At 59.6% G+C, this 65,410-nt stretch overlaps 4 protein-coding genes across 16 annotated transcripts; 3 read left to right on the top strand and 1 right to left on the bottom strand.

The window, feature by feature from the left end:
- The first annotated feature begins 8,811 nt into the window (after positions 1-8,811).
- Positions 8,812-37,176, top strand: STK11 (serine/threonine kinase 11). 10 transcript variants are annotated; one of them, XM_077121363.1, is made up of 11 exons: positions 8,812-9,269; positions 20,673-20,756; positions 21,495-21,584; positions 22,170-22,302; positions 22,450-22,586; positions 23,695-23,822; positions 30,458-30,515; positions 31,878-32,074; positions 34,877-35,092; positions 35,877-36,464; positions 36,776-37,176. In XM_077121363.1, exons 1-9 carry the CDS (start codon positions 8,980-8,982, stop codon positions 35,074-35,076), a joined length of 1,317 nt encoding a protein of 438 aa, XP_076977478.1. In that variant the 5' UTR covers positions 8,812-8,979; the 3' UTR covers positions 35,077-35,092; positions 35,877-36,464; positions 36,776-37,176. The 10 variants fall into 10 exon arrangements, with proteins under 10 accessions (XP_076977478.1, XP_076977477.1, XP_076977485.1 ...); XM_077121362.1 differs by having other exon boundaries at positions 34,877-35,098; XM_077121370.1 differs by lacking the exons at positions 35,877-36,464; positions 36,776-37,176 and adding exons at positions 32,334-33,608; positions 34,638-34,762 and having other exon boundaries at positions 34,877-35,027.
- A 912-nt stretch (positions 37,177-38,088) lies between these two features.
- CBARP (CACN subunit beta associated regulatory protein) lies at positions 38,089-46,649 on the bottom strand. 2 transcript variants are annotated; one of them, XM_077121358.1, is made up of 10 exons: positions 46,547-46,649; positions 44,764-44,874; positions 44,532-44,671; positions 43,759-43,823; positions 43,319-43,463; positions 43,058-43,205; positions 42,673-42,813; positions 41,575-41,773; positions 40,144-40,324; positions 38,089-39,202 (listed from the first exon to the last, which is right to left on the bottom strand). In XM_077121358.1, the coding sequence occupies exons 2-10, from the start codon at positions 44,851-44,853 to the stop codon at positions 38,089-38,091; spliced, it is 2,223 nt and encodes a 740-aa protein (XP_076977473.1). In that variant the 5' UTR covers positions 44,854-44,874; positions 46,547-46,649. The 2 variants fall into 2 exon arrangements, with proteins under 2 accessions (XP_076977473.1, XP_076977472.1); XM_077121357.1 differs by lacking the exon at positions 46,547-46,649 and adding an exon at positions 45,850-46,043.
- Positions 46,650-49,445: 2,796 nt separating this feature from the next.
- On the top strand, positions 49,446-52,294 carry ATP5F1D (ATP synthase F1 subunit delta). Its single transcript, XM_077121373.1, has 5 exons — positions 49,446-49,678; positions 50,272-50,425; positions 51,541-51,629; positions 51,746-51,871; positions 52,209-52,294. The coding sequence occupies exons 1-4, from the start codon at positions 49,538-49,540 to the stop codon at positions 51,866-51,868; spliced, it is 507 nt and encodes a 168-aa protein (XP_076977488.1). The 5' UTR covers positions 49,446-49,537; the 3' UTR covers positions 51,869-51,871; positions 52,209-52,294.
- A 2,812-nt stretch (positions 52,295-55,106) lies between these two features.
- Positions 55,107-64,319, top strand: MIDN (midnolin). Of its 3 annotated transcripts, XM_077121360.1 has the most exons (9): positions 55,107-55,232; positions 56,268-56,917; positions 57,950-58,037; positions 58,151-58,213; positions 60,294-60,422; positions 60,509-60,823; positions 61,010-61,157; positions 61,381-61,653; positions 62,462-64,319. In XM_077121360.1, the coding sequence occupies exons 2-9, from the start codon at positions 56,685-56,687 to the stop codon at positions 62,737-62,739; spliced, it is 1,527 nt and encodes a 508-aa protein (XP_076977475.1). In that variant the 5' UTR covers positions 55,107-55,232; positions 56,268-56,684; the 3' UTR covers positions 62,740-64,319. The 3 variants fall into 3 exon arrangements, with proteins under 3 accessions (XP_076977475.1, XP_076977476.1, XP_076977474.1); XM_077121361.1 differs by lacking the exon at positions 60,294-60,422; XM_077121359.1 differs by lacking the exons at positions 55,107-55,232; positions 56,268-56,917; positions 57,950-58,037; positions 58,151-58,213 and adding an exon at positions 58,222-59,983.
- Positions 64,320-65,410: the final 1,091 nt, after the last annotated feature.

Genomic DNA, 65,410 nt, shown 5'->3' with positions numbered 1-65,410 from the left:
AGCCCGGCAAGATGGTGGGGGTTCATGGTTTCCTAGGTCCTCAGCTGGGACTCAATGGGGGCTCTCGGCATCAGAGCCGGGGGTTGGCAAGGGGACGGGCAAGAGAGCCAATGGGTCTGGAGACAGGCAAAGTTGTGTGTGTGTATGTGTGAGTGAGTGAGTGTAAGTGGCTTTGGGGCGGGGGGCTGGAGAAATAGAGGTGAGAAGAACAGAGTGACAGAACAACGATGACGAACGGATGGGACAGTGCCCAGGCCTGACTCTCACGAGTAGCTAACAGGGCCCCCATCAGCAGCCAGGGCCCCCTGTAACCTGGGACCTCCTGCCTTTAGCTGAGCCTCATCTAAATCTGGGGCCCTCTTCTGTATCCCGGGGGCCCCCACCTAGTCCTGGAGAGTCACCCGGAACATAGGACTCTCACTTGGAACCTAGAACCCACCCTGTAGTCCAGTCCCCACTCCTCCTGTAAGCCAGACCCTCCATAACCTGGCCCCCCGGAACCTGGGGCCCTCGACAGAACCTGCAGGCTGGCGAGGAGACAGTGTCCTGAACTTGGCTCATCGTTTCCATTACCCATCACTGCTATTACCCTTTGTTTTCTCTCTGTTCACCACCTCGGAGGGGGGCAGCTCCTGCTCGTCACAGAGTGTCACCACTCCTTTAGCTGCTCAAGCCTCCTACCCTGTGGGTGATGCCACCCGGCTCCGCAGGTCCCAGGCTCCTCCCCAAGGGCACAGGACGCTGGGCACCCCAGGGCTCCAGGGCCTTAGAGGGGAGGGAAGGCGTTTTCGAGACCGCCACCTTCACAAAAGAAAGCCCAACATGAGATTTTGTAGGTTTGTACAAAGTGATGCCCAGATAAATCCCAGAGCGATTTGAACAGTGAATAGGGAAGTATTTGCAGTCCCCTAGGGGGAATGATGAGAAAGGGCGAAAATTCAACTTTCCTAAGTGGAGAATTCTTGATATTCTCACAGGCAGTGGGAACAGCCAAAGCAATAGGCCGAGGCTCCAATCTTGGGGTTTGTTCATATGAAACTTAATCCTACAAAACACAGGCTAAGCCTACTTAAAATTAGGCCTAAGAGTCACCCCCAAGAGAACCTCTTCTGTTGCTCAGATGTGGCCTCTCTCTCTCTCTTGGCTGACACAGCAAGCAAACTCACTGCTCTCCCCCTGTCTATGTGGGACATGACTCCCAGGGTTGTGGACCTTCCTGGCAATGTGGGACAGAAATCCTAGATGAGCTGAGACTCAGCATCAAGGGATTGAGAAAATCTACTTGACCAAAAGGGGGAAGAGTGAAATGAGACAAAATAAAGTTTCAGTGGCTGAGAGATTCCAAACAGAGTCAAGAGGTTATCCTGGAGGTTATTCTTATGCATTAAAAAGATATCACCTTGTTAGTCAAGATGTAATGGAGAGTATGAGACTAAAGCAAAAAATGTTTATTTGTTACAAAATTTATATTTTGACTAGAGCATTTCCTAATATAACTCATGTGGATAGTATGATTGAACATCATAAGTACTTAGAATCTCAGGTAGGACGTGAGATTTTGTTGGTTTGTCCAGAGTGATGCCCCGATGAATCCCAGAGTGATTTGATCAGTGACTGGAAAAGTATTTGCAAGCCCCCTTCGGGGAATGGTGAGAGCGGGGAGAAATTCAACTTCCCCAAGTTGAATTCTTGATATTCTCACAAGCAGTGTGGACAACCAAAGCTATATGCTGAGCCCCCCAGTCTTGGGGTTTGTTTATATGAAATTTAACCCCACAAAGGATAGGTCAAGTCTACTTAAAATTTAGGCCTAAGAGTCACCCCCAAGAGAGCCTCTTTTGTTGCTCAGATGTGGCTTCTCCCTCCAGCCAACCCTATGAGCAGTCTCACCACCCTCCCCCTCTCTGCGTGGGACATGACTCCCAGGGGGTGTGGACCTTCCTGGCAACGTGGGACAGAGATCCTGGAATGAGCTGAGACTCAGCATCAAGGGACTGAGAAAAACCCTAGAATGAGCTAAGAATTAACATCAAGGGATTGAGAGAACCTTCTCGACCAAAGGGGGAAGAGTGAAATGAGACTAAATGTCAATGGCTGAGAGATTCCAAACAGAGCCTAGAGGTCATCCTGGAGGTTATTCTTATGCATTAAGTAGATATCACCTTGTTGTTCAAGATGTAGTGGAGAAGTTGGAGGGAACTGCCTGAAAATGTAGAGCTGTATTCCAGTAGCCATGTTTCTTGATGATGATTGAACAATGATATAGCTTTCACAATGAGACTCTGTGAATGTGAAAACCTTGTGTCTGATGCTCCTTTTAGCTACTATATCAACAGAAGAGTAGAATATATGGAATAAAAATAAATAATGGGGGAACAAATGTTAAAATAAATTTAGTTTGAAATGCTAGTGGTAAATGAAAGCGAGGGGTAAGGGGTATGGTATGTATAATCTTTTTTTTCTCTATTACCATTTTATTTGTTTTTCTGTTGTCTTTTTCTTTTTCTAAATCAATGCAAATGTTCTAAGAATGATGAATATGCAACCATGTGATGATATTAAGAATTACTGATTGTATATGTAGAATGGAATGATATCTTAATGTTTTGTTTGTTAATTTTTTTAATCAATAAAAAAATAAAAATAAAAAAGATGTAATGGAGAGGCTGGAGGGAACTGACTGAAAATGTGGAGCTGTGCTCTGGTGGCCATGTTTCTTGAACATAATTGTATGATGATGTGGCTGTCGCAGTGTGACTGTGTGGTTGTGACAGCCTTGTGTCTGATGCTCCTTTAGTTGACCTTATTGATGGACAAGTAAAACATATGGATTAAAAAGAAATAAATAATAGGGGGAAAATTTTTTAATAAATTTAGCGGATTGAAACGCTGGTGATTGGTGAAGGGGAGGGGTAAGGGGTATGGTATGTATGAATTTTTTTCTGTTTTCTTTTTATTACTTTTTCTGAATTGATGCAGATGTTCTAAGAAATGATCATGATGCTGAATATGCAACTATGTGATGATATTGTGAATTACTGATGATATATGTAGAACGGAATGATCATATGTTGAGAATGTTTGTGTTTCTTTGTTGTCATATTTTTTTAATTTAATAATTAATTTAAAAATTTTTAATTAAAAGGTTACATGATATCTAAAAAAAAAGAAAGCCCAAGCCCACAGCAGTCACCTCTTCCTGGCCCCCGGCCCCTGGCAACCACCAATCTCCCTCCTGATTCTTCTGCACACTTCGTACAAATGGAATTACTTGCCACATGCCCTTTCTTTGGGCCTGGCTCCTTTCACTCCACAGTACATCTTCAAGGTTCCTCCAGGACGCGGCAGGAGTCGGGACCACATCCCTCTCTATGGCCCAGAAGTTCTCCAAGCAGGGCTGAGCCGCGCCCCGTTCCCTGCCCCACAGCGGTGGGCCCGGCGGCGGCCGCCTGGGGCGGTCGTGAGCAAGGCTGGGGAGCTCACAGCCGGCACGGCCCTGCGCGTATGGAATAACCCTCATTTGTGCAAAAAATGTGTGTGTGCGCGTCTCTAGGGGCATTCCAGCGTCTTCCGACGTAATTGTGAATCACTGGGCTGCAATCCCGGCTCCCCCACATGGGCTGCACGCCCTTGGGGGCTCCATTCCCGGAACCTCACTTTTTCCCCCATAACATGAAGAAAATGCAGCACCCTATTTACAAAGTGTTTTTTTTTTTAAGGGCAAAAAAAAAAACAAAAAAAAAAAAACAACTTTCACATCCAGGGGTGAAAGTTTCCCTGGCAATGTGGAATATGACTCCCAAGGATGAGCCTGGCCCTGGCACTGTGGGATCAACAAAGGCTTCCTGACCAAAAGGGGGAAAAAGTGTAACCAAACAAAATATCAATGGCTGAGAGCTCAAATATAGTCGGGAGGCTATTCTGGAGGCTACTCTTACGCAAGCTTCAGCTAGATATTGCTAATTGCCATGGTTTGCTAACCCCCAACCAAAACCATTCTGCCAACCCTAAATGCCTAGGGCTTTACGTGAGGTTCTACAAAGGTTCCATGAACTATGATGACTTTCCAGAAACCTACAACCTCCAGACAGGTCCCTGGACCAGATAAGTCCTGAAATGCAGAGGGGCCAGCCTCTCCAGAGCATCAACTAGTTCCATTCCCCTATCCTATATTGTCGACAGCCCTTGGCAACATGAAAAAGTTACAATGGGCATAGCCCAAATACCCCTAAAGACTGAGAGAAGGATCAAAGAAAAAGGTGGAATTATAACACAGATAGGATGTAACAAATGACTATGACTGCCGACTCATTATATTGATATTTCTATTAGTCTCTGGTGTCTTGGAGCAGCTAGAAGGAAAAACCTGAAATTGTGGAATTGTAATCCATAGCAAACTTTGAAATCTGTTCTATAACCACTTCTTACAATGTATTCTGAAATATATTGCTTTTTTGTATATGTTTTATTTCACAATAGAAAATGTTTTTAAAAAGGTATTTTTTTGTACTTTGATGAATTGTATGTCTTAAAATTTTACTCCAAACAGATCACTGTCAGTATCTGGAACTGCGATTGACTTTTGCACGTACTGACCCAACATCCTGCAACTGTGCTAAACTCGCTTACTTGCTCCAGCACCTTTCCTGCAGATCCCTCGTAATCACATTGTCTGCAAATAAAGACAGTTTTACTTCTTCCATCCAGGCCCTGTGACTTCCCTCTCTTCTTCCTTCACTGGACAGAAACTCCAGCACCACGCTGAATCCTGAGCCATCTGACTGCGCATCCCTGCCTTGTTCCTAGTGCCAGGGGGAGTGGCCCCTCTTGCACCCCGAAGTGCGGACTCAGCAATGAGTTTTGGGAGAAGCCCTCTGTCATCCTGAGGACGTGCCCTGCTATTCCTGTTGTCTGAGCGAATGTCTTGACAACTGCGGGACGTCACAATGGCGGATTCACCTGCAAGGGGACAGTGGGTTGTGATGGAAAGAAACGTGGACTTGATGGCAGCTCAAGCTTGGGTGGGGTGTTGCCTGGGACCCTGAGGAGGTGACTGCTTTGAGTTGAGTTGTGTCCCCCAAGAAGATGTGCTGGTATCTGGAAATATCATCTTATCTGGAAGTAGGGTCCTTGCACGTAGGGAGAAGGCCATTCAGGGCAGAGGCACATAGGAAGGGAAGGAGGCTGGAGGCTGGGTGAAGTGTCTTCGAGCCAAGGAGTATGAAGGATGGCCACCACCAGAAGTGGACGTGGCCGGGGGGGACTCTCTCCCAAGCCTTCCAGGAAGCATGACCCCATTCTTTTTTTTCATTTTATTGACAAGCATAACAACATACAAACATGAACATTCTTAACATAGTTGTATATTCATCACCATGATCATCTCTTAGAACATCTGCATCATTCCAGAGAAAGAAATAAAAAGAAAAAAATCTCATACATACCATACCCCTTACCCCTCCCTCTCATTTACAGCTAGTATTTCTATCTACACAATATATTTTAACCTTTGTCCCCCCTATTTTTTTTCTGTACCCCTTACCACTCCCTTTCATTGATCACTAGTATTTCAATCTACTCAATTTAACATTTGTTCTCCCTATTATTTATTTATTTTTAATCCATGTTTTACTTATCTATCCATACTATAGATAAAAGGAGCATCAGACACATGGTTTTCACAATCATACAGTCACACTGTGAAAGCTGTATCATTATACAACCATCTTCAAGAAACAAGGCTACTGAAACACAGCGCTACAGTCTCAGGTACTTCCCTCTAGCTTCTCTAATACACCTTAAAGTAAAAAGGGGATATCTATATAATGCTTAAAAATAACCTCCAGGATAACCTCTTGACTCTGTTGGAAATCTCTCAGCAACTGACACTTTATTTTGTCTCATTTCTCTCTTCCCCCTATTGGTTGAGAAGGTTTTCTCAATTCCTTGATGCTGAGTCTCAGCTCATTCTAGGATTTTTGTTCCATGTTGCATGGCCCCATTCTTGCATTGGTTTCCTGCTTCTGTGCTTTAACCCACAGTGCATTTACAGAAGCCTCAGAGAACTAACTAGTGACTGAACACCTTGGTTTCCCCTGTGGAAAGGGAATTATCAGGGGTCTCCACCCTGTGACTCCACCTGTGACAACCAGCTGGAGGCCTAGAGACAGTGCCGGGTTTGGCTTTCCAGGAAGCTGAGCTCAGTTAGGAACAAACCTGTACTAGAGTGAGAAGTAAAAGAAAACAAAATGTGTCAATGCAACCCCTTCTGCAGCTCCCACTGTTTCCGGGGTAAAGGGGGGCTCTGGGCAGACCCCACCCCAACTCATCCATCAGTCTCTCTAATCACGTTTCAAGTCTTGGCTTAGGCTGAGTGCTTCTATGAAGACTCCTTTAAACATATGCGGAACTCTTCCAGGGCCCACCGATATGCTTCTCTTCCTACCTGTCCTTCTTGGAAGGTTCTCATCACTGTCCATGGTTCTTGGCTCCCTCCTGCCAGCAGACAATCAGCGCCTTGGGCGCTGCAGCCACCTCCCCCCAAGAAACTTCAGCTGAGATGGGCCCAGGGGCTGTCTTTCTGTCTGACTGTCTTTCTGGCAGTATCTAGTGTTTGTTCTGTGGGGAGGCAGGCATCCTTTAGGAAACATGGTATATCAGTTAGCAATGCTGTGTAACAAATCATCCCCCAAAATGTAGTGCCCTCAAATAACAATAATTGTTAGTTATCTCATGATTTTTGCACGGCATGATGTAGATGTGGCTTGGATGGAAGGTTCTGGTTCAGTCTCTCAGGAGGTGGCAGTCACGCTGTCTGCTAGGGTGCATTACTCCAAGGCTTGGTGCAGAATAGAGGTCCCACACCCAGGACTCTTCGCTCTAGGGGCCTTGCCACAGAGCTGCCGGAGCCCCCCGCAACATGGTGCTTGGTCTCCAGTAGGCCAAGGTGGAAGCCTCAGCCCCTTTTAGGACCATGCTTGCAAGCCAAACTCTGTCACTTGCAGCACACCTTTTTGGTGACAAAAAGCTCTCCTGTTTAGGTGGAGGATTAGACTCTAAAAAGACGTAAATGGCAGGACCATTTTGGAGGCTGGCAACCAGGCACTGCCAAAGGGACCAGAACCCGGACCAGCTGCAAGCGAGAGGACAGAGGATAATGGTAACGGAAGAACAAACTCTGAGCTGGGCCCTACATACCCTGATCTTACGTCGTATGTAGGTCACCCCGATAAAACCCAAACACAAACAAACATAAGCAGCCCTGGATCAAACCTTTACACTGCAGAGAAGTCCAGCGTAAGCTTTGGGATGGGGGTGGCAGAACCTAGGAGGGCCCAAGTGGGAGGGCCTTGAGGGTATCCGCTTGACCGGTAAGGGTCCAGACCCCCCATGGACCTGGAAATCCTCCATCTGCCTCTAAGGAGTCCGGCACCTTGAGCTGCTTCTCCTCCTTGGAGACTCAGTTTCCCCATCCATGAAATGGGGTTTTGTGGGTTTGAGGACAGTGCCCCGAGCCCTGCCGCGATGGGGGCGGGTGTAGACGTTTGTGGCTGCATGTGGATTAAGCACTGGTGACTCTGGGGTCACCTGGAGGCCGCCGCGGGGAAATGGAGACCCTGCCTGTTCTCAAACCGCTGAGAAGCAGGAAGTACCGAGTTCACTTGACGGGTGCGGACGTTTCGCTCTTACCCAGACTTTTTCGGCCAATCTCTGTTTTCCGCCGAAAGCACTTTGCTGGGACCCTCCCAGCTCTGCTCTGGGTTCCCTGTGCGCCCCTCGTTCCCCCACGGGCGCTTCAAGAAGGACGTTCTGCTTCCATCTGCCACTTGGGGCTACTTTTCGACCTCTCACTCCGCCCCTAACGGTGTTCCGGGGGTGGAGGCCAGGAAGGCGTCTGGAGAACTCCCGAGCCGCGGTCCTCGGGGTCTGCACCCACTCCCGCGCGTTCCGAAGAGACCCCGCGTGCCCCTCCCGGGTCCCCTGGGAGATCAACACCTCGGCCTCGCCACCCCACGCCCGCGTGCCGCCCCCTCCCCGTGACGGGCGCCTCCTCGGGCCAATAAGCGAGCCACGGCCGCCCTCGGGCGGGGCCCAGCGGGAGCCAATCCCCGAACGGGCGCCCGCCCGGGTCCAAACGGCCCAATCCACCGGCGCGGAGGGGCGGGACGCGGGGCGGGGCAAGAAACCCCAACCAACGGGAGGACACGTTGGCGCCGCGAGGGGGCGTGTCCGGCGGCGGGGCGTGCGCGGTGGCGGAGGCGCCGGGTGGGGGAGGGAGGTAAACAAGATGGCGGCGGCGTGTCGGGCGCGGAAGGGGGAGGCAGCCCGGGGCGCCCGCGAGTGAGGCGCGGGGCGGCGGCGGGGGCGGCGGGCGCGGCCGGCTCCCGCGGGCCGTGCATGGGCTGGGCCCCTCGCCGCTCCGCCTCCTGTACACGCGCGGCGGCCGCGGCGGGGGGACGCGCGTCCGGGCTCCGGCAGCCTCGGGACCCCCCGGCCGGGGCCTGCGGCCTGCGCCGCCCCCCGCGCCCCGCCGCCGGGGCTGCCCGGGGAGGCTCGGGCCGCCGCTAGGCGCGGCGTCGGCCGCGGGGGTCGCAGGCCGGGCCGGGGGGCGCCGCTGCGCGCTGAGGAGGGCGGCGCGGGGTCGGCGGGCGGCGGCTGCCCCCGAGGGGCCCCGCGACCCCCGGGGTGACGGGCGGCCCGGAGGAGGCTGGCCTGCGCCGCGGGCGCGCGGGGCCAAGGCGCTAACGCCCTGGAGGACGAGCCGGCGCGGCCGGCAGCCCCGGCGGCCTCCCCAGGGCCCGCGGACGTGGACGTGGCGGCCCGGACGGCGGGGCCAGGCGGCACCGGTCGAGCGCTCCGCCGGGCGCCCGCGGACCTTCCTTCAGGACAATCGTTTGGCCGAGGAGGGCTGTTTTTCCTCCGACTCTGCGCTGACTCTGTGGACACGGGGAGCGGGGATCGCCGGGCGTCCCCTCCAGGATGGACGTGGGGGGCTCGCCGCGCCTGGGCGTGTTCGCCGAGGGCGAGCTGGCGTCCGTGGCCATGGACACCTTCATCCACCGCATCGACTCAGCCGAGGTCATCTATCAGCCGCGCCGCCAGCGCGCCAAGCTCATCGGCAAGTACCTGATGGGGGACCTGCTGGGGGAGGGCTCCTACGGCAAGGTGAAGGAGGTGCTGGACTCAGAGACGCTGTGCCGAAGGGCCGTCAAGATCCTCAAGAAGAAGAAGCTCCGCAGGATCCCCAACGGGGAGGCCAACGTGAGAAAGTGAGTGGGGACTTGAAGGGGCCTGCCCGCGGGGGTACCTCTCCCAGCCCACCTGCCTCTCCATGCTTCCCTCTTTTCCTCTGTCCCCCTCTTTTCTTTCCTTCCTCCTTCCCTTCCTCTTCCCTTAGCTCCTAACCCTCCCACCCTCTGTTCTCCCTCCTTCCTTCCCTCCCTTTGCCCTCTCTCCTCTCTCTCCTACCCTTCTGTCTCCCTCCCTCCCTTCTGTCTCCCTCCCTCCTTCCTGCCCTCCCTCCTTTCTCTTAAACACCGGAGCTGACAAGCATGTATCTGTATCCTCCCTGAGGAGAGAAGTGTCTTTGGCAGCCTGCAGAAGTGTTTTTACTTAAGTTGGGGTAGGTTGTTGCAGGTGGGACCCTGATTAAAATGAGTGTGATATCATTAAAATGCCTGTGATATTCAACTCCCTGGGCAGGGGGCACGCCCCTTTCTCTCTTCTGCTGTTAAAGGAACTCTTGCCCAGTGAGCCAGTTTGCACTTAGTTTATTTGGGCCCTTCAAGGGTGTTGGGGAGGTGGCCCAGCCCACAGCAGGTTTCCTGCATGCTGGCTGGCTGTTGCTAGGCTGAGGGGGTGTAATGTTTATCCCGTTTGAGGGGAACCCTGCCGCTGCCAAAAGGCCTTGTTTGCGCCAGCTTATCGGTCGCGGGAGGGGACTGGCGCCCTTCTGGCCTGCTGGGCTATGGCAGAAGAGGCAGCCTTGACCTGAGCCACAGGTGGACTGTCCCCCAGGCTGGCATTCTGGGCTGTTTGGCCTGCGACCCATTTCCCCCGCCCCGTCCTAGTGCATGGGAGAGAAGTGTCTGTGAGACCCTCCCTTGGTGGCTCTCCCAGGCTGGGAGGGGGAAGCTACCCTTCCTTATCGCTGCCGTGCACGCCTGCCTGGCCAGGTCCCCTGTTGCTTTCACCCTTTTCTTTCTTTGGAAACTCAGCAGTTTTCAAGAAGATTGTTTCCTTAACAGCCTAGCAGTACGGACCTGGGGCGCCTGACCTTGGGCAGGGCTTTTAACCTCTGTGCTTCGCCCTTAATCTCCCTGGCCGGTCAGCTTTCACCCTCCCCGCCCCCGCGGGCGGCGCGGGACAGATCCAGTGGGGCCCTGCCTGGGGAAGCACAGTTCTGACACTCCCTGGGTGGAAGGGTCCAGTCAGGTTCCACCCAGGGGCCTCCTGAGGGCTACCGCTGGGTCTGGGGGCACTTGCGGGGGTGTGGCCATGTGCCTTTCCTGCTTTCTCCCGTACTTGGTGGTTATTGGGGCACTGCCCACTGCCAGAGGCCAGGCCTATGACAAGGGGCCCCTGGATGGCAGGCGTCTGTCCCAGGGAGTACATGCCCCCTGCCTCTCAGGCTCCCTGGGGCCAGGCTCGTTTGGGGGTGTCTCCGTTGCCCTCACTTGGCTGCAGCCCCTCTGGGCATGCCCCACCCTTTGATCATGGGTCTGAGGTCCCTCCAGGCCCCTTACTGGGAATTACCTGCTCATGTTTAGGACGTTACTCGCTGGGCTGCAGGGCCCAGTGGCGTGACTCAGGTGTTTCGCCAGTGAGTTGGGGACATAGGACAGGGTGGGCAAGTGCACAGAGCCACTGGGAACAGCATCCAGGGTAGGGTGGAATGTCTGTTACCAACACCGTTTGTGAGCTTGGCCTCCTGACCCCCACCCCAGGGCAAAGCTGGGGTCTAGTGCCCCCTATCGGGATGTGCCTAACTCAGCTGCCTACTACCTTCCTGGGAGACTCACAGGTCCTTCCTGGCTTGAGTCCTGTGGGCTGGGAGCTCTGGTGCCAGGGGAGCTATGGGTTACCCATCTCCTGGGCCCCTGTGGGCACAGGCCTGGACTGGAGGCAGCAGGGCTGACCAGGCACCCAGGCATTTGGCTGAACCTGCACTTCCGCACAGCTGGGCCCTCAGCAGAAAGGGTGGTCAGAGTGCCGCAGTGAGGAAGGTGACAGCGTCAGGGTCACAGGGCAGGGTCAAGGTTCACATGGCAGGAGTGTGGCACAGTTGGGGGTTGTGTGGCAGGGATCATGAGCAAGATTGGGGTTATAGAATTTTAGAAAAAAGCTTTCACTTCACCTCTGCTGAAGCAACAAGGGCAGAGCCGGCACATGCTGTAGAGCAGGATTGGCTTCACTTATCAAGAAGGCACCCCTTAAGTTATGTGGTTTGGACATTGGCAAGGGCATACCCCAGGGTCAAGGCAGAGGACATTTCTGTGATCCCAGAAGTTCCCCGGAGCTCTGCAGAAGGGGTAGGTGGGCAGAACCCAATGTGGGCAGAATGGCAGGGCCAGGGGGAAGTGGGATGGCATGTGTTCTGGGCTGCCTAATTCTCAGACATAGACTGGGTCCTCAGAGACCTTGCAACCTGCATGCAGCTGTAGGGGAGCTCCCAGGGGACATCGGTCCTCCTGAAGCAGAGGGGAAACTGAGGCCCAGACTCCACCGTAGTCACCAGCTTCCCATGGCCCTGTGGCTGGTGCTGATTCTCCCAGCAGCACAACATGTCCTCAAGGCCCTGCTCAGCAAAGGGGCTGGGTGTCTACAGTGCCAGGATGGGAGCAGGGCCGCGTGCCCAGAGTGCCCTGAGCACCCTGTGGTGTGGGAGAGGAGGGACCCTCCCATGAGCCTCTCTGCTGAGGCTCAACTCAGAGCCCTGTTCCATCCACCAGCGCTTGGGCCTTCTTTCCAGCACTTGGAAATCCTCCTTCCTGGGCCACGTCACATAGCAGGCAGTGGTTGCATGGAGTCTGGGAGAGGGTAAGGACTCCACAGAAAGCTGCCCTGTGGCTCTCATTTGTCCTACTCTTGCTTGTAAAAAGCAAGGATTTATTTTTTAACTTTTATTTTTATTAGAGAAGTTGTAGATTTACAAAAAACCTTCCAGAAAATAGAGTTCCCGGAAATCGACCCTGTCAATACCTTAGGTGCACCTTCTTAACATAATATAGGAAAGCTGTGAAAGCTACAACATAAAAAATAAAATTACCGTAATTGTAACCATGTAACACCTTACCATATTTCCTTCCAGTCTTTTAAATTGTTGCTTCTTAACATATCCAAGCACATTTTAGCAAAGTATCAGATTCTTCCTACGGATTTTAGAAAAATAGGTTATATTATTTGATTTTTTGGTAGTACTTTGATTCGTGTGGATTGAACACTTAAAGGGAAGAAAAGCCTCCATTGTACCCTGTCCTCTCTGGTAGGAGCCAGGTCATCTGCTGCGAGCCTGTCCGTCTTGGAGATTTCACGTGGGTACAGATGAAAGATGCATGTCCCCTTTTTATACACAAGTGAGAATATGGTGTACATCAGGTTGGCCTGCTTTTACAAGCAGGGGGTGAATGTATCAGCTTGGCAGGGTGTCTGCAGCGCTGAGTCCTGTACCTTCTCAGAGGCAGTCACAGACAACCAGGAAGCAGACAGGTATGGCCATGTCCCAGTAAAACTTTATTAGTTTTTACAGTGAGACTTGAATTTCATGTCATTTTCACATGACAAGAAATACCCCTCTTCTTCCACCCCACCCACCAGCATTCATAAGGGTAAAAAAATAATCGTTCTTAGTTCACGGGTGGTATAGAAGTGGGTGGTAGCCAGGATTCTCCACGGTTTGCCTGTCCCACTCCACAGCACATGCCAGCCCTGCCCTTGTTGCTTGGCTGGGCCTTAGAGGCCCTGGGGTCCTACTAGGCGTCTGCTGCATCTCTGAATTGTTCTGTGCCATGTCCTGTAACAAGCAAGGGTATCTGAAGCTGCGTCGTTAAACGTGAAATTTCCAGGTCAGAGGGAGCGTGTGTGCGCGTGCATTTGATAAGTCAAGTCCTCTTTCACAGAGGTTGTTTTTGCTTACAGTCCTTCGATGGTGAGTGAGGCTGGCTGCCCCAGCCTTCCCGGGAAGGGCCCGTCCTAGCTGGCTCTGCAGCGGCCTCCTCCATGAGGCGAATGAGTGGGTGGTGGGTGTATGAGCGTCGTTTCTAACCAGGCATGCCAGGCCAGTTTTATGTTTTGGTTCTAAGTTTTTATTGTGGTAACACGTATACAGCCCAGAATTTCCCGTTTTTATCATGTAATTCAGTGGTGTTGATCCCGTTTGTAATCTGCTGCCCTTACCCCAAACAAGCTCTGTCCATCAAGCAGTACATGTTGTTATCTTCACCCTATGGTCACTTACTTCACTGCAGGTCTTTGTTTCTCTTTGCCACTTCACTCTGAAGAACCCCCTCAGCTTTTGTTTACCTGGAATTGTCATTATCACTTCTGCATTTGTAGAGAAAGTCTTGTCTAATATACAGTTTTTGGTTGACATTTGTTTTCTTTCAGCACTGTTAAGTATTTCAGCCCCACGGCCTTCCTGCCTCCACAGTTTCTGATGAGAAGCTGGCACTCAGTCTCATTGGGACCCCCTTGTACATAACTTGTTGCTTTTCTCTTGCAGCTTAAGAACTCCTGGTCCTAGGCCCCTGACAGTTTGAGTACGTATGACATGTCTGGGTGTGGTTCTCTGAGTTTATAATGGTTGGGGTTCTTTGGGTTTCTTGATTGTGTTTATTGATTCTTTTGGAATTTTTTTCCTGCCAGTATTTGAATCGTCTTTCTGCCTCTTTCTCTTTTTTCCCTCTAGGATTCCATAATGGATATATTGCTTGTTTGATGGAATTTTTTTTTAAGAAAAGGCTGTGTTTACTTTATACAATTCCTTTTTCTTTCTGTTCTTTGGCCTGAATCGTTTGAATTGTCTTGTATTTGAGTTCACTGATTCTTTCTTTGGCCAGCTCCAGTCTGCTGTTGAAACCCTCCTGGGCACTTTTTTTCTTTTTTTTTGGTGCATGGTCTGGGAATTGAATCTGGGTCTCCTGCATGAAAGGTAGGCATTCTAAGCACTGAACTACCTGTGTACCCTCTCTTGGGCATTTTTCATTTCTGTTAATGTGGTCTTCATATAATGTGGTTCCTTTTTAAATATTCTGTCTCTTTGTTAAGATTCCTATATGGTTCTTTCATTGTTTTCCTCATATCCTTTAGTTCTTTCTGTGTGATTGTCTTAATCTCCTTGAGGGTATTGAGAGTCACTTATTTTAAAGTTTCTGTCCAGTATGTCCAAAGTCTGGTCTTCTTTGTTCATAGTTTCTGGATTTTTATTCTCTTCCTTTGGGACAGGACAACATTTCCTGTTTAGTTGCATGCTGTACATTGTCCGGCTCTGAAATTTAGTCTCTGAGCTGTCTGTTTTAAGTTTGTGCCCGCTAGTGACGTGGTGGGATTTCCTTGAGTGCCAGGAAGTAACAAACCCGAAACCAATACAACAAGTACTTTTTGCCGCCTTCAGATCAGCCTGCCCTCCGGCAGCTTTAATCTCCTTCCCAGAAGGGCTGCTGGAAGCAAAGAGGGAAAGGCAGTGTCCCCCCTGCTCCTCCCTCCCTCCCTCTCAGGTGACTTAAAGCAGGTCACCCTCTGTCCCAGGCTAAATGGACCCAGTTGTTTCCTATCCTGCTTTAGTTCTGCAAGCTGCTTCTGTCTGGAGGGCCAGTTCCGGGAGTCAGAGCCAGGTAGGAGCTTCCTGGGTTATTCTCTCGGGCTCTCGGCCGGTAGATTGGTGCCCTGATATACAGGCACCCAGTGTGCGCATCGGGGTGACTGTGCTCCCTCTGAATGCTCCAGGAACCCGCACCAGAAGTGCAGGCCAGTTCCATGCGCACAGGGCAGGGGTGGGGCCAGCAAGGGCACCCTACGGCCTGATTACTGCAAGCCTTCAACTGTTTTCCGGAGTCTTGACGATGACACTGCCAGTTTTGCTGGTTATGGGGCTGTGGCGTCTCACATTGCCATCTTGGTTGCTGGGCAGCCGCTTCCTTCCTCTTTTAAGTGTGAATAGTGATCAGTGTGGGATAATGCTGCCTGCTCCTCAAGCTCCATGGGTGGGCAGCCGCTTGCCCTCCTCTGAACACTGGCTGCTTCAGCCCTGGGGTTCCCCAGGGTGGCATAGGTATCCTGGTGCCATGCCTTTGTCTTAACTTAACCCCCCAGCAGATCCCCGCCCGCCGCTGCCTCACCCGGGGCGCTTGGGGACAGGAGGGCAGGTCATCTGTGGCTCTGCTGACACCTGCGGTATTGAGCCAGATGCTGGGTGCCCGTGCCTGTGTGTACTTTGCGAGCTGGGTGGTCTCTGGAAAGTCAGATCTGCCTCCATGTTAACTGTGGATGCTTCACGGGTGATAAATGCTTAGGATTTTAGCAGGCTTGAAATCGGAGCCCTGGACTATGTCGCCTTCTCTTCCTCAGCAAACAGCATCACTGGGGGCTGTTTCCCGAGGTGTCTCCTCTGCTTGTAGGTCGGCTTTGGGAAGGACTCACCCTAAGGCCTGGGTGCTAGGCCAGGTCCTTGGTTCTGGAATGTCCGTGGTCATGTCCTTTTCTTCCACTTCCTTTGGCAGAGGAAGGGGTGACCCCAAGATGATGGTGAGGGCTTGGGGGCTGGCAGTACACAGGCAGTCCTCACCCTTGCAGGCTGAGGCCTTGGTGCTGTGGATGTCCAGCCTCAGGGTCATCATCTTGTGTGAGCACAGCCCCCAGGTTTTGGCCCAGGTGATCGGTAGTCACACAGAAACGTGGGGTCCCAACTTAGTTGCAGGGACTCCAGGCGCTCATGGGTTTCATCTTGAGGGCCACAGGCTAGCACAGGGTCCTGGGTCCTCTTGGGGGCCCTGTCTGTCCTGTACTCACTGAATGGCCTTGGCTGTGCCTTAACGGGTTTATTCCAGGTAGTTCTCAGGCCCCTGAGTTTTCCCATCCTCAGGGCAGTCACCCAGCAGCGTTTTGTGCCCTCTAGTTTTGTGTCTCTCTAGTCCTCCTCTCTCTAGTCCCAAGGCCTTTCCATCACTCCACATGAAACCCTGAGCCCATCATTCATGCCACCCCACAACCCCCAGCCTGGCAGCTTCCATCCCTGCCCGGCCCTCTGGGTTGGCCTCCCAAGGCCTCCTCAGTGGGCAGGACCTGAGGGTGTGTCTTGGCACCTGGCTTCTCCCACTGAGCTTCAAGGCTGTGAGGCCTGTCCAGTTGCAACTGGATAGAACTTCCTGTCCCTGTGGGGGTGCTGCACTCTGGGTCCCCATCCCCTGTAGGCGGCACTCTGGGAGTCCTGCTGTGGGCTGTCTGCAGCCTCCCTCTGTGTTTGCCCCTTGCACTCTGGGTTCCTGTGCCTTAGTTTTCAGAGTCGGTGGTGGGGCTGTGGGAGAGAAGCTGGCTTACTGTCCCGTGGCCAGACCCGAAGGCTCTCAGCGCCTCCTTTCCCGCTGAGGGCAGCAGCCCCATCCGCAGGCTCAGCTTCTGGTACGCTTGAACGTCACACCGCCCCATCCCTCCAGGCCCTGTCTCGGCTTGTGTACTCAGGCTGATGTTGACAGCGAGTCCTTCTGTAACCTGGGACAGCCTGTATGGCCCTCGTCCTGCAGTTTCTTTTCTGGTTCATCAAGTTGACCACGCTGTCTACTTTCCTTTTGGCAGCTCATACAGGCGTCGGAAGTTTCCGGGCAGGTGGGGGTGGGGCCTGGGTGTCTGGGGCTGGGCGGGCCGGAAAGGGCTGCTTCCTCTCCTTGCAGAAATGCTTCCGCGTCACTTGGACTTGCTTTTCCCTTTTTCTTTAAGGATGGTTCTTTTTTCCTTCCTTTTTTTTCTGGCCGGAGGTGTAATGCTTGTGCCTTGGGAATGTAGGAGTGGTGGTACTGAAGCCTACCATCCCCCTGGGCACGTCAGCTGAGGCATGTGGGGAATTGTCCCTCTGGGCTTTTGTCACATGCAGCCCAGGGCCCATGGAACGTGTGGCCTGTCTGCAGCCGTGTGCATGCGCCCCCCCCCCCACCCTCAGGGTGCCCAGGACCCTTGCGTTCCTCTCTTGGGTGCTGCGGGGGCTGACTGGCGGGTCAGCCTATCAAAGTGGCTCAGCCTAGTTCCTTAGCATAAACCTCTTTTATTTTGTTAAAAAAAAGCAACATTTTATGGACCTTAGCTGTTTAACTGTAGAGGGAGGAGCTGCTCCCTGCTTTTGGTTGTGATTTGGGCATTAGCGTGAAGAGAATGAACCTTTGGTGGTGGCTCTGCCTACTGGTGGTCGGGGTCAAGGTCTGGGGCTGGTCTGGGGAATCCCCTGGGGTTGTCTGGGGGGATCCTGGGGGATGGGGTCTGGGGAGGTAGTCCTAGGGCGGTGGTCTCCAGAGGTGGTCCTGGACTCATTTTGTCTCCAGGTATGGGTTTTCAGAGCATGGCCTGTTGGGATGTGGGGCTTGTCTGGACCAGCTCCATCCTCTGTGGGTGCAGGCCAGCTGAATGCCTGGGCTGCCTTGTGGGGATGCTCTGCCCCTCAGTCCTGCAGCTTTTGGGGTTTGGTGGTGCCTTTTAGGCTCGGGGGTTGATTTGTGGGGCTGGTATCTGCCAGGAGGGCTCCATTCCCACCCCCTGGGTGGCAGTTTTGCTGTAGCCACGCTAGGCCCCTGTCACAGCTGATGCCCATGATCCCTGTTGAACGCACCACAGGTGCCCAGAAGAAGCTTCTGGAGCTGTGACTTCTGGGCCTCGGTCTGCGTGGGGTTCTGGGGGATGGCTTTAGCTCACACAGCTCTGGCCTGGGGATCCCATCTCAGTGCTTCTGGTTGCCCGAGGTGGGAAGCTAAGAGGACCGTGGTGGGGTACACAGGGCAGCCAGAGGGCTTGGTATGCTCGTGGAGCTCCTCCCTGGTCAGCTGTCCTTGGAATTCCTCTGAGACTTGGTTGGGAGAGGGGCTTCCAAATCTGTCCCCTCAGCCCTAGAGGGTTGAGACTCCTGGGGGGCACAGATGAGATACGACCACCCTACCTCTGCTGGGAAGCTGAGGGCTGCGCCCCGCTCACACCTGCTTGTCTGCTAGCAGGAAGTGGGGTTGGGAATGTCCCTGCCTAGACAGGTTTGCCCTGGGGTGGAGGTGCAGGTGCAGGTGGGAGAACAGCCTTGAGGGGAGGGAGGGGCACAGGGGTGCATGCTGAGGGGCTTGTGAGACCACCCTCTGGGGACTCCTGGCCACAGATCAGCTGTGAGCAAGGGCATGGCTGGGTTCTGGTGGGGGTCCCAGCTCAGGAGCACTTCCCATCCGTGACAGGCCTGATCTGTGCCTGCTGACTCTGCTGTCCGGTGTGGGGGTTGCAGGGCAGCCCAGGGAGGCAGATCAACACCCAAGTGCCCAGGATGCCCTGCCCCGGTGGCAGCAGCTGTCGAGGGCCCTGTCTCAGGAACTTGTGCCACTCACCCTGTCATAGGCAGACGGCGCAGGAAGTTCCCCTGTGAGTTCGCATCAAGGCTTTTCCTGCTTCTTTCTGCCCCTGGGGCCTGACATCCTTGGCTCATGGCTACCTCACCCAGCTCTGCCCCCATCCCATTGGGTGAGGCCCACTCTAAGCCTTAGCTGAGCCTCGCTGTCACCTGTGGACACCTACCAAGACCTCATTCCAAGTCCTATCATACGGCAGGACCAGATTTGGGGACCCTATTTGCCCCCCACCCACTAGGGCACCACTGGGCCCTCGCCCTCACCATGTCCCTACCCCGTGCCCTCAGATCTCATGCCCGCCCTGCAGCTAGCCAGCCTTGTAGCCCTGTGCACGTGTGGCACAGCAAGGGACCTATGAGAGCGGCCTAGGGAATGTGGCCATGTCCTGCGCTTGGCCTGACCCCTTCCCTAGCCTTTGAGAAGGCGGTGTCCTCAGAGCTGGAGGCCATGACAGGGCCAGTGCCAGCCCCAAGGGTCCATCTTGGGGGTCTTCCTTGTGTTGGGACTGCCCTGCTGCTCACTACACCCTCACTTCCTGCACCAAGCACTCTGTGCACCCCAGTTCTGGGTCCGGGCATCTGGCAGGTCCCCGACTTGTATGGTCCTATTTTCCACTCCACCTGTTTGTTCCTTTTCCCCACTCTGTCCCCCAGCATCCTTCTTGCTCTCTCCCCATTATCTTCCCTTTTCCTCTCTATGTCCCTATTTTTCCTCCCTCTGTTCCCTCTTTTTTTCTCTCTGTTCCCCCCACTGCCCTGGAGAATGACTGGTCCCAATGTCAGTGGGCCGGGGAGGGGCCAGGGTGCCATCATGGTCCCCAGATGTGGGGTGGAGAGCCCTGGTAGGGCCAGAGGGTGTGCCCCAGCTCCTGCACCCTGGACCCCTCTCATGTCCTGGCCGCTTGTGACTGGCATTGGGCTGAGCTCACCTGGCAACCGCCCCTCACCTGGGATGTGGCCCAGACCTGCTGCCCACATGTTGAGTACGGACTGAGGTGGTGGGTGCCAGCAGTGTGCTGGGGCCTTGCCCAGCCCAGTTGTGGCTATGGATGAATTCTCCTGAGCGGCCTCTCAGGTGGGAAAGATGCCTGAACCCCCGGCACTCCTGTAAAACTGGAGCACCTTCCACTCAGGGAGAAGGACACACAGTGATTTGGCAGGACAGAGGGCGGCAGAGCCTGTCACCTGCCCTGGGTGGTCTGTGGATAGCCCCGGGAAGGCAGCAGTTTCCTCACGGGGTCCCTTGAGGTCTGTCTCCGCTCTCCCAAGGCTGCCCTGCCCACATACCCTTGTCCATGCCCAGCCCGCTCGCCCCCTCCCAGGAGCTGCCTTGTCACTTTGCTGCCTGGAGGGAGGGAAGCAGGTTCAGTGCACTGTGGGGAGGGCTATATCAGGAAGGGCTTCCTAGAAGAGGTTCTGGAGAGTGGGGGTACAAGAAAGGGCCTGGAGCCATGCCTGGAAATGCCCCACACACACACACCCAGCTTCCCTCGGGCTTTCTGCCCTGGCTCTTGGTTGTGGGTTTGCTTTAAATGACACTGTGCATATTTTCTGCGCTTTCTGTGCGACCCCTGTGTTACCCACAAACTGTGCGACTCCTGTGGCGTTCACCTGCTAGTGACACACACCTGGTGAAGTTCAGTGAGCCTCACGGCTGTGCTGCCTTCACTACTGTGCAAATCCTGTCACCCCCGAAAGAATCCGTGTCCCACGTACCCACTAATCTACTTCGCGCTGTGTGGGGGACCCGCATGCCTCTTGCTGGCCTACCTTATGCCCTGGCCCCCGTCTTTCTGGCCCTTGGCCAGGCCCTCACGGTCAAGCCAGGTCAGGAGTCACCAGGGAGCTCAGCCTAGCCCTGCTGTGAGCCTCCTCGCCAGACAGAGTATGTGCCTATGGGCGCCGTACCACAGTACAGCCCCAGGAGGTCAGGGACCTGGTCTAGGACAGGGTCATTCAGCAATGCCGCCTGCAGCCGCCGGGGCCAGTGCCACTCCAGTGACAGCCCCGAGGGCCTGGGTCTGGCTGCTGCGTGGCTGTTGGGTGATGTTCTCTTGTGGGCTCTCACTAACCCCTCTCCTCTCTGTTTCAGGGAAATTCAACTACTGAGGAGGTTACGGCACAAGAACGTTATCCAGCTGGTGGATGTGCTGTACAATGAAGAGAAGCAGAAAATATATCCTTTTGGGCACCAGGTCCGTGTTACTCAGGCGAGCTGGGTTAGGGTGCTGATGACTGAAACCTGGAAAGCTGTGTGAGGTCAGCTTTAGATCACAAGCAGGGGCCTGTGCTATCTCCTCTGCCTCCATGCGTGCCCAGCTGGGGCTAGTGCCGTGTCCCTCCCCACAGTCTGGGCCCAGGCTCACAGCTGGCAGATGTGGCTGGCATGTCCTCACAGCCTGGGACCCTCCCCTGACCAACAGTGTGGGGGCTTCCCTCCCCGTCTGCCCTGCAGCCAGTCAAAGTCTCAAGGTGGGACTTGATGAGCCCTGCTCCGACTCTGGTCTTGGTGGATGCGTCAGTTTCAGGGACCTGGCCCTGGCGTTTTGGGGGCCTCAGAGCTCTAAACGGCTCTTCCCCAGGGCACTTGCCCTGCCTCTTCACCACCCAGCCAACCCCAAGCACCCAAGACCTCTGGTTCTCCTACTCTGTCCTCCCGCTGCTGCATCTCATTTTCATGTCCAGTTCCTGTCAGGATATGTGCCAGAGTAGTGGGCAGGGGGCAGTCACAGACCTTTGCTGCACCTTTATTGGGTCTTTGGGTCCCATGTCTCATCTCTACTGGCTCTGGGGCCTTGTGCCCCCCCTCCCCCTCCCCTTGGCTGTACCCTTACCTGATCTTGGAGTCCTATTCCCAACCTCTACCCCCAGCTGCGTCCTTCTGGCTCTGATCCCTTCTCCTTGACGCCTGCACGTATATGGTGATGGAGTACTGTGTCTGTGGCATGCAGGAGATGCTGGACAGTGTACCTGAGAAGAGGTTCCCTGTGTGTCAGGCGCATGGGTAAGTCCTGCTCGGAAGAGCTTGTGCCAGGCTAGGCCATCTGGGCTCACAGGAGTTGGCCTTCTGTGTGCCTGGGGGTCCCCAGCTTGCCATCTGACCTAGTTATTCTGGGGCTGGTTCTGTTGTGGCCAGGATGGGCCACCCCAGTGACCTCCTTGTAGTGTGGGGCCTGGGAACCTGCCCTTGGAGTGCCAGCAGCTGAGGCACCTTGAGGAGTTGGAGGGGGTAGGAGGGGGCCAGGCCCTCTTGGAAAGACTGAGAGCCGATGTGCTGCTGATGAAGCCACACCTGGCTGAGAAGATTCTGACCTCCTGGAGGAGGCTGGGGCCAGCGACCCCTAGTCTGACCCTGGGGGGCTTGTTTTAGATCCATTTCCCCTTTTACCTGGACCCCAGACCACCCTCTAGCCATGTTCTCTCATTTTCTCATTTCACTCCTGAGTTTAGCAAGATATTTGATCCCTCGTGGTTGCTGTGCCAAAGGGGGTGCTCCTGTGAGTGACCCCTAGGCTGGGCGGGGCCAGCGGGGCCGCTGGTGTGTGTGAGTTCTGGGTCCAGCAGTGCCTCCCCCCACCGTCCCCCACAGGTACTTCTGCCAGCTCATCGATGGGCTCGAGTACCTGCACAGCCAAGGCATCGTGCACAAGGACATCAAGCCTGGGAACCTGCTGCTCACCACCAGTGGGACCCTCAAGATCTCGGACCTGGGTGTGGCCGAGGTGAGCGCCGGCCTGGCCAGACACGGTGGGGGAAGCAGGGTCCAGGTAGGGGTGGGGGCAGGAATGGGGTGAGGGGTCTTGTTGGACCTGGGCAGGGTGGACCCCGGCTGTGGCCCCTGCTGACCTCCTGTTTGTCACCCCCTGTAGGCCTTGCCCCCGTTTGCTGAGGATGACACATGCCGCACGAGCCAGGGCTCGCCAGCGTTCCAGCCGCCTGAGATTGCCAACGGCCTGGACACCTTCTCTGGCTTCAAGGTGGACATCTGGTCAGCGGGGGTCACACTGTAAGTGCCCGGGGGACAGACAGGTCACATTGCAAGTGCGGGTTGGGGGTGAGGCCCAGAAATGAGTGCATGGTCTTCTTACCAAGAGTCTGGTGTGAGGGGTTGAGAGGGCCGGATGGCCAGTAACTGAACTGTGAGTACCCCCCCTGACCTGTGGCCACCCAGCTGTCCCACCCTGCCATTTGGTGCATCCCCGGGACAGAAGACCGTATCCTGTGCTGGCTGTGGGCACAGGCACTTATGTCAGGGTTGGGCAGGAATCCCAGCCCACATCAAAGAGCCCCCATACCTTGCTCTGAGTCCAGCGGAGGTCTTAGCCTCAGGGCCTCTTTGGGGGTGCCTCAGGTCTCTACAGACTGTGCTGGGCCAATGGTGACGTGAGAGGGGGCTTAGCTGGGGGAGCCAAGAGCCCAGAGGAGCCCAGGGGCCTGTGGAACCTTTAGGATCCCAGTATGGGGAGGGGGTGCTTTCTAGGGTCCCTCAGCCAGACACAGGTGCTTTGCTCCAGGTCTGACTCTGGCTTGCCTCTCCCCACTGTTCTTGCTGTCAAAGCCCATGTGAGGCTGTGCTTCTGTTTTACATGGAATGTTTTTGCCTGATGTTTCGTGCGTGTTTTGTGCGTGTGTTTCGTACCTGTGTTGAAGGGGACAGAACCTTCCATGCCCCTCCCAACCTGGGAGGACACAGCCCCGATGGCCTGCAGTGGTCTTGGGATCTCACCAAGGATAGCCCCAGTGGGGGTCCTAGGGGCTGGTGACCGTGGGTCTAGGTCCCCTGCTCCATGGCGCTCGGCCCCCACCCCCCCGCTCTCTGGGCCCCCTCCCCATGGCTCTCAGGGCACCCTTCCCATAGCCCTCGGGACTCCCTCCCCATGGCACTCAGGGTCCCCTCACTCCCCATGGCGCTTGGGGTGCCCAGCTTCCCTTGCTTGTCTTCGACTGAGGCCTCCTCAGGACATGCCCTCTGATGCCGTGTGGAAAGTGAGCTGGCTGTGGGGCATCTGGGGGTTTGCATAGCCTGTGTCAATCCTGACTGTATGATGGAGTCTGCTGGGGCCAGGGGGCCAGGACCTGACATCAAGTCCCCTTCTCTTCCCTGTGTGACGTAGCTACAACATCACGACGGGTCTGTACCCCTTCGAGGGGGACAACATCTATAAGCTGTTTGAGAACATCGGGAAGGGGGCCTACACGATCCCGGGCGAGTGCGGCCCCCCACTGTCCGACTTGCTGAAAGGTAGGACTGCACACAAGACACTGGGCATTGGGGAATGGGTGGGGCTTGGTGGCGTGGGACTGCCTGCCACGGAGGGCTGTGGGCTTTGGAGGGTCTCTTTCCGCGCTGCATCTTCCTCCAGCCTCCAGCTACCCCCTTACCAAAAAACTTGGCTGGCTCTGGCCCCAGACCCACAGTGTGAAGCCACAGCCCAGTCCAGAGCACAGCTGTCTGGGGCAGGGCTAGAGGACGGGCCTGCAGGGCTATGCACAGGGCCACCTTGTTTGCTGAGCCGGAGGGACGGCTGGGCCTGCCAGAAGCTCTTGGGTCCTGAAGTTCTGCATCTGGCTTCTGGTCCCCTTGTCCAACTCTCTTCTAACTTTCAGAACCCCCTGGGCGGGGGTGGGGAGGGGGCGCGGGGGCAAGGCAGAAAGGGTCTTCTGCCTCGGCCTGTGGGGCTGCACTTCTTGGTGGGGGGCAGCAGGTGGCGCCCGTCTGCTCTGGTCGGGCTGCGGTAGCGCCTCTGGGCCGGGTGTCCAGGCCTCCTGGTTTGCTCTGGGGGCCTGGGTCCCGGTCCACAGCCTCCACCCCTGACATGCAGCTGCAAGGAGATTTCCTGGGCTGCATGAGAGATGCAGAGATGGGGGCGGTTTGCCCTGGTGTTTTATTTTATTCAGTGTAGCCAGATATCATCTGAACAGGAACTAATACTTAAAAATGGACCAATGAGGTACTACTTTACATCGCTTTTCTTTTGTTCTTAAATGTCAAAACCTGGCACATAACTTATCCTTATGTCTCAGATTCGATGCTAGATTTCCACTGGAGAAATCTCGGTCAGTATTTCTGTCTCATGTCATATACAATTGAAAAGGTAGAGTGAGATGCCCAAGTTGCTCCAAACATCTCAGGTAGTTTCCCGGTAACTGAGTCGAGTATCAGATTCTGCGTTTAATTGATTAAAATGAAGTGAAATGAAACATTCTGCTTCTTGGGGCCCATGTGAGCTGGGGGCCCATTTTAGGTGGCTCCAAGCTGTCCCTAGGCCTCTGCCTCCTGCCAGCCCCTCTGTGGGCCCCCACTCACCTTCCTTCCCAGCTGTGGATGCAGCACGTCCTCTTCTGGAGCACTTCCTATGGTCTCATGGCTCTCTCTGTCCTCTGGGCACATGTCCATGACTGGGCTCAGAGGTGGGAGCACTTGTCCCTCAGATCCTTCAGGAAAATGGCAGGATCTGGGTGCACGGTGCGGGCTGCTGCTAGCAGGGGCAAGGGGTGCGGGGTGTTTGGTTTCTTTCAGGAGACACAGCTGCTCACCATGTGGTCCCTGGGCCCACCCAAGGTTTGCTGCTCCCCCCACCCCGCTCAGGACCCACTTGGGAGGCTCTTGCCCCCAGGGTGTGTGGTCCCCACCAGTGTGGAGGGCTGGGGCGCTGGCCGCATGCTGGGGTTTGCCTCATGCTTGGGTTTGCCTCATGCTTGGGTTTGCCTCATGCTTGCCCCCAGGACGGAGTATGGGTGGTCTTAGCCAGTACACTTAGGGGAGCTTTGTGTGGTCTCAGACGCCCAGACCACAGGCTGGGGTGCAGCCCTCCCGTCCTGCTGCCACCTGTTCCTCTCCTGGCCCTTTGGTTCCCCTTTGGCTGCGGGGCCCCGTGAGCTATCCAGTGGGGAGGAGTCCCGACTGCCACTTCCTTCCTCACGTTCTCAGAGATGCTCTCAGGGCTGACCCTGACCTGGCTTCCCCCTTGGTGGGATGTTTGTGGCCAAGTCCCAGTTTGTGGTGACCTACCCTGGCCTTTCAGCGCATGTCCGGGGGACCTGCAATCCACTTTTCCCTCATGGAGGGACCACCCCGGGCCTGCCCACCAGGCCCACACAGTGCATCTGCCTGACCTGCCGCCTCCTCTCCTGTGGAACATTCCACAGCAGCCCTTCTGCCGTCCTGTGATTATGTCTTGGGGGCTGCAGTCAAGGAGCAGGAACGCCCCCGTGGGGGTCCCTGCATGATGCTGCAGACCTTCCCCTGCCAGCAACCTTCCTGCACCAGTGGGACCCACATGTGAGAGGCTTGTCCCGGGTGTGTGATGATGGAGACCGTGTCTTCCTGCCCCTGCAGTGAGTGCCGAGTTCTTTCCTCTAGAGTTGTCTCTGCCATGTAGTTACTACCTGTTACCGTCCTCGCCCTCACTGCTGCTCCGAGCCTCACTACTGTGTCCTTCCACATGTCCCAGCCCTGGCACAAGAAGATGCTCAAGGCCCCCTTGTCCTTCCTGTCCCCAGTTCCAGGTGGGGAGTTCAGATCCGTGGACTTTGATCTGCGCCATGAGGCCAAGCTCTTGTCGGGACCTGTGTACTAGGCCATTCTCCCTCCCTGCCCCAGGCCTTTGCATGGCCATGCTCTGCCTAGAGGGCTCTCCAGGCTTTTCCCGGCTTGCTTCTTTTCAGCAGTCTTGGCTTTCTCTGGCTGGAGAGGGTGTTCCCTAGGTGGGAGTTTCCCCTCAGTACCCACCAGCACTGGCTGCTTCCCGTTTAGGGGCAGTCTTCCACACTGGCTCTGTGGGGGCAGGAGCCCACGGCGTGGAGGCGGGGCCTCAGGCAGCTGGCCACTGGGGGTGCCAGCAGGAGGCGGGCTGCCCTGCCAGGCATGTGGGGAGGCCTTGGCGGGCAGCATCCACAGCAGGAGCATCCTCAGCTGGAGCAGAGCCGGGCTGTGTGAGGAGGCTGGCCCGTCCTTGTGCCTCAGCTCCCCAGATGCCGCCTGTTTCCGAGAACAAAGCTTTCTCCCCTGCATGGATGCGCCCTGCCTGGGAGTTATTCAGAGCCCTGCAGAGCTCCGTGCCAGCCCCAGCCGCATCCCCGTCCTCACTGCTCTGTCACTGCTCGGGAGGCACGACTCCTGCCCACGCTGTTCCCCACGGGGCCCCCAGATGAGGGAGCGCAGGGAGGGAGCCAGCCAGCGATGTGGGGGCTGCTCTTGGAGTGGAGCCGTACCTGCGGCTGCATCCTCTTCCTCTTCCCAGAGGTGGGATGCGCACTGGCCTGTTAGTAGCACCAACCACTCCTGGCCATGACTCCTTGCCCTCTCGAGGCTATCCTTGAGCAGTGAATTTCTTTTCACATAAGCCCCTTAACGCCCCTATGGTCACTGAGGTAGTTCCCGGGTTGTCCTCTGAATAGTACATAGCTGGAAGCTGTGGAAGGTTTTAAAAGAAAATTTTACCGTCATATCGGTAAATTTGCATGTCAGAGAATTAACCATTTTATAAAGAACAATTCAGTGAAGTCTAGTAGTCAGAGCTGTGCTGCTACCACTTCTGTAAAGTTCTAGAATGCCCCAGACGGAGGCTGCATACCCATAAGTGGTAATGCGTCCCCCTCCCGCAGCTGCAGGAAGCCACCATGTGCTTTCTGTCTCCAGATTTGCTTATTGTCTCGCATAAAGCACAACACAGCGTCCTGTGTCTGGTGTCCTTGACCCAGTCCAGCCCGCAGGCTCGTCCAGGGGGCTTGTGTGGGTCTTGTGGGAGCCCCTCCTTGACAGCAACGCTTTATGGGGTCTGACACCTGGGGCTGGGCTCGGGGGCCTGTCCTGTGGGCAGTGGGGTGTGTGTTGCTATGAATGTGGTGGGCGTGTCTCTTAACTCCATCTGCCAGGACTGGATTCTCTGGGTCCCATTGCAGGTAAAGGCTTAGCTGCCTAGTAAGTTAGTGAGTGTCCTAGCATGTCACATTGGTGAGTGTCCAGCCTACGAGCCTGGGCTGTGATAGAAAGGGTCATGCTGTTTTCCACAGTGGCTGTTCATTCTCATAGAAGCTCCTCTTGGCCCGGAGTGCCCCCAGGGGCCAGGACAGGCACCCGTATGAGGAGGATGGGATCAAAATGGAAGTTTTCTCATCGAAAAAAGGAAAAGAATAAGAAGGCCCTAAATGGGAGGAAACATCCCATACAAAGTGGATTTAGTTGGCAAAAAGAACTGGGGCCCAGGGTTTCATAGCAGCTGCCTAGAAGTTGGTACCGAAGCACACTGTGGTTTATGGGAAGGGGTGCCGAGGCCTGGCTGGGCCCTTTGAGAGGGTGTGTGGGCAGCACAGGCGTGGGGGTGATGCTCAGCTGTGAGGCAGCCACGCTCCAGGTAGGGCCAGCTGGCTGTGCCAGGCCCTGGGAGGGCACTCAGTGCAGCCTGGGCTGCACGCACGGCACTGTAGGGTGTGGCTCGGTAGCTTCTGGGAGGCCCCAGCCTGCTCTCTCCTTTGTGGTCTTTGGCTCGTTAGGTTTCTTCATGGACAGTGGGTTCACCTCGTCCTTCTGTGTACCCCTGGTTGCTTTATCTTACCGTCCTCTTGGGGGTCTCAGTTGCAGGTCCCTGTCTTATTCCAGCATACTTAGCTCATTGAGCTAACTCTAAAATAAATGCCATTGCCGGATTAATCAAGTTGCATTCTATTTCTAGTTTGTGGAGAGCTTTCCGATTTTTATGAACGTTGTTAGAATTTTATCAAATGAGTTTTTCCATCTTTTGAGCCAGTTGTATTGTCTTTCTTGTAATCTGTTCACGTGGCAGATGACATTGAGTTTCTCATGTCAGACCAACCTTGCATTCCTGGAACAAATGACACTGTTATTTTGATGCGCTATCCTTTTTTTTATATCATTGGGTCTTGTTGGCAAATGTTTTCTGTTGTGTTTTTGTATCTGTTTTTAGGCTCTGCTGCCCTGTCCTGGGGGGTTGATATCCAGGTCCCTCTGCTCTTGCCTAGACGGTGAGTGGGGCGAGCACCCCTTCTGCTGTTCTCTAGAGAGGCTGGTGTCGGCTTGTCCGGTGAGCGTGTGGAGCAGCTGGCTCTGGACTTTTCCATGGTTGGATTTTGACTTGTTTGTTTAGTTCCATACAGGTTGTTTATTTCTCTTCCCCCGTCCATCTGGCAAGTAGTGTTTTTCCAGGAACGTATCCATGATGTCTGTTTTTTAAAAAGTTTGACACAGAGCTGCTGGTAACACCTTTGTCTCCTTTGAGGGCTGCATCATCTGTCCCAAGGACCTTTTCACCAAGGACCTGGGCTTGGTAGCCCTTCCCTTTGTCCCTGGCTCACGCTCACGAGGATGTATCACATTTTTGTAGTTCAAAGAACCCACCTTTGGCTTGGGTCCCCTAGTTTGTTTTTTCTCTTTTATCAGTTTTTGCTCTTGTTATCTTCCTTTTACTTCCTTTTGGTTTACATGGATGTTTTAGCTTCCTGGCTTTCAGTAGAGTGGGCTTAAACAATGGGAAGTTATTGGCTCAAAATTTTGAGGCCAGAAGAAGTCTAAAATCGAGGCATCAGCCAGGCGACGCTTTCGACGCTTTCTCCCTGAAGCCCAGCACTCCAGGGCCGGCTCCTGGTAATCCCTGGGCCTGGGCTCTTCTGCCACGTGGCGGTGCATGCAGCAGCCTCTCCTGGCCCCTCGGGGTTCCTTTGCCTTCCGGCTTCTTCTCGTGGCTTCTCTCTTGTCTTACTCTCACTCTTTAGTAAAGGTCTCCAGGCACCTTGGTTGAAGCCCCCCGCACCCGAAGTCACATCCTCAGCAGGTCTTTACGATGGGTCCAGGCCTGCAGGAACGCATCATGTGTAAGAACAGGTTTTCCTGGGTACTAAACTCCAAGGTACCCCAATACTTTTCCTCTTTCTAACTTGGTATATCAGATTTAAATTCACTGATTTCCAGGTTTCTTTTTTCATATGTGTATGTCCAGCTATAAATTGTTCTTTTAGTCCTACTTTAACTTCATCCCCCAAATATTGATACATGTAGGCTTTTCATAATGTTCAGTTCAAGCTACTTTCTAATTTCCATTTTCATTTTGTAACACGTCAATTAGTTGGAAGTACTTTACTTGAATTCAGATTCGGGGATTCTTTTTTTATTCCAGGAATTTATTTCATCTAATATTACTAACTTGGGGATTTTTTTTGGTGTATCATTTTAGTTCAAGTTTGATTTTAAAAAGTCTCATGAAATGTGCTGTTGCACTTTATGGCCTAGAATTTGATCAGTTTTTGTAAATCCTCTGTGTCCTTGAGGGGAAAGGTTCCCTAAGCCCTTCAGCACAGCGTTCTGGGTGTGATTCTTCATGTGAGTTGTAAATGGTGTTGTTGTCTGTGTTTGTGAGTTGGTGTCAGGTACACACCTCTCCCTGGGCGCTGCTGGGCCCGTCCCTTCCCCTGCTTCTGTCCGTTTTCACTTCCTGTCTCGAGGCTGTGTTGGGAGGGATGTAGGATTAAAATTTAGAACCTTGTAGCTCTTCTTCCACCCTCCTAGCTTTTGTGTTTGTTTTATTTTTCTGTCGAGGCGCCTTTCTCCATCGGCGCCTCCACTCTCGTCCTTCTTGCTCTTCATTCCTTTGCAGACCGTGAGTGTCCCATGAGGCCCCGTTCCCTTCTCTGACGTGTGTCTTTTGGAATGTCTTTGGTGTGAGGTCTGCTGGGGCCACTCCCCCGTTTTTATTTTGAAATGACTTTATTTTGCCCTCAGAAAAGAAGTTCATGCTGGATGGGCTGCAACTATGAAGATCAAGGGTGGGCTGGGCAGGTGGGCAGGAAAGAGGCAGCTGGTGGTGGGGAGACCCAAGGTGCACGTGCCACAGCACTGACTCACCGGCTGCTCTCCTCTTTCAGGGATGCTTGAGTATGAGCCTGCCAGAAGGTTCTCCATCCAGCAGATCCGACAGCACAGGTGAGTCCCATGGGCCCCTGCCCTTTCTGTGCCCCTCTGTCCAGGTGGGCAAGAGGTTCACTCTCAGTGTCACCAGGTCTGGCCGTGCCCCCAGCTAGGGGCCAAGCAGTTGGGGCTTCCATGCATGGAGATGATCCCAGGGGGTCCTGGCTGGGTGGCCAATTAGGGGCTGGGGCCTTTAGGAAAGGGTGATTTCCCAGTCAGACAGGAACAGGGTTCTCAGCAGGCTGCCATGGCCATACCACAGTGGCCGGGAAGCTGAGTCTGAGCTGACCTAGAGGGCCCAGCACCGACTGGTGCTGTTGGGGGTAGCCCCCCGCGTGGGTTCCCTACAGCAGCCTTGCCTAGTGGGATTTGATGCCCAGGGAGGCAGGTCCACATGGGGGTTGGCCAGGTCTGCCCTGTGGCTGTGGCTGTTACAGGAGCCCCAAGTACCCGGAATGGGGCAGGGTGAATTGGCCATGTTTCTCCCAGGTTCTCATCCATGTTTGACCCTCTGGGTGGTGAAGGAATTCGTGGCTGGAGGGTATGATGGGGTTTGGGGCGACACCTGTGGGTCCCATGAGCTGGAAGTGAGCCAGACTGGACACAGATGCCTGTGGCCTCTGAAAACAGCCATGGGGTGGGATGCAGGGGAGTCTTGGAGGGCAGGCCGCTGCCCACCAGCATTCCCCAGCCCAGCTCAGGGGAGCCTGGCCCTTTGTGGCCACCTCCATAGGGCCTGACCTGGATTATGGTCCAAGTGGGCAGTGGGTGGCTTTCCCCTGCAGGCATCTTCCCACCTGGGCTCCCTCCCCAAACTTTGCTGACCCTGCAGGTGAGGCCTTCAGCCCCAACCGCCCCCCCCTTCCCTGGCAGCAGGTCAGGTTGGCATCCTGGGTCCTTCCCAGGAAATAGTTGTAGGTCCCAAAGGATGATGCGGAGCAGTGGGGCCTAAGGCTGGGACAGCTGAGACTCTGGCTGTGGCCCATTACCCACAGGCTTCCCTGATGCCCAATCCATGGGGCCCTCACCCCCCTGGGCTTTGTCTGGACCACATCCTTCTGGGGAGGTGTTTTCTGTCCTGAAAGGGATAGGGGCTGGGGGAAGAAAATGGAGACTTTGTGACAGTGCCACCAAGCCAGACATGGTCCATGTCTTGGCAGCTGAGGGAGACCCACAGACTCGGGAGGCTGGGGAGGCAGCGCAGGCCGTGCCCAGGAGTGCAGCGTGGCACGGTCATACCTTGGGCGGTGGGCAGGCAGCACCTCAGCCTGATGGGACCCCTGCTGGCAGGCCCCCTCCTGATAGAAACCCTCTTCTGATGGGACCCCCAACTGACTGGTCCCCCTTCTGACGGGACCTCATTCATGGCTCTTGCAGCTGGTTCCGGAAGAAGCACGTGCCGGCTGGGGCACCGGTGCCCATCCCTCCGAGCGTGGACGCGCGGGACCCCTGGCGCAGCATGACGGTAGTGCCCTACCTGGAGGACCTGCATGGCCGCACTGCCGATGGTGACGACGACGACCTCTTTGACATGGAGGATGACATCATCTACACTCAGGACTTCACGGTGCCTGGTGAGTTCGGAGCTGTGGCGGCTGCCCCACCACCTGGACATCTCCATGGCCAGGGCCTGCAGTGCCCACGAGGACCCCGGGAGACCCTCCCTGCTGGGGGGAAGGGCTCACAGGGGCCCCTGGCATCCCTGCTGGGCCATGGTCTACTTCCCACTACCCAGCACCTGGCCAGGGCTCTTCTCTCTCGGGCAGCCCCAAGGCAGGGTCTGGCAACCCTGCCTGCCCCTGCCCACTGACGCCCAGCGCCCTTCTTCCCCAGGTGACGAGGAGGCAGCTGAGACAGGGTTTAGCCAGGACCAAGGCACCCAGAAGAGCGGGTGCTCAGAGCCACCTGGAGAGGAAGCCGAGGCAGCCGTGGGGCCCGCAGTGCCCGAGCAGCTTGAGGCCATAGCATAGGGGCAGTGCTGGCCAGGCAGCCAGGCCCCCACCTGGGGTGCACAGGCGGGTGGTGGACCAGGCAGAGCCATGGCAGGCAGGAAGTCCCACGCCTACCACCCACACCCACGTCCTGTTGGTCCTGGCCAGGCCCCTGCCCCTGGTGTCACAGGCAGCTGGGTGGCCTCCCATAGGAACATGTCCTCCTTGGGGTCTTGGCAGAAGATCCCGGCCTCCCTCCTGCCCGCCCTCCCACCCCCGCCCCCCCCCAGCACTATGTGGTTTTGTTCTGTGGCGGGGCTGGCTCCCAGGCTCCACGTCATAAAAGGTTGCCCCACTGTGTGTTTGAAGGTGGATGCTTGTGGCCCCCCCCCACCCCTCTCAGGCTTTTCGCAGACCCACTGTAAGTCTTCCCCAGCCCTCCACACACGTCCCCACCAGAAGACTGTTACAAGCCCCTCAAGACCCCATCCCCAGTTCCTCACGGGCTTGGGCCCCCCATACGCACTATGGCCATGGGTCAGGGTGGATTTGGGGAGTCTGTATAGCTCCCTAGCACTTGTGTTTACTCAGGCCTCAGAGGAAAGCCGTTCCCCTGGGGCGAGGATTAGGTCTATTAACAAAGGGCAGGCTGACAAGGCACATGGTGGCCACTTGGGCCTGCCTGCAAGTTCTGGGGACGGCCTGCCTTGCCGCTGTCCAGGGCTCTGAGCTCAGGGTCACTCGGCTTCCCCTATGGGCCCAGCCTTCCCCTCCTCTGCCCCCTACACCCTGGCTTTCCCAGTTGTGTTGTGCTGGAGTGGGGAATAGCCCCACTGGGCTTGAGTATCAGCCCCTCGAGATGCCTCCAGGCTGAGCTTCTGTTTCCCAGGTCCGAGGCCTGGACTCTGGCCTCCTGGAGCCTCCATCTGCGCCCATCAGACAGGAACAGAGTCTTGGGCTCCGTGTCAGTGGCCGGCTGAGTATGACCTCGGGGCTGTCCCAAGGACTGTGAAGGCAGAGCTGGCCATTTGCGTAGCCCTGCTGCAAGGAAGGAGAGCCCGGCTCAGAGGTCTGATGAGCGTGTTTTGGGGGTCTCCTGGCTGGTGTCACCCTCTGAGGGATCTCTACCCACAACTGTAGCCCAGATGCCTTAGGCCCAGGAGGGCTAGTCCCCAAGGTGCAGCAGGTGGGGCCATGCCTTCTGCAGCCAGGGTGGGGGCTAGTATTTGTGCAAAGGGAGCTGTGCTTCAGGCCCTGCGGTGGGGCCTGGGGTCTTGGGCAGGATGTATGATTGGAGGGAGCAGCACAGTGGTACCTCCACCACCACCACACTAAAGGGGAAGTGGCAGGGTCCTGTTGTCCCTTCAGGGACAGGTCCCCTGAGTGTGTGAGCCAAGTGGGTGGCAGTGCTGTACATGGAGTCCCCTCACAGCTCCCCAAGACCCGCGTTGGGAGAAGCCCCTGTACTTGATCTGCTGACACTGCCCACTGCCCGTGTAGGGTGGCCCCGAAGCCGAGTCAGGTGCTCTGATGCCCTGGAGAAGAGGCCTTTGCAGAAGTGCCGTGGGCTGCCTGTGGACATTGGGCAAGGGGCTGAGGGCAGGGGTACCGTGGCCTCCATCATGGCCTGTGTTCTCTGTTCATTGTGGTTCTCACGCACGTAGCTCAGGAGGCACCCACGGGACAGGCCTAGGAGTAGGCTCCATGTTCCCTGCTTTCCTCTCACCCTACCCCACCTGGAGCCTTGGGAAGCCTCTGCTCTCCCTTCCACCCTACCCCCTTAGAGCCAGGGCTCACTGGGGCTGTAGGTGATGCGAGTGGTCATCAGTCCTCCAAGAAACTCTCTGTCCTGGGCCAGCCCTATGCTGGGCACTGGGGCGCAGGGGATGGGCATCCCACCACAGAATCTGGCCCTAGAGCTCAAGCCGTTCACTTTGAGCTGCTCTCTGAGACCCCCTGGTCTTCTGCAGGCCTGGTGTGAGGGTCAGAGGGGCAGTCGGGGCCCCCTCAGCCACTCTGTGGCTGGTGAGCATGGGCCGAGTACCCCAGCAATCCCCCTGGCCTGGATTTGGAGTTTCCAGCAGGCAAGACTCGGGCTGCAGTCTACCTTGGGCCAAGGCAGGTGCCTTGGGTGGAGGGGTTCGTCCTCGCAGGTGGCCGGATGCCCCTGTGGGCCCTGAGGGAGGGTCTCTCATGGCTCTCCTAGACAAATGGTTTCAAGTAAGAGCCTGGACCCAGAACTCTCAGCAGACCCAGGCGGGCCTGAAGGTGGTGCCCAGGGGAGGCTCTGGAGTAGATGGCTCAGCCAGGCAGAGACCAGAGGGCTCCAGGGTACAGTGCGGTAGGCAGGGAGGGAGGCCTTGCTCTCTAAGCTCTGGGGCGTGGGGGCAGAAGGGTGAGGCCTCTGGCTTTTTGCTCACCCACACTTGGCCATGTCCTTCCCAGGACAGATCCCGGAAGGTGAGGCTGGTCAGAACGGACAGAGCCGGGGCCTGCCCAAGGCCGTGTGCATGAACGGCACGGAGTCAGCACAGCTGAGCACCAAATCCAAGGCGGAGCGCCGGGCCAGCACCGCCAACCCTGCTCGCAAGGCCTGCTCTGCTGGCAGCAAGATCCGCCGGCTGTCGGCCTGCAAGCAGCAGTGAGGGTGCCTGCCAGCAGGTGGGGGTGAGTGGGGGCCACAGGGAAGTGGGAGGAGGAGGAGGAGGCCCCACACTTGTCAGGCAGCTGCTGATTCACCTCAGGCCCATCCTTGCCCTTGGCCCGTCTCCACTCATGGGCTCTGCTGGCTGTTTGTGGGTCACATAAGGGTACTGGGCAGATGGGGACTTCAGTTTCTGCAGGACCCTCACCAGCTGCTCTGGCTGTCCTTATGCCCCTGCCGTCGGTCTGCTTACCCATGTAGCCATGACCCCAGCAGGGCACATCCCCCCCTACTCCCGCAGCCCAGGCTGCTCCCAGGAAGGGCTTTGACAGTGCTGCTGCAGTGGTTGGGGAGGGAGCCGGGACCAGCCCTCCCAGCTCCCTATGGGGTTCTAGCCGGGGCTGAGTCATCCTGGACACCACTCAGCCTATGCTCCCTCCTCCCACTCTGGCTTCGTCTGGCCCTGAGGTGCTGGAGACCCTGTTCCCTAATCAGGACCACCCACTTCTCTGGGAGCTGGGGCCAGCATCAGAACCAGCCAGCTGAACCGGAAGTTGCTTAGAGGGGGGGCTGCACCTCCACTGCAGGAGGGTCACACTTCATGCGACTACCCGGGCATGAGCCTCCCCTGGTCCCTGCCCATCACACGGTGGCCTTGGGCTCTGACAGCTCCTGGGTGGCCGGGCTGTGTTCTCCACACCCTGCCGACAGGCCTGCGGCAGGGAAGCAGAAAGGGACAGGCAGTGTGGCAACATGGGCTGCCCGCCCAGAAGTGACCTGCCTCCATTGTTCTCTCTATAGCCTGTCTTCTGGGTCCCCTGTCTGGGGCTGCATCCGAGGCCCTTCTCAGTCTTCCCACCAACTTCTGACCCACTGCCTGTCTGGGACAGTCACCGTCACACCCTCCATGCTGACTGCTCCGTGGAAGTCAGGAGTGTCCTGGAGGGACAGGGCAAGGGGACTGCGGGGACCAGGACCCTGCCTTCCCCTCTGCCACCTGCGCGTGCAGCACCTCTTGCCAATGGACACAACTTCCTGTTGACTTTTGCAATCCTGTGCTGAGCCCGCGTCTTCAGGCGAGGGGAGGAGGGAGAGGGCCCGGGCCGAGGGCACGCACAGCCCGTGCTCCTCCGTGCGGGCCCTCCGGGGTGCTGGCCCGGTGCGAAGCCATTGCGATGCACTTTACGTTTAGACTACTGGTGTCTCTGCCCCGCCCCCTTAGCCTTTTGTTTTTACTCTGCTATATGTTAGAGCCGCCCACGCCTAGTGATGTGTTTAAACAAATCACAGCCACAGAGGAAGCCGGTATGAAGAAATAGACCTCCCCTTAATCCGCGATGCATGCCGAACTGCTGAGAGGGAGCCAAGCGCTGCCTTTTTGTTTGTTTGGTTGGTTCCTTTTTCTTTTTCTTTTTCTTTTTTTTTTTTCTTTTCCTTTTTTTTTTTTTTTAATGAAAAAATAAAACAGGTGGATTTGAGCTGTGGTTGTGAGGGGTGTTTTGGGATTTGCTGGGTGGTGGGATGGGCAGTCTCTTGGAGGGACTCCACTTGCAGGGGCCACTCCCTTGTTTCTCACGTTGGCAGGGGCTGGTCTCTCACCCCAGAGGGGCTGTCAGGGCTTGCAGCGGTGGCTGTGGGTCTCAGCACAGCCAGCTCTGGGAGCCCAGACCCTCAGCCTGTGGCTCCCTTTTGTCCTCCAGCAGTCCACCTTGACCCGTACAGATAGCGGCCACAGATCTGTACACCTACTTGTTTGGACTTCCCTGGCCCCAGCACCTCTGTGGTCACCTCACCTCCCACTTGTGGCACAACTTCACAGCCAGTGGAGGCTGATAGCAAGCCCCGGACATAATCCTCCAACCCCCTACCTCTCCCCCCCTCCCCCCCAGTCATTGTGCTCCTGGTCCCTAGAGAAAATTTGGAGCAGACGAAAGTTGGCAGTAAATATTTATAACCAACGAGAAAACAAAAACACAAGAAACCATTACAAGATGGTGCACAAACTGGGAACGAAGCTTTGAGGGGCAGGGTTTAGGGACTCAGCAGTGGGAGAGGACCGCCCCATCTTTTGGCAATAAATAAAGCTTGGGAGAACTTGAAACCCTGCCCGTTGTGTTTTTTTTTCTAACATCTTTTTTAAAACACTGATAAGTGTTCTTCATATTCCCATGGAGGATGCAATTGTGGAGGCGGGGCCCATTAACATGCGTGGGGTAGGGTGGAGTGCGGACGCGGGAGAGGCGACATCCGGGGCCCAAGGATTGCTGGGCGAGAGGAGCCGGAGGTTTCGGTCCGCGGGGAAGGGTGAGCACGCAGGCCGGCGCGGCGCCGAGTTTGGCGGCGGCGGCAGTAGCAGCAGCAGCAGCAGCGGCAGCAGCAAGTGCGGTTATTGCTCCGAGGGGCGCGGGTTGCCGCGAGCATACGCTGCGGTGAGGTAAACGGCTTGGGGAGTTGGCAGCCGCGGCCTCGAGCCAACCTCTAGGCCCAGAGTCCTTCGCGCTCCCGACTGCTCCTCGGCGTCCCGTTCGGCGCCTGCGCCCGGCTGTGAGGTGCCCTGGCGCGGTGGGACGCCTACCTGTTCGCACAGGAACACCTCGAGGCCCCGTTGGCCCCCCCAGAGGTCGGCTCTGCGCGTGCGCCCTGAGATGCTCCTTTCGGCTGCAGACCCGAAGCTCCCGAACAAGGCCACCGGCCTTACGGGCTCTAGGCGAGAGCCACAAACATCACGTGCACATCCCTAGCGGACAGTCTGGGGCAAGGGCAGTTGATCGTGGTCTTATGGACCCCAAAGAGCAATGCTCTCCTCTGCGCGCTCGTGGAGCCACCGTCGTCGCGCCTCCCACTGCCGCGGGGCTCCCGACGGCAAACACGAAGCCCGTGCGCATGCGCCTAGGAACAGCCCTGTGCGCCTGTGCTCCAGGTTGCTGTCCCACACACGCCGCCCAGGAACCCCCGCGCCTCGGCCCCGCGCGGCGCCAGGGGAGCAGGCGAGGCTGGGCCCGGGGCGCGGGGTTTAGGCCGGGCTGCGGTCGGGGGACGTGGGCGCGGCCGCCGCCAGCGCGGGGACGACAGCGGCGGGCTCGTCGAGGCGTGGCAGGAAGAGTCTGTCGTCGAGACCCGCCGCCAACTTGCCTAGCAGCGCCCCGGAGGGCTCGACGCACAGGCCCGACGCAGGGCAGGCTCCGCCGCCGGGCTCCTCCTCGATGACGGGTATGGCGTCGGCGTCGGCGGCCCCCACGCCGGGGGCACGGCCGTCGGGCGGACCGTCGACACTGTCGCCGCGGCGCAAGGGCGCACGCGCGGGGCGGAGGTCGGCGCCGGGTGGGGGAGGGGCCTGGGCGGCGCGCGCTCCGGGGTCGCTGTGCTGCCGACCGCGCTGCTGCCACTGCTTCCGCGCATGGGCGTGAGGGTGTGGGCGTGCGCGGTGGCGCGCGGCGGCCTGCGGGGCCTCGTCGAACTGAGGGTCGTGGCGGAGGAACTCGTGGAAAAGCGCGTCTGTCTTCTCGTCGATGCTGTAGTCGCGGCGCGGGGCGCGGCGGGGCCAGGCGCGTGGGCTGCGCGTCCGGGCAGGGGCCGTGGCTGTCTGCGTTTGGGCTACGGGCCCCTCGAAGCTGCCGTCGAGGATGGCCACGCGCGGCGCGCTGCTGAAGGAGAAGCGCTTCTCTGGGGCGCTGGGCAGCCCGTCGTCGCCCGCGCCGCGGCCCTCAATGCTGGCGTAGCCACTGTCCATTTGCAGCAGTTTGCGCGGCGCCCCCGCCTCGCCCGCTTCGCCGTCCTTGGGCCGCGGCCGCGGCGTGGGAGGCGGCGAGGGCGGCGGGAAGGCGGGCGGCGCGCCCCCGGAGCCCGAGCCTGAGCTGTCACCGCTGCGCACCGAGTCGCGGTCGTTGCCGCTGCTGCTGTGGTCCGAGGCGGTGGCCGCGTGCAGCTCCAACGAGGCGCGCAGGCTCCAGATGTCGCGGTACGTGGTCTGGGCCGCATCGGCGGCCGCCGCCTCGCGCTCGGTGTCCAACTCCTGCCGCTGTTGTTGTTGCTGCTGCTGCTGCTGCTGCTGCTCAGGTCCCACGCGCTCAGGGGGGCCCTCGGGGCTCCCTCCGCCCTCAGCGCCCGGCTCCTCGGAGGGCTCTAGCCTGCAAACCGGGCCGTAAGCCGTCAGAGGATCCCCTGCCTGGGTCCCCCCCCCCCCCTCCGACGACCACGGCCACCCACCCAGCTCAGTTGGGTGGGGTGGGGGAAAGACCGCCTGTTACAAGGAGCCACCGTCGCCCCTGTGGGGGACAACGCCTTGTGGGTCAACCCTGGTGTCTGCCCTTGTTCTCCTGGAGCTGTTCCCAGGACCATGTGGGGCCTAAGCAGTGAGGAAGGCAGAGCCCCCAAATAAGCCCTGGTATGGGGTTAACAGTCTACCTGAAAAGAGGAAGTCTGCTTCTTTCTAGTAATGAGTGTACACGGGCAATGCTGGGGAAGTTACTTTGCACATACACACACACACACCCATCCCAGGTAGCTAAGCAACTGAGGAGTTGACACACAAAAGGAAGGATGAACTTTCTGGAGCTCCCTGCACTCTATCATCCCAGGCTCTGATGCCCGAGGACACCCAAGGAGCAGGTGGGAAGCCCTCCAGGGCAGGTGTCTCCCTCTTCCAGCTCCCTGTGCACTCCAGAGGGCAGCCCACAGGGTAGTGGGCAAGCTGGTGGCTGATGGCTTTGGCTGTAGCTGGACACCAAGGGGAGGTCTGTGTCAATGGGGAGGAGGTTGTTTGGTCCCAGAGGAGGAAGCCTGCTCTGCTCCCTGGGTCCCATCTTTGGCCAAGAGGCACAACCCCCTGAGGCCTTGCTTGGGTGGGCACCCTGGGGCCTGGGACCAGGTCCCACCCGCCCCTCTGCCCTTACCCGGTCCGTGCTGGAGTGGTGGCCCCGGGAGTCAGCCTCTGGAGGGCCTGTGCAGCCCGAGGGGCGCAAATGGGCGCCTGCAGACCGGGAGGGCGCTCCCTGGGCTGCCTAGGGGAGACGGGGCAGGGCAGGGGCCCACAGGTCCATCCCCAGCACCTCTACCTACTGAAAAATACCTGCCGAGAGTGGGGGGCGGGCTGCTGGGGCTGGCCAGGAAGGGGCTGGATGGCGGGAAGGCTCTGGTGTTGCTGGAGCGGCCGATGTACTGGATGAAGTCTCTTGGGGGGGTGTCCCCCTCCTGCTCCATGCTCTCGCTGGCCGCCCGCTGCCGCTGGAAGTGGTGCCGCTTGGGGGAGCCTGGAGGGGTGAGCATTGGTGGCCCTTCAGCCCTGCTACCCCCACCACCAGGCAGGCCACAACCCCTCAGTGAGCCCCAGCCCACCAGCCTGGCATCTCCCACCGACCTCAACTTGGGTCAGGTTGAGTGTGGACAGTGGGTCCCTACTGTACAGGTGAGGAAACTGAGGCACAGAGGCAGAAGAGCTAGGCCCAGAGAGTGGGGGTGAGGACAGGTGTGGCCTAGTCCAAAAGCTGGGCAGAAAGGGGAGAGGGCGGACAGAGTGGGAGCCAGGCTGGGGGGAGGCAGCTGGGGATGGTTGCCTGTGGGGATGGGAGGGCCAGCACCCAGCAAACAGGTTCTGGGTGCTTCCAGGAGCACATTTGACTATAATCACCGAGAAGGATCACAGGCTGGGCCCAGATCCACCTCTCAGCTCCCAGCAGGCAGTCCATGGTGTGGTCCTCCTTGGAAGTCACCTCAGCCAGTCACACCACACCCGGACACCAGCTGGGGCCAGATCCAAATCATCCCCCTCCCCATGTCCCTTCCCCCAGTCTCTCCTTCCACTTCTGCTGAGCTCCCCGAGACGGCAGCCCCCACCTCATCCTCTACAACAGCAAACGCCATGCAGCCAAGCTAAGACCCTCCATGGTGCTGTGGCACCCTGAGATCCTAGATACCATGGGGCAGCAGTAGGGACAATGCTGGTGGGGTCCCCCCACCCACAGGTGCACCCATGCATAAGGTCTAGCCTTGCACCTATAGGGAGGAAGAACAGCTGTCATCCAATCCTAGGGTGGCGCATGTTTGCCCAGGGGCTGTTTTATAAATAAAGTTTTATTGGCATGCAACATCCATGTTCCCATTGTAGAGTTCATTAGTTGAGCCAGACCCTGTCTGAGACCTTGCAGAAAGTGCTTGCCAGCCCCTGGTCTAGCCCTAGTGAGTACGAGGAGCAGCAAAGGCCCAGACAAGCAAATGGATTGGCCAAGGCCACCGCAGCTGCCACTGACCTGGGCCAGACCAGGGGTTGTGAGGAAGGGGCTGTGACCCAGATCCCCATTCTGACTGCAGGCTAACTTCTCCTTGACAGCAGCTGGAGGGCCAAGGGGGGCACAGTCCAGGGCCACCCCTGGCAATGCACCCCCCAGAGCCTGGGGCACACAGGCCCTCCCCAGGCCCCACCTCTAAGCCGCTGCCACACCTGGGTCGAACCCTGCCCTGTTGGCCCATTCCCCACCCCCCACTTCCCCCCGCCCCCCCTCACCTCTTGTGTCCAGGCTGGATGCCCGCTGGTTGGGCTCCAGCTTCCATCTCTTGACCTTGAAGTAGGGGCTGGCCCCATCCAGGCTGGCGTGACGCCGCAGGCGCGTCAGGAACTGCAGGACTGTGCCAGCCCCAGCTTCCCCGGGCCCCGGCGCTGCCCCTGGCCCACTGGCCATGGCGCTCCCGGCACCTGCATCCAGCTGGTGGGAGGGGCAGGCTGTGAGTCCCCATGGGGTCCCAGAGTTCCAAGCGCTGCGTCCCCTCCCTGTCACCCCGGGGTGCCTGGGGCCCCTGATTCACAAGGGCCTCCAATGCCTCTTTCCACTGCGTGGGCAAGAGCAGAGAGCTCTCCGGGCTCAGCTGGGCCAGCACACTCTAGTGTCCCCAGCTGCCTGCCCTGGGGAGGGCCCATGGACCAAGGAGGTTTGGAAGAGAAGGGTCCCCAGAAGATGGTCAGAACCTCTTGTGCCCTATAGCACGGGTGGGGGAGGGGGAGGATGGATGCAGGGCAAGGTCCCCGAGCCTCGAGTGGCCCTGACCCTGCCCGCCCAGGCTGTCTGGGGTCTGAGATCAGCTCAGTGTGAACACAGGCACGTGACTGCACGGGAGCACACACATGGTATCACACGTGAGCATGTGTAACATCGTGTGGATGCACGTGTGAGAGCATGTAATACTGCATATGCAGCACATGAACACATGCATGAGATGTGGAAACACATGACATGGGGTGTGAGCACCATATAATAATATGTGAGTGCCGTGACATTGCATGTGAGCACATGTGGCACACAATTGCACGCATAACACTGAATGTGTCGCATTACGTGTGAGCACCCCTTGACATTGTGTGGACATACAACATTATGTGAGCAAGTGACACAGTGTGAGCACACACGACATTGCACGTGACCATGCGTGTGTGATGTGAGCATGCGTGTGTGATGTGAGCATGCGTGTGTGCCCCACGCCCCCTCCTGTGTGCTCACACTTCGAGAGCTGTGCAGATGACTCCTGCCCGCCATGTCCCGGCTGACCCTTCTCTCTGCACCTGACCCGCCCCCTGCTCCCAGCCCAGGGGAGGCCAGAGCCCCCTTACCGAGGTGCCCTCCGCAGAGCCGCTCGATGCTGAGGGGCTGCGCTCGGCAAAGTCGGCGGCGCCGGCGGCCGAGTTATAGGGGTCACCTGGCAGGGCGGAGCTGGGGCCCAAGGACCGGCCGGTGAGGGCCTTCCCCGGGGGCTGTGGGACAGAGTGGGGTGGGGGAGAAGCAGGGACAGGTCAAAGGGCACAGGACACGGCGGTGGGGCGGGGGTGCAAACTGCACATGGTGGGCATGCCAGGGCCCAGCGCTCCCTTCCACCTCGACTGTCCCTGGGCCCCTGCTCCTTCTGGGGGCCACGGCCAGCTCCCTCCGACCCCGGGGCAAGGGCACCAGGATGCAGGAGGCCAAGGGTTCCCCCGGCCCAGCCCGGGCCACGCTCACCTGGAAGATGGCCAGACTGGCCTTGGGCGTGGCCGCGCCACCCTCGCCCGGGTCGCACTCATGGATGGTGACAATCTTCAGCGGCAGGTGCAAGTGAGTCAGGCGGGCATTCTTCAGGTGGTGGAAGTCGCCCTCCGTCAGGGTGTACCTGCGACGGCCCAACTGTCAGCGCCGTGCCTGGCCCCTGCCGGCCTCCCCGGGGGTCTCCGGCCCGCGCCCCGCTGAGCAGGGTCCCCGCCGCAGCCCTCCCCGTCTCCTCACCGGCGGCCCTTGTCCTGCGCCTTGCGGCCCTGCTCGAACAGGGCGGCCTCGTTGAAGGAGACCCGGCGGCCGGTGGAGCCGGTGGACAGGAAGCGCTCCGTCTCGGCATCCCGGCCCTCGGGGTCGTCCCCCGTGAAGTCGGGGTCTGCGGAGGAGAGCCAGGAGAGGGGTGGGCCCCGGGTGGGCCGCGCCGCGTCTTCCGGCGGGCGGCGGGGTGGGTGGGGCGGGCAGCGGCACTCGCTCATCCGCTCACACACTCACTCGCGCGCACGCGCCTCAGGGCACCTACACGGTGCGTTTAAGGAAACAGAGATGAGTCGGAATCGAGCTGCGCCCAGTCTGGTGGGGGAGACAGACAGACACAGACGGTCAGGTGGCCCGAGGGGGGGCAGGCAGCCGAGGGGGGATGTGGGGGGGCTGGGGCCGAGCAGGGCGCTCACCTTGGGCCAGGTGTGTGCCGTTGTCCAGGTAGGTGGTGGTGGTTTTCTCCGCCTCCTCCATGGCTCTGCAGGGGGGAGAGAAGAGAGCAAGATGGGCAGGGGACATGGTGGGGGTGGGGGGGGGCAGAGAGGAGAGCAAGGTGGTCAAGGACACATGGCAAGGGGAGAAGAGCAAGATGTCCAGGGGACACATGGGGGAGGAGAGTTGAGCAAGATGGACGGGGACAAGTGGAGAGGAGAGAAGACAGCATGATGTGGGGGGCGAGAAGAGTAAGATGGCTATCAGGTACATATGGGGGAGTGAGAGGAAAGCAGAAGGCCAGGGGACACATGGGGGAAGGGAAAGCAAGATGACCACAGGGACATATAGAGTGGGGAGAGCAAGAGGCCAGGGGAGACACGGAGGGAAAGGACAACAAGATGGCCAGGGGGCTCAGAGGGTCTCAGGGCACCCCCCAGAGGACCCACGGCCCCACATGCTGCCCGCAGTGTCCCACAACAACAGGCACCATCTCTCTGCACTCAAGAGGTCCCAGCCCAGCTCTTGCCCGGCAGAACCATCCACCCGGCCTGGGTGGGCACCTGCCACCCGTGAGGCCCATACACTCACTGCTCCTCCCCTGGGTACGCTCGCACACACCCTGGTCCCTGTGCCCTCACGCCCCCTTCCCCTATGGCAGGGCCCCTGCTGAGGTGGTGTGGACACCCAGTTCCTGCCCTGGGCACGTGCTCACCCCCTACTACCCCCAGATCCCAGCACCTGCCCGGCCCACCTGTCGGAGCGGCGGTGGGCGTCCCAGCAGCGCCTGCACAGCAGCAGAGCCCCCGACAGCACCACCAGCGCGCCCCCCGCGAACAGCGACATGACGACCACCAGCAGCACGTGGCTGTCCGGGCCGGGGTCGGGCTCAGCCTGTGGGCCGGGCAGAGGGTCAGGGCCCAGCACCTGGTCACCCACATCCCTCGTCGCCCCTGCGACCGTCGCCCCCCACCTGCCTCGCTCACCGTGGGGCGGCCGGTGGTGTTGTCCCACGACGTGGTCAGGGCCACGGCAGCTGTGGTGGGAGCCGTGGCCATGGTGGCTGTGGGCTGCATTTTGGGGCTGGGAGGAGGGGCCTGGGGGGGCAGGGTCTGCTCAGTACCCGCAGGCACCTCCTCCAGGCCCCTCCCCACGAGAGCCGCGGGAAACCAGCCTCCCTCTCCAGTCTCGCTGCAGGAACCCACACGGGGCAGTGAGTCATGGGGAGAGGGGGTAGGGAGAGGGAAGGCAGGGTGGGGGGCGTCCCAGAGCAGCCCCCACCCCAGCTTGCAGGGATTTGCCTCTAAATCAGGCAAGCCGCCTCCCCGGCCAGTGGGGCCAGCCCTGCCAGGTAGCACCAGGCCCCAGGGCACCCTGCCCAAGAGGGGGGCACGCCCCTCGGGGGAATGGGGAAACTGAGACCACGCAGTTCGCTGAGGCAGACCCCACACATTTGGCTTTTGGATGTTCCATTCGGGAAAGGTCCCGGGAGCAGGGACTGCATTTATAGCTGGAGGAACTCAGAAGTCCCCTGCACTGTCCACCCAGGAGGTCGTGGGGGTGGGTTGGGGGACTGGGCGCACAACTCCTGGGGTCATGGTGGCTGGGAGGTAAAGGTCTCCCCTCTGCCGAGGGCTGGTGGGAATGAAAAGGACAAAGAGTGCGCATCTGTTCCCAGCCCTGAAGAATCTGGTTCCCATGGCGACCAGCGACAGGCCGAGGCTTGGGTGGGGGGGGCGGGAGGGTTGCCAGGGAGCACGGGGAGGGGAGGGGGCGCGGGGGAGGGAGGCCTCCTGCAGGGGCGGACGCGGAGCCGGCCCTGGGCGGCAAGATGGCTGCGGCGCGGCCTGCCGCGGGGAAACCGAGGCCCAGAAGGGTGCTCAGGACGCGGGAAAGAGACGGCCTGGGAACTGCACCTGCCCCCACCCCACCCCCAGCTCAGGGCAGGAAGGGCCCGCATCCCTCGTCACCCAGGGTACCCAGCCCAGACCCGGGAGGCCGAGGCGCCCCATCACGGTCCTTTCCCAAAGCCTACGGGCAGGTTCCAGGGCCCCGGCCGCTTTCAGGCTTACCCCCACTTGACAGCAGGGGAAACTGAGACCAAAGAAGGCGGAGGGTGTCCTCGGCGCTCCAGGCCCGAGGCTGGTTCCCCTAGATCCTGGGGGTGGCTTGGGGTGGGGAGTGGGGGGAAGCCGGCGCAGATGTAGGTCGGAAAATGAGTTCAGGCCTGGCGGGGCTTGGAGGAGTGCAGAGGCGCAGGCATGGTGACAGGAGACCAGGAAAGACGGCAGGAGGCGGAGGGAGAAAAGAGGTGGCCGCTCGGCGGAGAAGCCGGAATTCCTGGGGTGGGGGTGGGGGTAGGTTCCCACGGGGCAGCCCGGGGTGCCCGGCCCTGCCTCGCCTCCCGCAGCGAGCTCGCCACCCTGCCCACCCCCGCACGCCCCAGCCGGCCTGGGGGCGGGGCGGCCGCAAGCGCAATTAGGGGAAGGGGAGCATGGGGGAGGACCCCGGACGGCGAGGAGGGACAGAGACCGAGACCCCTTGCAGGACCCACTCGATCTCTGGCTACCCCGGGGAGCGAGGAGACCGTCACTCGCCCTGTTCTACAGGGAGAAACTGAGGCCAAGGGCCTGGCGTGGGTGGGGTGCAGCATAGCCCCGCGGTCCCGGACAGCCCCGGCGCCTTCGCAGCCTCCTCCCGCGACTGCAGCGCGATCACCCACCCCCCCGCCCCACGCCGCCCCGTGCGTCCCGGCCCGGCCGCGCCTACCTCAGCGCCGGGGCGCGCGGCCCATGGGCGGCGGGCGGTGCACGGCGCTCCGGGCTCGGTCCCGGATCGTCGCGGAGCAGGCGGAGAATTTATGAATGGGGAGCGCGGCGCGGCCCACCAGGCGGCGGGGGCGGCCGGGGGGGGGTGGTGCGGCACGTGACCGCGTTGGCGAGGTGCCCGCTCCCGGCCGCTCGGTGCCCGCCGCCCGCCCGCGCTCCGCCACCGTGTCTGCTCGCTCCGCGCCGGCCACCGCCTCCCCTGCCCTCCCCTTCCCTTCCGGCGGGGGCGGGGGGCGGAGCCTGCGTCCCCGCGCCCCCTCCCCACCCGAGCCACCGCCTCCCGCCCCCGCCGGATCCCGGCTTACGGCCTGAGGTCCGGGTAACAGCGTGCTGGTCCTGGGGCGCACGATTATTCCCGCCATGCTATCCGGAGCCTGGGGGTCCCCAGGGGCAGGATTCACATTTACCCGCGGGGTCGGGGGTGGAGTGGATGCAGGGGTTCGGGGCACTTTTTCCCTCCCTCCCGTTTACCCTTTGCCGCCTCGGAGCGGGTCCCCCATACCTGGACATCATTCTAGCTGCTCAGGCCACCAACCTGACACCAGTCTGGCTCAGGTCCCACCCCAGCCCACCTGGACCGTTGGTCAGCACCCCACAGGGGCACCCATTTGATTCCTGTGGGAGCCGGAAGGCCCACTGTGCCGCCCCCCCCCTTGCTACTTGGTCTCATCTCCGAGGGTCTCTCTGCTCCAGCCACACCATCTGCTTTGCTTGAGCATCCCAGGCCCAGGCCAACCTCAGGACCTTTGCACTTGCAGGAACCTCTGCCTGGAAAGCTCTTCCCCCCTGTCGCTGCAACAGGCCTGCCCCCCTTCATTCCTTCTACCCTTTCTGGAATGTCAAAGTCTCCGAGCGCCTCCTCTTGGCCACCATTGCAAACTCCCACCGCATGCTCCCTGTCCTGGCCATCAGCTTGGTTTCTCATCATGGCCTGGCATAAGTGTACTTTACTTGCATCCATCCCTCACCGCCCCCCACCCCATTTACACTGCGAGCCCCATTACTCTGTGAACAGGAACCTATTCGTTTACACGCCCCCTGGCTTAGGCCAGTGCCAGGCACATACAGGTCCAGGCAGGACACGTTGGTGGCTCGGTCCATTCTTGTTGAATGGATGAAGAGGGGACACTTCAAGCCACTGGAAAGAAAGGCAGAAGACAGCCAAGTGAATAAATGCCAGGACTCCAGGCCTGTGGGAGGTGTATGTGCAAAGGTCCTGGAGCAGGAATGTGTGTTGGGGGGGGTGCCAAGAGCAGAGGTGGCAAGGCTGCTGGGCCTTGGAGGATGCAAAGGAAATTGATTAGTGGTTCCCAGCAGATTTTCGTTTATAAAAAGAGGTTCTCTCTGGCTGTGGGTAGAGAAGACACCAGGAAAGGGCAGCTGTGGATGAGGCTGGGGCCGTCCAGGCCAGCTGAAGTGGCCTTGAGGGTGGGTCAACTGGAGAATTCCAGGGTAACCCTGGTGTCGGGAACTGAGTTCCCAGTGTTGCCTTTCGGGTGAGGGCTGGGGAGACGCTCAGGGCTCCCTGAGTTGGAGGAGCCCCTAGGCCTCCCAACTTTCGCCAGGGGCAGCTGCATAGGGTGGAGATCGGGAGGGGCAAACAAGCCACACCCCGAAGAACCTGAGCTGGGCTTCCCGCTGCACCCCTTCTCCTTCAGGTGCTCGCGTCTGGGAGGCCGGGCAGACAAGTAGGACGCACCCGTGGGGCGTGGGGAGCCACGGCAGGTGTCGGATTCCCCAGCCACCGCAGGTACTGGGTCTCTCTCGCTGGTGGGCCCCCCCAAATCGCCGCTCCAGACCCCAGCCCCGGTGTGATCAAGCCCTGCTCCGGCCCGCCCGCCCCCGGGATGCAGACCTGCGCCTCCTTCCGTCACCCCTCGCCGCCCTGGGACCCAGCGTCTCCCTGCAGCCTAGGAGAGGGGGGGCGGGGGTCCCTACGGGACGGCCGACCCGCGTGAGCGCGGGGGCGTGGCGGTGACGTCAAGGCGGTGAGCGAGACTGCGCAGGCCGCGGCTGACGTCAGCGGAGCCCCGAGTCGCCCGCGCACGCGCCCCTGCGTCACGGCGCGCGGTGGCTGTGGCCGGGCGGGGCCGCGGCGAGCGTATTCCCGGGCGCCGGGCGCCCTCTGGTGGTGCCGGGCTGCGGGGCGCAGGACCGCACCTCCTCCACGAGTCCTGGTCCTCCTCACTGGCCGTCCGCGCCCCGTCCAGGATGTCTGTGACCCTATCTCTCTCGCCATTAGCGGCACCTCCAGGCCGGTCCGCACCCCGATACCAGGACGTCCGCATCATCCCCCAGCCGGTCCACAAATCCCCTTGTACTGTCCCCGACCCTCCCCTCGGGTCGCCTGAGAGCTCCCGCGGCCATCCGTGCCCCCACCCAGTTGTCTGCGCTCCGTTCCTGCGGACACTTACACCTGCGGTCGCAACTTGCCCCACCCCGGCTCCATTCTGCCTTTTGTTCGCATTTTAAAGCAAGATCACTCCTGACCTGCTGTGTGATTTTGCTCATTGATTATTTCTAGGGCCCCCCATCCCAACTTGGGGCAGGAATATTTTTCCCTCATATTCTTCCAACACCTGGCATTCAATGAGTACTGTAAAAGTCTTAGTTAAGTTGAAGTTCAGGTGCCCTTTCCTCCCTGCAGGCATCCTGTTTCCCATCCGCGACCCCAATCGTCTGGCCGCCCCCCTCCTGGCCTTCCGGATCTGCGTGGAAAATGTGTCCTCGCCGCGAGTAGAAACCGAACTACAACTTCCAGCATGCCCTGGGTCCAGGCGCTGCGGCGAAGACGTCGCGTGAGGCCCGCCGGGAATTGTAGTTTGCGCGTGCGCCTGGACTCACTCTCCCAGAAGTCTCCGCACGTCGTCCTCCTCGCCCTCCAGGCCGCCAGCGCTCGGCCGGAGTCCGCCCGCTGCCCGCCGCTGTCACCATGCTACCCGCTGCGCTGCTCCGCCGCCCCGGCCTAGTCCGTCTCGTGCGCCAGGCGCGCGCCTACGCCGAGGCCGCCGCCGCCCCGGCCCCCGCTGCCGGCCCGGGACAGATGTCCTTCACCTTTGCCTCGCCCACGCAGGTTGGGACCCCCCCCCCCCCGCGTGCCCTCCGCACCCCACCCCCTTGAGGTCCGGAAACCGAGCCCCCCAATCTCCACGTCGCCCGTCTCGCGCCCCTTTCCGGCCCCTAGACCGCGTCCTCTGGTTCCCACGCCCGTGGGGTCCGGAATCCGGCCCCCTACCTCCTAAAACCTGTGTCTCTAGACTCCAGCCGCACACCTTCAGCCCGTTTGTGGTGTGGAATCGGAGGCCCCACCACGTCCCGGCCACCCGGACTTTGCACCGTAACCCCAGAAAATAAGGCCTAAGGAACCAGACTTACCCTTTGTTCCGGGGTGTCTTCCATGTGCTCCTCCTAGGTACCCCCACATTCCCCTAGACCTTTTACAGTATTTCCTTGTGGGTGCTATTCACCAAGCAAATGAAGAGATGGAGGCACGGAGAGGCCAGGGCTCCTGTTTGAGTTCCAAAGACCGGTGGCCAGGTGTCCAGCCCCAGCCAGACCGGGCTGCCTCTGTGTCTTCCTTGAGCCTGGTCCTGCCTCGGTCCATCCTCAGCAACCCAGCTGGACTGACCCAGCGACCATCCCCAGTGCCCTTCCTGTCCTCCCCAGGTGTTCTTCAACGGCGCCAACGTCCGGCAGGTGGATGTTCCTACGCAGACAGGTGCCTTTGGCATCCTGGCTGCCCACGTGCCCACACTGCAAGTCCTGCGGCCAGGGCTGGTAGTGGTCCACGCTGAGGACGGCACCATCTCCAAGTTCTTTGGTAAGTCAGGCAGCAGTAGGTAGTGAGAAAGTCTGCAGGGTTTGCCTGCACATCCCTGGCCTGGTGCTCACTCAGTGTCAAGAATACAACAGAATGTGAACAAGAAGGGACCCTGCCCTCACCTGGCACTTTGGTCTCCTGGGGCTGCCTTAACAAAGTGTCACAAACTGGCAACTGTTTTAATAACTTAAAGTGGGTTTATTTGCTGACAGTGCCTGGGCCAAGAATTCCAAGCTCAAGGTGTGGGCAGGGTACACTCACAGAAGGCTGTAGGGCAGGGTCCATCCTGGCTTCTTCCAGATTCTGGGGGCTCCAGCAATCCTTGAATTGTGGCACATCCTTTCCATCTTAGCCTCAGTCGTTATGTGGTCTGTTCTGTGCATCTGTCTTCACATGGTATTTTTATAAGGATGCCAGTCATTGGATTTCTCGTCCACCCTACTTTTGCATGACCAGATCTGAAATTATGTCTGCAAAGACCCTGTTTGCGAACAAGGTACATTCGTAGCATCATGGGTTAGGAATGTCTTGGGGGGTGGGGGGGTGGAGGTGTAGTTCAGCTCAACCTATAGCAAGCAGTAAACTGACCCAGGATGGGTCAGGGGACAATGGGTGCTAGGGAGAGAAACAATTTAGAGGAAGGACTTTGGTGCATAAAGCACTGTTTTTTAAAAAGCCCTGTCTCCGGAGTGGCGGAACTGGGATTTGAACTTTTGGTTTCTGGTGTGTCTCTGGGTCTCTCTCTCCCTTTTTATTCTCTCTTTGGTAGCTTTCATTTTTCCACATGTATAATCCAGCCCCAGGGGGGTTGGCCTGGGCCAGTGGCCATTGGAATATCCAGGGACTCAGACCCCAGTATTTTGGGGGCTGTCTGTTCACCAGGAGGCTCTGGAATTGATGACAACTCATGCCAGAACACCCCCCCCACCCTCCCTGCCGTGCCTGGATTGAGAGGTTTCATGTCACTTCCACCTTCCCTCCTTAGGGGGACACTCAGATCCCCACACCCCCACAAGGGGTATTTCATGCCACGCCACACCTTCCCTCCTAGGGGGACATCTACCCTTTCACCCTGACCGTGGGGTCTCACGCCACCCCCCACCTTCCCTCTGCAGTCAGTAGTGGCTCCGTCACAGTGAACGCTGATTCCTCAGTGCAGTTACTGGCTGAAGAGGCCGTCACGCTGGACATGCTGGACCTAGGGGTGAGTGCTGGAGGGAAAACTTATGCACCGAGTGGGCAGGGCTTGTCACAAGAGCTCCCAGGCTGCTGGGGGGGGGGGGGTCCCTGCCTAGTCCTCATCCCAGCTGCCCCCTATAGGTAGCCAGGGCGAACTTGGAGAAGGCGCAGTCGGAGCTGTCAGGGACGACTGATGAGGCTGCACGGGCCGAGATCCAAGTCCGCATCGAGGCCACCGAGGCCTTGGTGAAAGCCCTTGAGTAGCTGGTGCGTATCTTCCAGCTGCAGGGAGACTGGCGCATGGGGCAGGGTGGGGCCTGGCTTGCAGAACCCATTCCCTGGGGTCCAGGTGGATTGTGGGGGTCCTGGAGAGACTGAGCTCCCCAGGCAGGGAGCATCCTAGCTGAGGAGGCTACCAGGGAGCAGAGCAGTGCCCACTTGGGCCCAGAGACACCCACTCGGCCCTGAGCTTGGTTGGCCCTTTAGACCCTGCTCCATTTGCTTTAAAACCAGGGGCAAAACGGGGATTCCTCACAAACCTGGGCAGGGTGGGCTCAGGGTCCCAGGACCACCACCCCCCACCCACCACCCTCTGTCCCAACAGAGCCAGATGCTGAGAACTCCATCCTCCTGAACCGTCTCCATGGAACGCCCCAGCCTGCATTCCCTATTAAAGAGCAGGAAGCCCCACTCTGTGTCCAGCAGCTCTGTCACTCCTGCTTGGGGCTAGTGGGTTGGGGACCCTGCTAGCCTCCCCCCAGCTTTCATTGTTCCCTGCAAAGGCAGGGTGGCCAATGCCAGTCCCTGATGAGCTGTTGGGTACCATTGCCCACGGGGTCCTGGGGCTCCTGAGATGCCTCAGTGACCCCTGAGTCTCAGGGTGATAGGTGGGGTCCTTGTTCTCACCCCAGGAGGGTAGCCGTGCTGGAGGGTCGCCAGCCAGGGCTGGGGGTGGTGGCTGCTGAGGGAACATTTGAGCCGAGGCCAGGTTCTGGGTGTGCGGGCCTGGTGCTATGACCAGGGCGGATGGCGGGGCGGCCACCCTGCAGGCTCCTGGCACAGCCCCAGTCAGCCATGGGAAGGGGTGGGCCCTGCCTGCTCCCACAGAGGCCCCACCCTGGGCACACCCGGTCTGTGGGTGGCATGCCCTGGCTGGCAGCCCGGCACCCGGGGGTGTTGGCACCTCCGTGGGCAGCACCCAGGCCACCAGGCCAGCCCCAGATAGGGTGGGGCAGGCTGGAGGGGCAGCCCTAGCAACTCTGGCACTGCCTAGCCTCGGTGCTGGCTCCAGGGGCACAGGGCGGTCAGGGATTCCAGCGGGGTGAGTCTGGGAATGCTGGGCCTCCCTGTGTGTCCTCACAGGCAGGACAGTGGTGAGGTGGCCATGCTGAGGCATGGCTGTGTGGACTGGCCTCACTCCTGTGTCACCGTCCCAAGCGTGTCATTTCCTCAGGGGCACGTGCCTGGTCTCCATGTGGGCGACAGGTGGGCACACAGGTGTGTCCGAAGGTCAGGATGTCCTGTCACTAGAATGTGTGACCGTCCATCAGTCCTGCTTGGGTCCCCCTCCCCATGGGCCTGTGAGGGGCAAGCAGCCAACCCTCACTTCCTCAGGAGTCCAGGTCAGAGGACTGGGAAAGTCACGGGGTCATGGCTTAGCTGCCCCAGCTGGGAGCCCAGGTCCCCAAGTTCCTGACCTGGCCGCCTCATGCTAAAAATACAACCAGGGACTCGGGTGGGGCGGGGGCAAGAGATGACCTTTGCCAGCCAGGCATCATGCCCCATGCGGGGGCCCCTGTACATACCAGGCTCCTGGGAGGTGTAAGCCTTGGGCAGTGCCCAACAGGCAGTATGCCCAGGGGTGAGATCCCCGGCCAGGACAGCACAGGGCAGGTCCCTGCCTGGGGGCATGAGGCAAGGACCAGCCCCCCTGGTGCCAAACCCCAGGAGCCTGGAAACAAAGTCGGTGTGTTTGTTACTTTAGAGCCATGACAAGGGATGTGGGGTATCTTTTCTCCCAGGGACCACAGCTGCACCCCTCCAGCTTCTTGCAGGGTGCCCCCAGTTTTCCCCATGGACCTGATTTGTCTGCACAGCCTCAGGGCCCTGAGTTGCAGAAACGAGCTCCATTCTCTGGGAACAGAAAGAGGCCCAGTGGGGTGAGGGACTGGCCTGAGATTACATAGCATCCTGGTGGCTGGGTACCAGCCAGAGAGGAGGGTCTAGTGGGGAGACAGTGTCCCATCCCTCTCCCCCAAATACACTGGTTTCCAGAGCCCACGGACCCGCAGCCTGGCCTGTTCTCTCACCTTTTCTGGAGCCTTGCCCCATTTTCCAAGGCTTTCAGGACACTGTGCCCACTTTTTGCAGCACTGTCCTCATTTGATAAACTTCTAGTCATCCTCAATCCCCAACCCCAGAGGCCCCCTTCCAAGGGCTCTCCAGCTCCTCCCCTCAGCCCAGCACTCACCTTGTGGGGCTGGGAGTGTCTGGGTGTGCCTTTCTCAGGGAGGGGGGCCAGAGGCTGCAGGGAGTGTTGGGTGGGAGCAGGAAGGAGACCTGGAAACCAGTTCAACCCTGGGAGGGGCGCCCAGGGCGTGGGTGGGGGCAGAGGTGGTCAGGCCAGATAAAGGGAGAAAGTCACCCATCTAGATGGGGGGGTGGGGCAGGGGGTGGAAGGGGAGAGCAGCCTGGGGTCTCCTTTCCCTGGGGGAAGAGGGGACAGAGGCCCCTGCCCTGACCTGGTTCATCTTCAAAATGCCACCCGCTCACAGACCTGCAAGGGAAGCTAAGGCAGAGACAGACTTGCCTTGTTGCTGCCCGCAGCTGCCTGATGACCCATTTCCTCACTGCAAGTGGGGGGAGGAGATTATGCCCACCCTGGGGAGCCTGTGTCCCCGGGTGCTGATGAAAGGTTGGGCTCCGAGGAGGCCCCCTGCACCCCCCGGGGCTGGAGTGGGCCCTGCTTAATTTCTCCTCAATGCTGGGCCAGCTCAAGAAACAGGCCAGAGAACAGGATTCTTCTCCCAGGTCACCAACATGGCTGGGTGTTGACCAGAGAGACATGGGGCTCGCCTGGTCTGGGTGATTGCCTTCTGAAGTCACCTTAAGGGATGTGGAGACGAGACTTGGGCTGCTGACGGTGGGGGGGGGGGGATCCCCAGTGCAGAAAGGTGACTCAGGTCTCCTTCCCGCCCCTCCCCCACGCGAGCGCCCCCAGGCGGAAGCCCCGGGCCAGGGATGGTAGGAGAGGGGGCGGGGCAGGGCGCCCAGCTGGGCACGACCTGTCCTAGGAGCCGAATGGTTGGTTAGACTCCGAGGGGAACCCTGATACAGTGGCGCTCAAAGCGCACCCCCTCTCCCCTCTTCTGCGGGGGAAACTTTGGGGGACCAGTGACCTAAGCCCGACGGCGTCCCAGGGCTCGCACCGGCGGACAGGGGCGGGGGCCCGCCTGCGTCACTGCCCGCTCCGGCCTCCGCCCCCTGCCCGCCCAAACTCCACCCCGAGGCGGTGCGGATAAAGGCTCCGGGCCGCCCGCCGGTCCCCAGAGCAGTCCCGTCAGCGCGCACCCAGGTCCCGGACGTGGGGACTCTCAGGACTGTCGTAACATACAACCAAACGTGCCTGGTGAGTGGGGGGCGGGACCCCGCGGGCAGGGAGGGGATCCCCACTTCAGAATCCTAAAGAACCCCGCTGTTCTTTGTTCTTGGGACAGGCAAGGTTGGGGGTGCTTCAGCCAGGGGAAGACCCCAGAGATGGGAGGGTAGGAGGGGCTCGGCAGACAGCACCGCCCAGGTCGACCTGACCCCCGCCCCGCCCCCTCGGGGCACTCCCCCTTCCCCGCGAGTGACCTTGAGCTAGTGGCCGCTCTGGCCTCAGATTCCCCAGTTCTAGGGTCCTAGTCTCGGACTTGGAGGTCTCGGACCCCTCGCGGAGCTGCCCCCGCGACCGCAGTCCCGAGTGGCATCTCCCCTCCCCGGGACAGCCTGGCGCCCCCTCCCCCGGGACTCGGGGACGCGCTCCCGGGAGGGGTCGGCAGAGGGCGCGCGGGCGCTGCTGACTCACCGCGGCCGGGTGCGGCGCGCGCGGGCGCAGCCGGGGACGCCGCGTCACGTCACGGCCCGGGCGGGCGCGTCTCGGGACACGGGCCCGGCCCGGGGGCTGAGGGGGGAGAGCGAGCTGGCACCGGCGGGGGGGCCACGGCCCGGGCCACGTCACTCGGCCCCGCCCCCCGCCAGCGCCGACCACGAGGCTCAGGACTCGATCAGCTTCCGCTCGCCGCGGCTTCCCGGACGGGCGCGGCGGGGCGGCCCCGCGGCTTCCTGCCTCCCGGCCGGGGACAATGGCCGCCGCCCCCGCCCCGCGCGAGGCCGCCCCCCGGGAGGGCGCGGGCCCGAGCCCCCGGCGCCCGGCCCTTTGTTGCGGCGCCGGCCCTTATGAATGGCTGCGGCGCGGGCGGGGCGGGCGGCGCGGGGGCGGGGCGGGGCCGGCCCACGTGGGAGGCTCCGCGGCGGCTCTTATTGGTTACGGCACGCAGCTGCTGGACACCGATTGGCCGGTGCGGGGCCGGCGGAGTAAGTAGTGAATGGGAGGGGGCGGCGGCCCCGCCCCTTGGAACGTTGATACATTATAACTTTTTTTTCTTGTTACTTTCACCCCCAGATCCTGTGAGCGGCGGCGGCGGCGGCTGTTGCTAAGGGAGGGGAAGCGCGGCCGGAGCGCAGACGGCTCCGAAAGCGGCCGACCGCGGCGGCGCCCCCTCCTCCGGGACCACTCCCGCACCAGGCCCGTGAACACTGCCCCCCACCCTCAGCCCTAGCTGCGAGTTCGGCCCCCACCCCCGGAAGGTGCCGGAGGAGCCGACGCGACCTGGAGGCCCGCTCGGATTCTTGATTTGCTCTCCTTCGCTGGGACGTTCTCGAAAGAGGCTCGTACGGTGTCACCCCTGCTGCCGAGTACCCAGAGGACCTTGGCTCCGGGAGACCCCCGCCCCCGCAAGCGCAGCGCGGATTGGCGGCGCCGCGCGGACTCCAGAACCTGCTAACCGGCGGCAGCGCAGCCCCCCAGGGCGGGCTGGGCATGGAGCCGCAGCCCGGCGGCGCCCGGAGCTGCCGGCGCGGGGCCCCGGGCAGCGCCTGCGAGTTGGGCCCAGTGGCCGAGGCGGCGCCGATGAGCTTGGCCATCCACAGCACGACGGGCACCCGCTACGAGTTGTCGGTGCCGCCAGACGAGACGGTGGAGGGGCTGCGCAAGCGGCTGTCCCAGCGCCTCAAAGTGCCCAAGGAGCGCCTGGCCCTACTCCACAAAGACACGTAGGTACCGCGCGCCGCCCCCGGTCCCCGGCCCCGGCCACCCCCTCGGGCCCGGGGCGGGAACAAAGAGCGCGCCGCGCGGGCAAGGAAGGGGGCGGCCAGACGGGGGGCGGGGGCGCGCCGCGCGCTCTCGGGCGCCCTCTGCTCATCCTCGCCTGCCTCGGCCCCCTCCCCCGCCCGGGGTTGCTGCACAAAGGCGGCGGGAAGGGCACCCCCGGCCGGGCTTCCGCAGCCCCCCTCAGGGACAGGCAGGAGTCGCGAGGCGGCTTGAGGGTCCCGACTGCGGGGGTGGGTGTCGCAGCCGCCTCCTCCTCTGCTTGTCCCCGCGGCTTCCGCATCTGCTCGGCGGCCCCCTCTGCGTCTGTCTGTGTCTTTCCCCCTCTGCGTTTCTCTGCCCCCCTTTGTTCTCACCACCAAGCGCTCCCGCAGCCTCCCCCTCCCCCTTGGTATTTAAATCACCTCCAGCCCAGGGAGCCCTCCCCCCGCGGGCCTCCGGGGACACGCAGTGTCCATCCCCAGCGGAGGGGCCCCGGTGGGGGAGGGGGGAGGGGGAGGGTCTCCTTTGTCTGAGCGGCCTCCGCGGCCTGCGCCAGGGAAAGAGGAGGGGGAGCCGGGCCTGGCGCAGCCCCCAAAGGCGTCTCTCGAGGCCAAGGTCCTTGGCGCCAGCAAGGACTGGTCCTAGGCCACAGTTTGCAGGATTAGGGGCAGGGGCTGGCCTGGGGGAGCAGTTGGTTCTAAGTGGCATATTAGAATCTAGATGGCTATAAAGTCACTTACTAGGGTGCCAAAGATGTGTACAGGCCCCAATTTGGGAACTCGGTGGGGGTGGGGGGTGCTGAACTGCCAGAACAGGGGTTTTGAGCTGGACCACTACCCCCCCACACACAGTAGGAGGGCCAGGAAGGGCAAGAACAACTTCTCAGCCTGTCTCCCCCCACACACTGATATACTCAGCCCTCCCCCACCACCTCAGAGCTTCCGCGTCCCAGCGCTGTCTCCCCCAGTCTCACCCTCTTCCTTCCTCTCCCCCAGCCGGCTCAGTTCGGGGAAGCTGCAGGAGTTGGGCGTGGGGGATGGCAGCAAACTCACGCTGGTACCCACCGTGGAAGCTGGTCTCATGGTAAATTCCTATCCCCATTGCACCCCTCTTGGGACCTCTTCCCTCCCCAGGGCTCCCTGCGGCCCCTCTGCTCAGCTGAGCTCAGGGTGCCTCTTCCCCCTCTCTCTCTGCAGTCCCAGGCCTTCAGGCCCGAACAGTCGGTGATGCAAGCCCTGGAAAGCTTGACTGAAACCCAGGTAAGACAACCTGTCCCTCCTGATCGCGGGGGACGGGGGAATCACTGTGCCCGCTCATAGCACGGTGCCTTCTGACCTGGCTGGGGAGCCCAGGGGGCTGTGTTGTGTCCTCCCAGGTGGCCTGTGGGGGAGGGGTGGGGCCACGCCACCCTGCCTTCTTGCCAGCCTGGCCTGGTCACCGGGCTTCCTCTCCTCCCCCACGCCTGACCTTGAGGGCTTTCTCTCCCACGGTGGCCGCCGTGGGGGGAGGGGGCAGCGCTTTCCCAAGCCTGCCTGCTGGTGGGGTGACCTTGGCCCTGGGCTCACACCCAGGACTTGGGTCCGCCCCCAGCCCCTGCACCCACCACTGCTTCCCCAAAGCCTGATTAAGTTTCTTCCTTTTTAGATTTTTGCTTGTGGAGGGGGGAGAGGAAAGGGAGGGACAGGGTTGGTTGACACTCCTTCCGCCTTCTGTGACCCCATCGTGGGGGTGTGGGGAGCCGCCTCCTCTCTCCTCCTCCTCCTCCTCCTCCTCCTCCTCCTCCTCCCCCTCCCTCTGCCCTTTGTTCTCTGCCCTAGAGCGGGCGGGGGCGCCTGGCCCTAGGGCCAGGGAGGCCCAGACAGGATGTTAGGAAAACATTTAGTAACCAGCAAGGAGCTCGCAGGGGCTGGTCTGTGCTGGGACCTCATTCGTTGTGGCTTTTTTCTCCCTGCCTTCCTCCTACTTCTGGTTGTGGGGCCCTGGACCCTTCCCAGCAGGCAGGAACTGACCCAGGTTTCAGCCATCCTCCCCTAGCAGGGTGGGGGGAAGCAGGCTGCTCCCCACCCAGGCAAGGGGGCGAGAAGGTTCTCAAGCCTCCCCTACAGGGCCAGAGGGCTGTGGGAAACCTGCTGGGCGGCTTCTGTGGGTTCCTTCCCTTCCGCTGTCCCCGCGGCACTCGCCCTCTCCTCCTCGAGCCTGCAGCCACGGGCGGAGGAGGGTTCCAGGAGCTGGGTGGTCTGGGGTCAAAGGGTCGGAGGGGCAGTGGGATGAGGGGAGCAGGGCGTCCCGGGGTCCAGGGTGGCAGCTGCACGTGACTGCCCTGAGTGAATGTGAGCGGAGCTGGCTGCTGCTAGCGCTGGCAGAGGCTGCGGTTGGCAGGGGGGCCCCCCGACTGTGTTTGGTTCACATCCGCCCCGGGGTGCCTGCGTCAGGAGGTGGGGGAGGGGGGTTGGGCAGAGTGACTGGGCTCCCCAGAGCTGCTTCCCGCCTGGCACCGAGTCATGCCCACCCATCCGCCCTCCCCAGGGAGGAAATTGCAGGGTGGGGGGGGCCTGGGCCGCTCCCGGGAAGCCACTCTGGTCCCTTCCTGCAAGGGGTGTCTCTGGGCAGCTGGGCGGGGGCCGCGCCCTGCCCGCCTCCTCCCTCCCCCTCGGCCCCCATGCAGAGAAGGTTCCACCACTCTGCGGCCCAGGGCTGGGAGGAGGAGGGCTGGGAGGCGAGGCGAGGCGGTCGCTTCTGAGTCACTCCCAGCCAACGTCACTTCTCAGAAACCTCCGCGCCCCCCCCCCCCCCATCCTGGCCTCTGGGGAGAACCAGGCACTGGCCAGGCCCCAGAGGCAAGGGGGGCCCAGAAACTGCCAGTGCAGGGGGGCGTACGTCCTACTGCTTGGCCACAGAAGAGGTTGTCTTCACCCAGGCCGTGCCCAGGTCCCTGGGAATGGTCCGGGCCTCCTGCCCCAATGGCGACACCACCCCCTCAGCCTCTGCCCCGCCCAGGGCAGATAAATATTTATCTTAAGAAAGCAAAGGTTAGGGCGAAAGAATTTGTCCAGGAATTCCGCCCACTCGCTGGCCAGATGGCTTAAGTGGGAGGGGGTTTAGCTGGGTCTCCCTTCTTTGTTGGTTCATAGGCAGAGCAGATTTGGGGGCCAGAAAAGGGGGAGGGGGCGGGAGAGGTGAAGGTTACTTGAGGGCAGTGATCCCGGGCTTGGCCCCGCCCCCTCTGGCCTCGGTTTCCCCTTTAAAGAAAACCAAGCTGGCCAGGGAGGGCCAGGCCCCCTCTGACCTGCCTCTGTCCCCCCTCTGACCCGCCTCTGTCCCCTCCTCCCCACCCCACAGCCCCCAGCGGCGCCCGGGCCGGGCCGGGCTGGCGGAGGCAGCTTCCGGAAATATCGATTCATTTTATTTAAGCGTCCGTGGCACCGACAGGGACCCCAGAGCCCAGAGAGGGGCGGCGAGAGGCCCCAGGTCACACAGCGCGGAGGGGCCGGGCTGGGCCGGGCTGGGGTCGCTGCAGGCTGCGGCCTAGGGCTGACAGGTCGCTCTCCTTGCAGGTCAGTGACTTCCTGTCTGGCCGCTCACCTCTGACCCTGGCCCTGCGTGTCGGTGACCACATGATGTTCGTCCAGCTGCAGCTGGCCGCTCAGCACGCCCCTCTGCAGCACCGCCATGTGCTGGCTGCAGCAGCGGCTGCAGCGGCTGCAGCCCGTGGGGACCCCAGCATCACCACCCCTGTGTCCTCTCCATGCCGGCCCATGTCCAGCACCACCCGTGTCTCCCCAGTGCCCACCAGCCCTGCTCCTGCATCCCCTTCTCCTGTCACAGCTGGCTCCTTCCGATCCCACGCGGCCTCCACTGCCTGCCCTGAGGTAAGGCAGGGGAAGGGTTATCTCTGGAACTCAAAGAGACTTAAGCAAGGGCTTGGGGTCTGAACCCTCAATCTGTCCTGTATTCTAAGGCTATATCCCCAGACCATGGCCCAGTGGGCTTTTTCCAAACCCTGGGGTCCTCAGCTGTTCCTGAATTTGAGCTCACACCCTCTCCCTCCCCTTTAGCAGGCAGACTGTTCCCCTCCTGCTAGCAGCGGTGCCAGCACCACGTCCACCCCGGGTGGCAGCCCGGCCCCCCGTACCCGCAAACCCGGCGCTGTCATTGAGAGTTTCGTGAACCACGCCCCAGGGGTCTTCTCAGGGACCTTCTCCGGTAGGTGTCATAGTCCCTGGTGCTCTCATGTGTATCTCCCTGTGAACATGCAGGGGTCCCACGTCTCTCCTCATGTACTCCACCCTTACGCCGCACACTTCCGTGCCTTCTTAACACACTTGTAAGGGCCCATGTCCACTGGCCTGTCCCCCCTCAGTCCAGGTATATGAGCTGGCATCCCTGGGTTCCCGCCAGCTCACATGTACCACTCCGCCTCCTGCAGGCACGCTGCACCCCAACTGCCAGGACAGCAGCGGGCGGCCGCGTCGCGACATTGGCACCGTCCTGCAGATCCTCAACGACCTCCTCAGCGCCACGCGGCAGTACCAAGGCATGCCGCCCTCCCTGACACAGCTGCGCTGCCATGCCCAGTGCGCGCCCACCTCACCGGCCCCTGACCTGGCCCCCAAGTCTACCTCCTGTGAGAAGCTGCCGGCTGCGCCCCCCGCCTCCCTGCTGCAGGGCCAGAGCCAGATCCGCATGTGCAAGCCGCCGGGTGAGTAGCCACCCCACACCCGGCCCCTGGTCTCCTGAAGGCCCCCTCTGTGTGCACACGTCAGTGCTGGGGCAGCTGACCCTCCGGGGGGCTGCGGGGGGTAGCACCAGCTGCTGCTCCCCCTAGCTCGCTCAGGCCTGGAGAGAAGGGAGCATGTGTGTTAGGACACAAAGTGTCCTTGTCCACTTCTTGGGGGGGGGGGTCCATCCAACTTCCTCTTTGCCTCCCCACCTTGGGTCCTATCCAGATGGCATTTCAAGTCTTTCTGAATGGCCGAGTCAGGCCTGCCTGGGTGTGGGGGGGGCCAGAGCCCCCCAAGCATTGGGGGGACCTGAGAAAGGCCTAGGAGGCATTTCCTCCTGAGGACCCACCAGGGTACCCCTGGTGCTCTCCAGTCTCTTCCATAGCCCAGTGGGAAAGAATCATCCCCACTACATAAGAGGGAAATTGAGGCATGAGTCTCACCTCGGGTCACCGGGTGGTCAGAGGCTTCAAACGCCAGTTGATTTACTCAGTGGCCAAGGATTTCTTCCAGTAGGACCCCCGGGGGCTTGGTGATGGGGGGGTGGGGCTGGCCATGCCTCTTGGAGCACCCAAGTTCAATTGGGAAGGCAGAGGGAGTAAGCTAATAAACGAGCACCTAGCTGAAGGTGACAAGCTCACAGAAGCGTCGGCCTTTCTGGACTGGCACATCCAGGTGGCCCGGGACACACCTGAGGCACCTGCCCAGGGTCCTCAGGGTTTGGGGGCATCCCTTCTGGGGTGGGGGATGGCCTCAGAATCACCGGCTCCATTCCCTCCTCTGTAGGGGACCGGCTGCGTCAGACAGAGAACCGCGCTACGCGCTGCAAGGTGGAGCGTCTGCAGCTGCTGCTCCAGCAAAAGCGGCTCCGTCGGAAGGCACGGCGCGATGCCCGGGGCCCCTACCACTGGCCACCCAGCCGCAAGGCCGGCCGTAGCGACAGCAGCAGCAGCGGGGGAGGCAGCAGTGCCAGCGAGGCCACCGGCCTGGGCCTGGACTTCGAGGACTCCGTCTGGAAGCCCGAAGTGAACCCCGACATTAAGTCCGAGTTTGTGGTGGCCTAGGGACCTTTGCCCTTGCCCCTCACAGCCCGGCCTGGGGCAGCCAGAGACCCCGGCAGCCTGCACCCAGCCCCGAGGACAGGCGGGAGCCCCCTCCTCCATCCATCCCTCTTTCCTTCCTTCCTTCCTTTCCTTCTTTCCTCCTTCCACTATAACCCTGTGCGCTCACAGGCGCCCTGGCGCTTTTTTATTTTGTATTGTTCACCATGGTTTTCCAAACTCCCCGTGGACTTGGCTTCCGGCCTCCTCCATCCCGCTCTTCTCACGTCCCCACCTCTTCCTCGTCGCCGTCGGCCTGGGCTGCCGTCCTGCCCGCCCACCTCTCCGTGCTCCACATATGTAGCAGTTCTCCAGATGGCTGGGGGGGACAGAGGAAGCCGCCCCCATCCCCTTCCGCTCTCCCTCCCCATTCAGGTTTTAAGTCAAAACATAGATGCCTCATAATGCACTTTACAGAGGAGGGCAGGGCTCGGACCCCACCCCACCCCACCCCCACCCCCACCCTGGGCTGCGAAATGAAACTAACAAACCAATTGACAAATCCACTCGAGCTGTCTCGGGACCGTTTTCTCTCTTCCACGTCTGTTCTTTTTTTTCTCTTGGTCTTTTTCCATTTTGCTTTTTATTATTTTTTTTTAATTTCAGGAAGAGGGAGAGGGGGGTGGGGACCTGCCTTGCCTGTCTTGGGGTTTTGGTTTCAGGGGAGTCAGACCCTCTTCCGCCAGGAAAGGAAACTGAGGAAGGGGGAACAGAGCCTCCCATCTCCTCTCACTGTGCTCTCTCCTCTAAGCCACCTTCTGCCACTGCCCCCCCACCCCGCACACTCCCCTGTCTTCTGACCTCCTGCCTGAGCTTGGGGTATTTATAGACTTAATTTTCTGACTGAGCCAATACTGGTTGGAATCTCCTGAAACGTGGGACTGAAAAGGCTGGGGGGTGGGGTGGGAGAAGCCCCCGCCCCAACCCCTTCTTCTGGCCCCACCTGAGGGCTATGGGATTGTACTGTGTCTGGGGGGACCCGGACTCTGGCAGCCAGGACTGGGGTGCTGAGCTGTGAATCCCCAAGGCTGGGGCAACGCCTTGTAGCATTAACCCTTTGGGGGAGGGTCGCTGCTGGTTTAATTTGGACTCTCCCCACTCACTGCCCACCCTGGGGTCTGTGGCCCCTGGAGTAGAGGGACAAAGCCTCCTACTGCAGCCATTTCAATGGGGGTGGGGTTTTTTGTTTTTGTTTTTGTTTTTCAATTCACTTTGTTTTGTTTGGTTTTTTTTTTTACTAATAATGTAGACAATTGGGCCCTGCCCCTCTGTGTCCTCTGCATCCCCGGCCTTCCCCCAACTCCACCCGCCCCGTAGGTGAACCCCAGGCCCGCGCCCCTCCCTCCCATCCCATGTTTAAATGTAATGGTTTCAGATGTGAATATGTGTTACTGTAGCTCCGTAAATTTTTTGTGGGGGGGGTGGGTGGGCAGGGAGGGGTCTGAGAGGGGAGGGTTCCAGATTTGGTTTGTTTTTTTGTTTTCAAAAAAAGAAAAAAGGGGCGGGTTTGTTTTTTGAAGAACTGTCTTGGATACCTATTTAAATGTGTGTTCTGTTTTGTTTTTTAACGATTTTTAAATAACGTCTGTGCCTCCGCGGGTTTGAGGGTGGAGGCCCCAGGCAGGAACCGGCCCACCCCCTCTCTGCCCTTCCCAGGGTACCCTTTCTACCCCTTAAGAAAGCAAAACCCGCCCTCCGGTGGCAGGGTGGGGGGGTTGGGGGGTATCCTGACACCTTGCGGGAGTTTCCTGTATGAAAACCTGAAATTGAAAGGAAAAAAAAAACTACACAAACACCGTGATTTCAAGTAATAAACAGAAAATGAAACACAAGCAAATGTCCTGCCCGCTTTGTGGGGGGTGTGGGGTGAGGGCCTTTTCTGACTGGAGGTGGGAAGCCCACTTCTCATGGCAGGAAGTGGGTGATGCAAGGCGGGCTCTGGGCACCCCACCTAAGACAGGATGGGGGTGTGGTTCCAGTAGCAGTTCCCATGCCCCCCACTGGGCTTGGAAGGGGAGGGGGCAGGAAGCCGCCAGGGAGGGGGAGGGTGGGGCCAGGCCACTTCCCCGTACCATGGCCGGAAGTCCGCAGGGTGTGGGGGCCTCGCACCCTGGTTCCTGCCTCTGCCATGGGCGGTGGGGACTCACCATGGTCCTTGGATGCCCAGCCGCCCCACTCCCAGCCACATTTCCCAGGCTTGAAGTTGGTCCTGCCTCCCACTGTCCACACTCCTGGCTTGCTGCAGGAAGCTCCCAGGGCCAACTTGAGCTACTGTCCAGGCACCCCCCAACGCCACCCTGTTCGGGCCAGACCCTCTGACCCTGTGCTCCTTTCTATCTGCACTCCCAACCCCTGGCCTGAGGCAGCCCCAGCTTCACCCACATTGGGGTTGGGCAGAGCCTGAACATAATTACAGTATCACCTGACATGTATTTCCTCATTTCACAAGCGCTGCCACCTGGGAGGAGTAATTGGGCTCCCATTTTACAGATGAGGAAACTGAGGCCCTGAGAGACGGCACTTGCCCTGGGGGATTAAGGGGTGTTAAGTGTGTGGCCATTCCCCACACCCATATGACTTCTGGCACTCCCACCAGCCTACACTTGCCCAGTGATGGGAACCCCAAGGGAAAGGG

Source organism: Tamandua tetradactyla, chromosome 11 (genome assembly GCF_023851605.1).
Source record: "Tamandua tetradactyla isolate mTamTet1 chromosome 11, mTamTet1.pri, whole genome shotgun sequence".
Lineage (NCBI taxonomy): Eukaryota > Metazoa > Chordata > Mammalia > Pilosa > Myrmecophagidae > Tamandua > Tamandua tetradactyla.
The sequence above is the reverse complement of the archived record's forward strand: the minus strand, read 5'-3'. Positions and strand labels throughout refer to the sequence as shown.

Coding starts and splice junctions, on each gene's coding strand:
- STK11 (XM_077121363.1), top strand. CDS start 8,980: ATGGACGTGGGGGGCTCGCCGCGCCTGGGCGTGTTCGCCGAGGGCGAG. Junction 21,585..22,169: donor CCTGTGTGTCAGGCGCATGG/GTAAGTCCTGCT, acceptor CGTCCCCCACAG/GTACTTCTGCCAGCTCATCG. Junction 22,587..23,694: donor TGGTCAGCGGGGGTCACACT/GTAAGTGCCCGG, acceptor TGTGTGACGTAG/CTACAACATCACGACGGGTC.
- CBARP (XM_077121358.1), bottom strand. CDS start 44,853: ATGCAGCCCACAGCCACCATGGCCACGGCTCCCACCACAGCTGCCGTG. Junction 43,824..44,531: donor GCCCACCGCCGCTCCGACAG/GTGGGCCGGGCA, acceptor TCCCCCCTGCAG/AGCCATGGAGGAGGCGGAGA. Junction 40,325..41,574: donor ATCCAGCCTGGACACAAGAG/GTGAGGGGGGGC, acceptor TCACCCCTCCAG/GCTCCCCCAAGCGGCACCAC.
- ATP5F1D (XM_077121373.1), top strand. CDS start 49,538: ATGCTACCCGCTGCGCTGCTCCGCCGCCCCGGCCTAGTCCGTCTCGTG. Junction 49,679..50,271: donor CCTTTGCCTCGCCCACGCAG/GTTGGGACCCCC, acceptor TGTCCTCCCCAG/GTGTTCTTCAACGGCGCCAA. Junction 50,426..51,540: donor CACCATCTCCAAGTTCTTTG/GTAAGTCAGGCA, acceptor TTCCCTCTGCAG/TCAGTAGTGGCTCCGTCACA.
- MIDN (XM_077121359.1), top strand. CDS start 59,456: ATGCCCACCCATCCGCCCTCCCCAGGGAGGAAATTGCAGGGTGGGGGG. Junction 59,984..60,293: donor TTTATCTTAAGAAAGCAAAG/GTTAGGGCGAAA, acceptor CCCACCCCACAG/CCCCCAGCGGCGCCCGGGCC. Junction 60,824..61,009: donor CCTCCACTGCCTGCCCTGAG/GTAAGGCAGGGG, acceptor CCTCCCCTTTAG/CAGGCAGACTGTTCCCCTCC.